Source organism: Chelonia mydas, chromosome 7, assembly GCF_015237465.2.
Source record: "Chelonia mydas isolate rCheMyd1 chromosome 7, rCheMyd1.pri.v2, whole genome shotgun sequence".
Classification (NCBI taxonomy): domain Eukaryota; kingdom Metazoa; phylum Chordata; order Testudines; family Cheloniidae; genus Chelonia; species Chelonia mydas.
The window spans coordinates 103,928,874-103,992,063 of record NC_057853.1 but is presented as its reverse complement, the minus strand read 5'-3'; the positions used below and the strand labels follow the sequence as shown (position 1 = coordinate 103,992,063).

At 41.5% G+C, this 63,190-nt stretch overlaps 2 protein-coding genes across 3 annotated transcripts; both read left to right on the top strand.

Moving 5' to 3' along the window:
- Positions 1–4,434: 4,434 nt before the first annotated feature.
- On the top strand, positions 4,435–7,232 carry HMX2 (H6 family homeobox 2). The gene is made up of 2 exons (XM_007053061.3): positions 4,435–4,731; positions 5,714–7,232. Exons 1-2 carry the CDS (start codon positions 4,452–4,454, stop codon positions 6,259–6,261), a joined length of 828 nt encoding a protein of 275 aa, XP_007053123.1. The 5' UTR covers positions 4,435–4,451; the 3' UTR covers positions 6,262–7,232.
- A 3,002-nt stretch (positions 7,233–10,234) lies between these two features.
- Positions 10,235–31,186, top strand: BUB3 (BUB3 mitotic checkpoint protein). Of its 2 annotated transcripts, XM_037904688.2 has the most exons (8): positions 10,235–10,388; positions 13,944–14,138; positions 18,635–18,704; positions 20,448–20,599; positions 24,488–24,646; positions 27,243–27,420; positions 27,792–28,008; positions 30,834–31,186. In XM_037904688.2, the coding sequence occupies exons 2-8, from the start codon at positions 13,944–13,946 to the stop codon at positions 30,841–30,843; spliced, it is 981 nt and encodes a 326-aa protein (XP_037760616.1). In that variant the 5' UTR covers positions 10,235–10,388; the 3' UTR covers positions 30,844–31,186. The 2 variants fall into 2 exon arrangements, with proteins under 2 accessions (XP_037760616.1, XP_037760617.1); XM_037904689.2 differs by lacking the exon at positions 30,834–31,186 and having other exon boundaries at positions 10,256–10,388; positions 27,792–28,012.
- The last annotated feature ends 32,004 nt before the right edge of the window (positions 31,187–63,190 follow it).

Genomic DNA, 63,190 nt, shown 5'->3' with positions numbered 1-63,190 from the left:
TCACAGAGGACTCTGCCCTATGTGAGCATATGCCTCGCTTTAACTCGGGGTGGGGGTGTGTGTGTGAAATGACAGCGGCGTGTGCTTCACTCCCCAGAAGCCGGTAAGGCGGTGGAACAATAGGATCTGCTATGATGCCCTTCATTATCCTCTCAGTCTGAAAAGTCCCTTGATTTTCAAATGATCCAAGTATTATTTTCTACCCGCTCCCCTCCGTTTTGCACACTTTCGTAGTGCGTTTGATTTGGGGGCAATAATCCTTCTACTGTATCTGTTTCTCAAAAATCAGGGAGAACACGTAGGGACAGTCCCTCGCAAACAGCGGGAGCAAACTGCAGGGTTAACAGATTTGGAATTAAAAAGGAGCATTTAAAAAGAAAAGGCCCAGCGGTCCTTTTTTGTAACAGCATAGTAGAGAGTGTATTGGTTAACTCTCGGTCCTGTATGAGGCATAGAGCCTTCCCAAAATCACAGCCAGTTGGCTCTGAAAATCACGGAGGCAGCAGAACTGGTCCGATCTTTCTGCCACTTGGTGCAACGAACTTCCTTGCTTTGCAGTCTCGTAAAGATGTCTGGCTGGTCGCAATAGGGGAAGTAGCAGGTCCCTCCTTGGCCCAGTAGACCCAGGCAATGGCTTATTGCAGGTGCTACCAAGGGAGACTCGAGCGTCCCCAGGCTTTGACTGGTGTTAACAGAGCAGAGATCCTTGGGAGGCCCTTTTTACTCTCCTTCTCATCCCCACCAACTTTTCCAGGCCGTCCTGAGTCAAGATTAGGGCTTGATCCTGCCCCTGTTTAAGTCAGTAAGCCAAACTCTGGCTGATCTCAATGAGAGAGGGATCAGACCGATAGACTTCATGGAGTTTTCCTCGCCTTTCGGTGCTGGGCTGCACAGATTCATTGTGTTCCCCTTCCCCAGCCCACCGTTTGCTTTCATCCCTGTCTGCTCCGGCCCTCCGCTACTTTCTCTGCTAGAGTAGGAAAAAAGGAAACCGTTTGAACACGATTTATGCACCGATTCCTTCTCGCAACACGCTGCACTTGAGATTTCAGAAGTAAAAATTCTCTCTGTGCCGACGCGCGTTCTTCCCCTTTCTGTCCGACACCCTGGTTCTAGAACCGAGTGGCTTGGGGATTTGGGATTTTGGCAAGCGGGGCTAATCCACAACCAACAGCCAATTCGCCCACCTTTGTAGGAGGACAGGCTGGCGAGCGTGTTCGGTAACTTCAGGGAAAGTTGTTATTTCTCTCTGGGTAGAGTTTGGCCGGGCTGTGGTGGTACCTAGGATGCAGAGCTGAATGAAGGACGATTTCTTAAATTGTATTTCAGTGAGGGGTCTTTCCGGGTTAATGAGCTGACATCATGATTAAAGCTGACCATTTGTAATGTGTCTCGACCCCGTTGAAAAGCACGGAAAAGGTTAATGTGGTAAAGCAGGACAGCACCTGCCCCTCGCAGGGAGAGGAGTTGGAACACTTTTCCTAATCAATTAGTCCATTAATGAGTCTATCAAGTAGTTAAGTAGTTAAAGATTATGCAGCTGGTCTGGGTAACAGTCGTCATCTCGCTATACCTAATTATATTATAAGTACCTTATTCAATATACCAGACATAATACGGTGACTTGGAGTTAATGAAAATGTCATTTTAAAACGTCTTGACATTTGTCTATATTGATTTGTATATTTCCATCTCATTCACTCTCTCCCACCCCGCGCCCGGATTTGGTTTTTTATTTTTGGGGTGGGGGGGGGGAGGGTGAACAAACATGTTATTAAAAGAATCAACAGATTGAAGCAGGGGGTCCCCAGTATATGTGACCAGAGGAAAGAGAAACCCTTTTCCTCCTCTCACCTCAGCCCTTTTTGGTGGGATCCATTTTGCTTGAAGGCAGAAGGCATGGATCTCGTTCCCCTGTGTAACCTGATTAGGGACAGTGTAAGATTGGGTTGAAAAAATGTTTTGAGCCCATCCACAAGCCAATAAGGATATCGGAAAATGTATGTAATCTAACACACGGGGACTTCTAGTTGGAGAATAGTTATCCGCGCATTTCTCTTAGCGGAATAGCTTCCCCGTTGTACGCGGACTCCTCAGTGTGGTTTTCCCAGACCTGTTTATGAACCTTGTACTTCCGTGTCCGATGCAGTTCTGTAGCTAAACAAGATTTCGAGATTCTCCTGATCATATTGCTTTCAAATGTTTCATATGCCAACGGTGACATGGTGCTATCCAAATCAGGTGAGAATATGATCTTTGGATAATATATTGCAGCATGTAACATGTTCACTGTGTGATCGCACGGTTACAAATAGGAAGTTCGGGGGGAAACAGGCATTGACTGGCCGTCCAATTAATGCAGAGGTTCTCATGCTAGAAGGCCCGGGCCACAACATTTAGCTTTGAACTTTAGGAAAACCGCCAGCTCCCTTTGAAATGTCTGTAGAAGGTAAAGGAAAAGAAGTTATAGTTTGCAGACTTCCCTGCTGTGATAAGGCAGATTTTGACCAGGTGTCGTACTGTACCTATGCTGTGCATTTGTGTAAATCCTGAAGTAGTGGCTTGAATTAAACCAACACTGAACTGAGCTTTCCAATCGCTGCCGATTTGCCCCTCGTACAGATTACATCCTTCTTCATTTCTGCCAACTAGAATGCACCTTACGTGCTATTGTAAAATAAGTAACCTCCTATCCTAATGTAATTGTAACGGGATTAAGGAGCGGGATGGTTGCAACCCTTAATGATCGTGTTATCATTGTACTCCTCTAGAGGAAGTGGTTTTAAGGCTTTGAAAGAGAGAGTTTTCCCTTCCAATTTCATGTCTTGGATGAAGGATGTACAACCCCAGAGGAAGTGAAGCGAGTGCCAGTGTAGTTACAAAGATCGCAATTAATTTTGTAAATCCCAATAGAAATGCCATCTGAACAGGATTTAAATATAGATATAGGTATCTGGCTGCACCACAAAGACTTATTACATCCCCCGGGGGAGGTTAGGGATGTACCTGCATCGTTTTGGGATAGGAAATGCGTTTCCTAGGTTGGATTGCATCCTACCATTGATACCTTTACTAAATGTCCCTTGCCTAGGCTTCTTGGCGCCAGGCAACTCAAATCCACTTAGTCTTTTCATCTCTCCCGCAATCTCCCAGCCGTGTACAAGCGGCAAATCTGGCTCACCCGGAAAGGAGTCAGATCTTTGTGAGCCTGATATAACTCGTGAGCCGTTTGGCTGGCTCAATGTCTGAAAGACAAGCAGTTAAACTTGGGATGGAGATTCATTCAGTCCTGCACGGGGGCCATTTCGATCTTTCGGTGGATGTTCTTAGATAATGTTCAGGGGCCCACTGAAAACAGCCAATAATTAATTAGGACGTTGTTGGGGAGTTACTCAGCAGACGCTTCTTGTTTAAATTACCCCTTCTTTAGGTCGGAGAGAGGATATTAGTTACAAAATGGAAGCCGGTGCCTTACTCAAACCAAATTCTCCTCTAGCACCTGGAATTTTCTAAATCTAATTTGCTTGCGTTTTTATTTTAAATAATGGTAATAAATTCGAGGCTTTTTTTCTGCTCCCAGATTTGCCTGTTTTTGCTGGGGCTGTGTTCTCTCTGGTGTAGGAATGCTCCCCGGCTCCTGAAAAGTTCATTTGGAAATATACAAAAGCATTTCCCCTTATACTGGGAAGAACAAAATGAAAAGGGAGTCATTTACTCGACGTCCTATATCATTTTATGCGCAGCATCGAAACTCCTGTCTTTAAATCTGTATGCTCAAATGTTGCTTGTTAGGCAGCAGACTAGCAAATCAATTTCACGAGCAAAAGGGTAAAAACCCACGGACATGCACAGTGTGTTTATTTAAACAACAACCCACTGTTTTAAATAAGCGATTCAGACCACATCAGTTCACCCCCAGTTTCCACCCAAAACGTTACAAACGAGGTGATGGAGAAGGAGCAGACACGTAGACAGATGCTTGTTTGCCATCTATTTTCTCCCTATTAGCGGCCGGCTTTAAACTGAGCCCTTCACTTGTAAGCTTAATGAGCGGCTGCGATCCAGTTCTGCTGACTTCAGCCAGCAGCCCCCCGAAAACCAGCGGGCTTGCGGGGGGCTAGAATTTTGAAACTTTCCGGGGCTGCCAGCAGTCTGTGATTGGCCCTGGCAGATGTAACCTCCATGCAAATGAAGCCACGCCACCCCGCCGCCTGGAGATCAGTAGAGATCTGAGAGAGAAAGGAGCATGCATTCCGGCTGGGCAAGCTCAGGGAAAACCTGCAAAGACACGCCAAAAACACACCCCAAAACACAACCAAAACAAGCCCAGACAAGAAACCCAAGCCCCCCCCAGCCGCCCCAGACCCTCAGGCACACGCACTCACACACACCTTCCCCGAGAGTGGCTCTAAAGGGAGAGCTTTCTTCCTCTTATTTCTTATGAACCCAGGATGAGCAACAAAGAAGACCCGAGCAAGTGTTGCCCCGCAGCCGCTCCGATCTCCAGTTTTACCATCCAGTCCATCCTGGGCAGCGGTACCTCGGAAGGGGGCAGGGAGCCCAGTTCCAAGGCAGCGGGCGCCTGGCCGGGCAGGAAGCTAAGTCTGTCCGTGTCCTCAGAGGAAGAGGAGCCGGAGGAGAGCTGGAAACATCACGGCTGCTTCTGTCCTGAGACGCAGGGCCCCAAAGAAACTTGCCACAAACACCAGCCCATCAGTTTCACGTGTCTCAGTAAGTACTGGACAAATTTGCCTCCTTAGGAAGTATGTAGATCTCCACCTCGCTAGATGTTAATATCTAGAATGACAGCTCTCCACCGTGCATTCGCTCTTCTCGCTCGGGTTTTTAGCTGGTGAAACCTTTTCATTTACATCTTAGCGTGGAATATACAGTATGTTGTGACCAGTTTATAGGGGTCTGTCTAAACGCAGGGGAAATCAGTGTCTCGGGCGTTTGGGTGTACAAGCCCTTTGAAAACATCTATTGTCAAACGGTAACATGTACATACCGTGTCCTTTTATTTCGTGTTTGTTGGTGGTGGTGTTTCACGGAACATTTGGGCTGATTTCTGGCCAAACTGAGTTCGTGTCGGGTCCTTACCGGATTTGGTACAAAAGGTTTAGAGATACCTTAGATTTTAGTCCTTTCCCTGCATATTTTCCTCCTTCCCTTGTGAACGATTATCCATTTGACATGATTGATAACTGTGCTTTTCTTAGATTGTTCTTCTTTACAGCTCCCGCGTAAGGGGAAGAAAGCTGTTAGTTCTTAGCATTATTTGGGAATAAACGGGCTGTGAAATGTTATGCTATAAAGTAAGATCTACCATCTCTTCTGCTGTAGGAAAGAAACACCTTTAAAAAACAACCAACCAACCAACCATTCCCCCTCTCCCCCCCCAATTCCTGGTTATCCACGTATCTTCACTGAGGATAGAAGGGATGTATTTTAAAAGTAAAGAACCTCTTCATTCTGGAAGCTGACTTTCCTCAACACTTGAGCTTGGAATCAGAATGAACTGGAACTTTGGAGCTGCACATTGCGGCTGTGAAATTGACTTTCTTTAGCTAGTGTCTGTGCACTGGGGAGCTAGTAAAAATGAGCGTTTGCTATGTTTAGAGCTTTTTTTTTTTTTTTTTTTTTTTGGATACGCTGTAGAGTGTCTGATGCGGAATATCTCTGTTTGTTTGCTTGTTTGTTCGTTTTCTTCAAGGCAATCCAAAGGGGAATGGAGGAGCAATGACGGTAAATACAGACAGGACGCAATTCCTCTCCCAATCCCAACAGGACTTGAAGGAGGAAAAAGAGAAACACTTCCCTCCAAACTCCCCGTCTTCTGGGGAGAGACAAAGGGACGGAGGGGACAGGCAGGCTAATTCAGCCAAAAAGAAGACCCGCACTGTTTTCTCCCGGAGCCAAGTGTACCAGTTGGAATCTACCTTTGACATGAAGCGATACCTGAGCAGCTCGGAGAGGGCCTGCTTGGCCTCCAGTTTGCAGCTGACGGAGACCCAGGTGAAAACCTGGTTCCAGAACCGCAGGAACAAATGGAAAAGGCAACTCTCGGCAGAACTGGAGGCGGCCAATATGGCTCATGCCTCAGCTCAGACACTAGTGGGGATGCCCCTGGTTTTCAGAGACAATTCCCTTCTGAGAGTGCCAGTGCCCAGGTCGATCGCCTTCCCAGCCCCTTTATACTACCCAGGCAGCAACTTGTCAGCCTTACCTCTCTATAATCTTTACAACAAGATCGACTACTGACTCTGAAAGCCGATGGCACTGTCTCCTTCTCTGTATAGCTCTTCGATAGCCGCAATGACCTTCCATAGATTTCACCCGTCTGTATCCACTGGAAACCAAATGTGCTTCTTGCAATGTTAAGAAATACACCATGTGTATTCATTATTTTTATTTATCGGATCTTCTCGATTTGTTTGTTTATGTTCTAGGCTGGCATAGTGTTTTTATGTACGATCGCCATGCATTATCCCACCAGACATAGCTGACTTTCTGAGCTTCACGGGACTTTAAAAACAAATTGCAGTCGTCTCTCTATCTACATGTGCAGGTAGGAAAAGGCCCAGGGCACTTGGTTATTTGTCTCTGCAATTGTATAGGCCAATTTCAACACCCCCCCCCTTTTCCTGAATATTATTCTATCACTTGAAAATAAAATTTAAAAAAAACATATTTCAGATCTGTAAATATTTTTAAAGAAAATAAAACATTTTAAACATCGTTTGTAACTTTTGCCAAGTTGATTGCATATTTCAGTTCAAAACGCAAAGCGCACTCTGGTTGAACGGCATGTGTGGTGTTAGCCGTGAAGGAGGTTACAACTAGCAGGGAGAGGGACAGACGCCTCTTGAGTTGTGCCGCCTCTCAGTTCACGAGAAACTTTCAACGACTGAATTCAGGAAATGTTGTAATTCTTTCTTTTGAGTTACAAGAGCCCCTGACGTCCACCAGCGGGATTCCACCTACTTCTGGAGGCCCTTGCAGCAAAGTCAACCGAACATGAACTGTGCACTGATCAAAACAGGGCTGGAAATATTGAGTTACTCAAAGTGAAGTAAACTGGCAGCTGCGCTGCAGGAAGAGTAAAAAAAAAAAAAAAAAAGGCTAGTGGGAAAATAAAATCTTAGCTTAGGCAAGTCACTGTGAGACCTGCAATAACTGTAATAATATGTTAGCCTTTTCCATCCTATTTAGGCTCTGCCAAGCGAAATGCATCAGAAGTTACCAACACCAGTGACTTTTAGTTTGTGTAAAGACTAAAATATTGAAAATGCTGCAACTAATCATTCATTTTTAAATAGAACATCTAAATGTAGTTACACCCACCACTATGTACCCCCTAATCAGCATTGTCTATATAGGTGCACACTGTTGTCTGATATTTTTCTACTTTATATTTACACCCCTCTTCTCGCCAGAAAACCATACTGGGGCTATGCATGTGAAGAAGTATTTTTCTTCCTCACCTCCTCCATTATAAGCATCGTGAATGGGAAACGTAGACTACAGACTGTAGTCCCCAAACCTTGCAAATGTCAAATACGTTTGGATCACAGCAGCCCTGGTGTCTTTATCTGGAAATAAGATGAACCTTCTTTATTAAGTGATCAGAGCAGAGAAGTGTTTCCGGAAATGAGGGGTGTTTTTTTATAGTTTGCAGTGTATTCTGTTAAATGCCACGATCACATGTAAAGTGCTTGCCAGCTCCTTTTAATAGAAATGTGACATTCGGAGCCATGATTGATTTTAGCGCTCAGCCGCTTCTCGCAAGTGCTAAAAACACCTGCAGCCTCCTCTGTACAGAGGATGAAGTGAATCGTTTAAACAAAAAGTAAATACTTCATCAAGTGTTATTTAAATTGCAGGTACTGTTGCATTTTTATCAGAGCCACCTGTTCCTTGGTTAAGGTTTTGAATACAGGAAGATATTTTAAGAAGCAATAACTTTCAACGGACATTGCATTTACGATCAAAAAAATGTAGCCTGAGGATTATAACGGTATCATTCTGATAAATGTAATGAAATGAAAACTCTCTCCGTGTTTCTTTTCATGTAAAACCAAACATTTGAAAAAGACGTTTAAAGTATTTTGGAGTATCAAATTCAATAAACTATAGTGAAGGGCTTCGGGTGAATATTTTTCAGATGAAAATCAAACTCATGGTTTGCTATGATTCAGGATCATTTAACCACATTATCATCTTTAATTTTTGCCCAGGGTTGGCATTTAAACAAATTAGAATTCACTGAAACGTTTTGCATTTTCACTCTCGATTCTTCCATAATTAATATTATTAACAGCTAAATTATCAGCTCTTTCTAAAATACACCAGAAATAAGAGGCTGAGATTAATGTGAAGTTTCACTACACTGTTATTGCATTTCAAAAGCTTTTTATGATCACAATCATACCATGCTCTTCTCTGTACATACACACATACAAAAATAGTCTTATTTATTGCATTATATTAAGGAAAATAAAAAATAAATTCAAATATCTCACTGGAGGTTCATTGTTAATAAAAATATTTCAGATTCCTTTGTAGCCCCCTACATTTTAAAATAATCCTTTGACATACTCCTCCAAGCTAGAGAAATGAAAGGACGCCTTTTCTATTGTCCATTAGTAATTACCCTTGTTAGCTTGGTGAGAAGCAGACATCTTGAGTCATATATACAGCATGTTTGCAACAGCAAGACTATATGGGTGTGGAATTGGCTGCTTTCCACTCTCTTTACATTGGTAAACGCAGAAGCTTACTCCTAGGGATGATCCGGAAGGCAGCCAGTACTAATTCCAGATTGGACTGAAGGAACCTTTACAATCAGTCTCTCTCCCCCCACCCTGTCAATCGTGAAACTTTTTGATACTCTGTGGGTAGTATTAAGATACAATAAATCAGTGGGTAAGCTTCAGTTCATTCGCACTATTTTATATAACTGCCGATCTTACTTTTGGGAGCAGGCGTTTAGAATTAATTTCCAATTAAAACAAATTTCACTTTTCTTAGAGTCTAATTGTCCTTTGCATTTCTCATTAATAAAACCCAATGCGATATAAGATTATGCAAATAAATCAGGAAGAACTTTTGATGTCCAAGAATTAAAGAGAGTGGGCGAGAAACGAAATCGCTCAAAACTGCAAGGGGAATGCCGCAGCTACATCACAGAGGCATGAAGAGTACAAGTGGAATAAATACTATTCCCTTTAGAGGAGCGAATATCATACAAAGTGTGTCCCACAAAGCTTTAAAGAGTTGAATAATATCGATTTATAGAGTTAAGTAACAGTAGAGAGAGGATACATTTTCAGCTGAGGTACTTATTTAAAAAGAAAAGAGAAAAAGAGGAGGAAAAACAGAGAATCCTACAAGGCCAGTTCTAATGCAACTGGTTTTGCTAAGACTCCGAATTAAATATATATACATACAAGTAAATAGAAAAAGCAAATAGAATCGAAGCTGGAACACTAATAGCATGCCTCTCTATTTCTTATTGGACCCATAAAAGAAAGTGCGCTTTTGAACGGAGGGGGCCGTGGAGACAGCTAGTACATGCATAGAGTTAATACTAAGATGCATGCATGGACAAATGGTGCATGAGTGGACTTGGTTTATGGATAAATGATGCAAAGAAGGAGCGAGACCTGGTGTACGGACAGACTGAGTCTACCTACGCCCCTATATCTATGTCTTCCCCATGGGTGGATGGGTGCATGAATGAAACTGATTCTTTGATAACAATGGAGCATGGATGAAGCCGGTGCATGGAGAACACTCCTGAAGCCACACAGGAGAACACTCTGTAGGGCGAGGGGATCCCCCCCTCCCCCAGTGCAAGTGATCCCACTTTGGCTGCTTGTCCTTGACCTTTCACTACTGTTCACCAGCTCCCTTCTCCTCTCCCCCCAGAGGAGAGCAGCAGCCACTCCAGCCAGATCAGCACAACCCACCTTCCTTATGTCCCATAAAGCACCTAGGCAAAGAATCCCTTGGCCAAACGATAACTCCGCCTGCACCAGAAGGTGGCCGAGGCGCGTACACTGCAAGTCCCAGCATGCCAGATCCCAGCCAGAGACCGGCTCCTTTGGCGTACACTGGGTCCATGGCACACTGGGACATGTAGTCTTCGCCAAGAGAAGCCACGGGTACCGGTTAGCGCGTTGCATGCTGGGAGTTGTAGTTGCACATGTGCACGCGAGGTATGCTGGGACGTGTCGCCTCGTCATTCAAAACTGCCAATCGGCAGGACCCGCGCGATGGTGGGGGAGGGGTCGTGGGGCTGTGTTGGGGTAGGCGGCCGCGGCGCGCGCTGAGTAGTGGCGGTTGGTGGCAGGCCCAGAGGCGCTGTAAACGGGACAGCCAGCAAGGTAGGCCGGGCTCTCTGTGGGCCAGGCGGGAGGGACCGATGCGGAATGGAGAGCCCGGGGTGGGGAGTTGTTTCCCGCTTCTTTCGGGGCCAGCGGAAAAGGGGCTTAGGCCGGGCCGGGCTGGCTGCAGCGCCTCGCCCCGCGCCGGGAGGCTGCCTCAACCCTCCTACCGCCCCTGCAGGGGAACGATTCGCTCCGCCGAGCTGGGAGTGAATCCAAACCAGCCCCAGCGGCCCCCGAGCCCGCGGCTCCCTCAGCCTCTCCGCCCCTCGTGCTGCCCCGCTCCCGGAACCTCCCCGCCCGGTCCCGTCCCTGTTCCCGCTCCCCGTCACGCCCCAGCTCCTCTGCCCGCGGCTCCCCCCACGGCGCCTCCCCGCTCCCCTCGGATGCTCCCTACATTGGGGTCCGCCCCTTCAGACCCCCCGCGGCTCCCCACATGAGGGGGGCACCTCCCATGAGGCTCCCTCCACGAGGGCCCGGCTCTCCTCAGGTCCTGGCTCCCAACTTCCCCCGAGGTTCCCCCTGTGTCAAGCCTCCACGCAGGGACCCGTGTCTGTTGCTGGCCCTGCCTAACCTCTGCACATGCCCCCGCCTCCAAATCCTGTTGTGGGTACAAGCATGCTCCTCTCTCTGCAGCCTCTCCATACGAGTCCATCGTCCTGGGCATGGGTGCCCCCCTCCATCTCCATACACGGGTACCCTCCTAATCAAGTCCTGGGGGCCTCCAGAATCCTTGCTGCCGCACATGGCCCCCAGTGTCACTCTGGGTGCCATTCATCCTTAACCTCTACAGGTGGCCCCTCCAATCCAGTCCCTGGGATGGGTGGGGCTGCCCCTCAGTCTCCACACATGCTGCCCCCCAGTCTCCACACAGCCTGTCTTGTGCCCCTGTGCCATCCTCTGCAGATGATCCCTTAGTGCTGTCCCGGGTGCCTGGCCCCCCGATTCCTGTTCTGGGTGCAGGTCGTTCAAGCTTCTGCACACGGCCCCACATTCTTGTCTTGGGTTCACGCCTTTCTAGCATTTGCCTCCCCTCCCCACATCTTGTCCTGGCAGGGCCTCCACCCCATGGTCTCCAGCCTCTGCGACCACACCCTCAGTTATGGGTGGGCCTTCTGGTTCCCAGCTTCAGTCTCTGGAGATGGCCTCCCCACCCCAATTACATCCTGAGTGCTGGCATGCCTCCTGTCCCATTGTCTGGGCACCCTCCCCCCATCTCATCTTGGGTGGTTCCCCCGTCTAGCCTCAGCCTTCCTGGCAGCCTCCGCACACAGCCCTCAAATGCTATCCCAGGCCTGTGCCTGGGGTGCTTCCGCCAGCCTCCACTTACAGTCCCCGAATCCCATCCTGGGTGCCCCCAACCTTTGCACATGGTTCCTCTGATCCCATCCCTAGGTGCTCTCTTCCCCACCCAGTGTTTCACCCCCAAACAGCCTCAACACGCTTTCCCATCCCCAGGAATTTCTCCACTCCAAAACAGTCTCTAAGCACTCTCCCTGTCTCCTTCCCTTCTTCCCCCCAAATAACTCCCTGTCTTACCATTTCCTTCCCTCCAAGGAGTCTAAACACAAATCATTCCCTTCCTCTGGAAATATCTTTTGGTGTCCCCTCCCCTGGCAAAGGATATTTATTTAATAAATTATTAGAAAGCATAGTGTTCGCATACATACATGTGTGTTTATGTATTAAGTTATCTGAGGTATTAAAACTTCTTGCTGTTTCTTCATCTAAACTACAGCATTCACAAGATCCAATCGTTCCTCTGTTCCCCAACAGATAAAAGTATTGTCCACTCCCTCACCTTCTGGCTTGGTCATTGCAGCTACTTCTTCCTTGGGTTTCCTGATATCTACATAGCCCATATTCAGTTTACGCAAAATGTAGCTTCTAAAATTATCTTAATAACCCATTGATTGTACCTTAAATCTCTGACTCTTTCCACTGAATCAAATTTAGACTTTCTGACCTTCCCTTCGCTGCCTACCTACATAACTGCCTCTCTCTACTTATCTGACTGTCTATACTATGGAAATTACCAAAAAGTTAAAACAGTCTTAGAACTTATTGGAGCAGCAGTGTAGACAAGCTAGAATTGCTTTTATAAATAGTGTAACTAAACTTCCTTGAAGCTTATGGGAATGGTACCAGCTTTTGAAGCATTTTGTATACTGAAAAAAGAAAAGGAGTACTTGTGGCACCTTAGAGACTAACCAATTTATTTGAGCATGAACTTTCGTGAGCTACAGCTCACTTCGTCGGATTCATACTGTGGAAACTGCAGAAGACATTATATACACAGAGACCATGAAACAATACCTCCTCCCACCGCACTCTCCTGCTGGTATTGTTTGATGGTCTCTGTGTATATAATGTCTTCTGCAGTTTCCACAGTATGCATCCGATGAAGTGAGCTGTAGCACACGAAAGCTCATGCTCAAATAAATTGGTTAGTCTCTAAGGTGCCACAAGTACTCCTTTTCTTTTTGCGAATACAGACTAACATGGCTGTTACTCTGAAACCTTTGTATACTGAGACTCCAATCGGTAGCCCTTTTTTTAAAAATTTTTTTATTTTTTTTTTGGTTCGGCTTTTTTGGTAGTTTTCTTCCAATAGACAATATGGTATTGTATTGCCCTCCATTCTTCTTTTGCTTTTTTTATGCCACCTCCTGTGTATTTGTGGCATGCCCTTCCTCTGGTGTCCCCCAAGCTACTCTTACACCTTATTTAAATTCTGCAAAACTTGCCCCCTCTGGGGTGCCCACAGTAAGCGAGTCAAGGATATTTACTCTTATTTTTTTTATACTTATTGTGGTGGGGAGGGGAAGCTAAAAAAAACTTCACCAGCATCACCATAATGTGCAGGTGCTTAAATTGAGTTATGTTGCTGTAAACCTTGGGTTTTTTACCCTATTCAATCCCTATTGATAATCACTTCTGTAATATTTGATATTTAATCCCTGAATTTGAAAAGATTTCTATATGTCATAAGAACATAAGAAAGGTCATACTGGGTCAGGCCAACGGTCCATCTAGCCCAGTATCCAGTCGTCTTCCAGTGCCAGATGCTTCAGAGGGAATGAACAGAACCTGATAATTATTGAGTGATCCATCCCCTGTCGTCCAGTCCCAGCCTCTAGCAGCTGGAAGTTTAGGGGGACACAGAGCTGAAGCCCTGAAACCCTCCTCTCCGCTGGGCAGAAGCCACTACCCTCCTACCCCACTGCAAGGCAGTCCTGAGCTCCCCACCCCATATCTGGTAGGTGGAGAATGGGGTGGGGGCGTGAATGGCTCCATGAGCCGCACTTTAATGGTAAAAGAGCCGCATGTGGCTCGCAAACCACAGTTTGGCCATCCCTGGAGTATGCCTTTCTATGATTTCTGTGTAGTGCCTAGCACACATTTAGGTGCTATAAAATAATAAACAGAACTATTTTCTACAGTTCTCCTATAGTATGTTAGCTTTTAGATGTAGTGACTATTCCACAAACTTGCCACTTCTAACTCCTATTAATTATTGTAATGACAACTAACTTTTCTATAATCTTAATTCAGATGACTGGATCAAACGAATTTAAATTAAACCAACCGCCAGAAGATGGTATCTCGTCCGTAAAGTTTAGTCCTAATACATCTCAGTTTCTGCTTGTTTCATCTTGGGATACTTCTGTCCGTCTCTATGATGTGCCTGCCAACACCATGAGACTCAAGTATCAACATTCAGGAGCAGTGCTCGACTGTGCATTTTATGTAAGTATGTCATCTTGGTTATGTTGGATTCCAGTCATATACCAAAGCTACAAAGGGAGTACTTTAATCTCTTAAATTAAAGGGGACAGTGGCTTCTTGAAATGCAGTCCGCTTTTTAAAAGTGTGTATAAAAAAAAAAAAAAAAAAAAGCTACATTTGCCCCTACTATTTTTGCGGTTTTATGACTTTTTTTTAAATTTATTCTTTCTATTGCTGTGTCAAAGATCCATACAAACAGAGGTAATTGATTTTAGTGAAATGGGTTATACAGAAAGTGCAATCATATACAAAGCAAACAAACAGAAATATAGAGATTGTTGCTCTACTTTTTGTCTCCGTGATCCTGGGTGCTTCTTTTAAGGAACATTCAGACAGATGTGAATTTTTTTTTTTTTTTTTTAAATTCAGGGCAGATGGCCTTGGGCCTGCCAGAACCAACTGGAGGCAATGATCTTGCTGTAATATTGAGGGGATGCAACAATTCTGAAACTCATTATTCATATTCTAGAATTGTCTTTTAAACTATTAAAAATTGCTTTAAAAAGCAAATCAACTTTACCCATCTGTTATTTAATATTTAGCCTCCGAGCCTCAGATATACAAGAGCTGCTTCAGACCTCTCTGGTGTGCAAAGCTGACTTAAAGATGCCTTATCTACTGCTGCTGGTGGAGGTGGTTTTATTGTGTTGACCAGAGATCTATCTCCTGTCTGCTCATGTAGCTGTTCTATGCTATCTTACAGCAGATAGGTACATGGGTTTAGTCATGCAGAGTTCCTATGTCACCCTGTCTTTCTGCAGGGTATAGATGGGGGAGCTCCTGCACTCTGGTAATCCCTGACTGCCATAACAGCCCTTTGGGACCATCTACAGTTGATATAGGAATGTTCTGATTTACAATGAGAGACTGACCTGCTGCCTCTATGCATCTTCTCCTCTTTTATTTCCTCAACCTTGTGATGTGCTGTGTGCCCCTCCACCATAGCTGCAGACCAACTATTTAACAGTGCAGTTCCTCAGTTCATTGTCCAGTTCTGGAAAGTTAAGTATGAAGGTAGCTAGTATGGATATGTGAGAAGTTAGTGTATTATGAATAGTTATAGCTAGTACAAGTATCTTATGTTCAGAATATTTTTCCTTAAAGATCATTAATTTTTGACACAGGAGAAGGTTGAAATAATCACTTGCATCTGTCTAATCTTTAGGTCAGGAAGTTTCTTAATTAATCTTGTAGGGAAACAATAGGTGCATTCTAGACAATTTTTATGGTAATTCTACTATTGTGCAGACGTTGTGTATTTTTGGGGGGAACCCTCAACTAAACTTCAGAAGTTCTCTTTGAAATCAACTGATAAACTGTAATTCACTTAATATAGGAACTAATTAGAAGGTAGGTCAGGCATTTCTGTTTAACCTTTCTTATAGTACAACAACAAAGGGGTATTCAGTGAAATTGAAAGGCAGTAAATTTAAAACAAATAAAAAAACTTTTTAATACAACAATCCACTAGCATGAGGAACTCATCACCTTAAGATGTCAATATGGCTAAGATCTTAGAATTAAAAAAGGATCGGGCTTTTATATGGATAACTAACATTGAGTCAGAATGGTGTGGATGTGTTTTAAAAAAAATTTTTTTGGAAGGGATAGAAACCCTCAGGATAGAAGCCATTTCTAATTAATGGGGTTGGGGAAGAAACGTTCTATTGGGCAGGTTATTCCATATCTGCCTGTTGCGGGGTTTCTTTCCGCCTACGTCTGCTACTGGCCAGTATTGGAAACAGGATACTGCATTATATAGGCTACTGGTTTAATCTGGTATAACAATTTCTGTCTTGCTAATTGACCTGTGCTTTACTTCACTGAGAACATGCACAGGAATCAAAGCATCCTTTAAAATGTCTATCCAGTTGTCACTGCTATTTATAATACTCTTTAGGGGAAAGCTGTTAAATTTCTATTCTCTTTTTGGTGTTCTGGAATACATTAAAAGAGAGCAAACTATTTTAAATGTCCTGCCCCATACATAAACATTCTCTACTGCCATAATATTGATGCATTCTTGGAAGGACTTCCAGTTAGGACTAATTAAACTTACACCTAAGCCTTCTATAGTATATCCTTGGTTCTAGTCAAATTTAACACACAACCATTTCTGGGTCTAGTTTTCAGATTTACTTTAAAAGGGACTGTCACATGGCTTACCCTTTAGTGGGTGTCAGATGCACAGTGTACTTGTAACGGTACACTGAACGGCATGAGCCAACCCTAGTCTGCCAGGGGATAGTTAACTGCCTAAGGCTTTGTCTACACTACCGAGTTTTGTCGACACAAGTTATGCTGACATACAGCCATCGCTGTAATTAAACTGCTGTTGCATGCCGACACTATGCTCCTTGTGTCGGTGGAGCGCATCCGCAATAGCAGCTCTTGCATCGACACAAATAGCAGTGTACTGTGGGTAGCTATCCCACCGTTCAACAGCCACAGGGTGCTTTGGGAAGGGTTTGCAATGGCTCATGGGGGCAGGTACAACATCACAATATGAAGGTTTCTCAATTCCATCGTTCTATGGATATCCTAGATTGCCAGCCGTTTTTCAACTGCCTGGTAACCTGCAACCCAGCCATGATGGTCAGAAAGGATGGATCCTGCACTGCTGTTCAGTATTGTGCTTGCAAGGCTATAAGAGGAGCCCAGTGGGGTGCTATTTGGTTGGGGGATGCCTTGAAGGAGCATATTAACACTGAGATTCAGTAATGTGTGTTGCTATAGTGTTCTGAACCTAGCATTGTTTGTTTGAAATGTGCTGTGAACCTTGTAATAATTGCTGTGTGTGCTCAAAACTTAACACTTCTAAAATCACTTTTTAAAGTAGCACTTGGTAATATGACCAAACTGACACTGCTGAGCATTAACACAAGAAGCCCATGATGGGTGGGTGGGGGTGTGTGTGTGTGTGTGAGAGAGAGAGAGAATGTGAGTATGTGTGTCGGGGAAGAGTGAGTGTGTTGGCATGCTGTCTCTTTACGTTCAGACAGTAGCCAGAAGCAACCAATCCTGAGGCAGAAGCTGGTGCACAGAAAGCTGGTGACCCCCTATCCTCAGACTCCAGCTTAGCAGAGACTGGTATGCCGGTGGAGAGAGGGGGACACCCGGACATCAGCCCCTGCCTCCCTCCCCAGCTCTGCACAGCACAGCAGTCGCTCTCCTCTCTCCCCACCTCCCGCAGGAGCAGCCTGCCCTGTCTACCAACTGCTGCAGTCCTGTATGAGCTCTCCACACTGAGCAGTTTCAGAACTTCCTGGGGCTTTGAAAGGGGAGTGGCGCATTCCTGTGTAACTGGATGCAGGGCAGTAAGGGTGGGCATTGTGGGATACTTCCTAGAGGCCAGTTATGTTGATGTGCCGAATGCAGCGTCTATGCTGACACTTTGTCAATCTAACTTTTCTGCAAAAAGCTCCATGCCTCTTGTTGAGGTGGTTTATTTCTTTGGCAGGTGGAGCATTTTAGTGTGTACACCTCCACTGTTTTGTCGACAAAAGCTGCCTTTTGCTGACAAAACACACTGTGTGGCATAGACAAGGCTCAAGTAACTGGAAGGCAAGTAACTAGGGAGCATCTGGGCCTAACAAAAGGCTTTGGAGGACTCAGTTGGGAAGGTTTCTGAGAGGAAAGGAGGCTCTGTAGGAGCAGAGCTCACCGGGAGCCTGAACTAGGCAAAAGCTCTCCAGGTAGAGAGACCTTGAACAAGACTACAAAAGCTCTTGTAGCAGTGGAGAAGCCTGAGACTATACAGCAGAAGGAGCTGCTGCCAGAACCCACAGACTTTTGTTTTGGGACTTTGTTTATCTGGTCTCTGAAGCATTATACAAATGCTCTTTTATTGAAGGGCAAGGTACTGCTGTCAAGTAGACTTTGATTTCTCCTTTACTGGGCTGTTATAGTGATCTCATTGACAGGTGGAAACTGAAGCAGGCCACCTCAGCGCCACACTCAGCTACAAGAAGGTGCTTGGGAGGTCATGTGGTGCCCCTTGTACATGGACATACCAGAAGTTAATAGGACTATTAACCTGCATTGACAGTCATTTGAAGAATCTTCATGTGTCACTAATTCAGATAGAAAATGGAAAAAATAAAGTTTATTTGTACAATATATCAAATTGCAATTTCTAATAACAAATTTCTAATTATTTTCTTCTACTGAAATCAAAGCACTCCACCTAATATTGCAAAACCCTTTCATTCCAAAATATTCTCAACTCTTGATTTTAGAAGTTCTGAATGGGTGCATGATCTACCTGTGTTGATCTGATTGTAGGTTCAGGACCTTAACCTCCACCACCTCTACCTATGAATCTCCATCTATCTTAATTTCCAGCAAGAAAGGAGGTACTTTGGAGTGTGCCCCGGAGGTTAAGTGTGACACCTCGACACTTATTTAAGCCCAGAAAACTGAACATATACGATAAAGCAGAATTTCTTATTTCACAGGATCCTACACATGCCTGGAGTGGAGGATTAGATCAGCAGTTGAAAATGCATGATTTGAACACGGACCAAGGTAAGCTGGCTGAATACTGTAATAGATGATTTTTAAGTGAACAAATAACCAGTGGAATTTGTTTTAATTTTATAACTATAAATTAATTGAAAATAAAGTAGTATATGGCTGTGGTTTTTTAGATGGTTGATACTGGCTTAAAGAATAAAAGCTGTTTGATTCATGAACCCTCTTTGTACTTAAGTGTAGTGTTTTAGAAATCAGTCACAGGTATAATGGGAGAAGCTTCATTTATTTTCATACATTATTATATACTTGTATTGGCTAATTAAAGATTTGATTTATCTATGGACAACTCTAAGCAGAATCAAAAGGAGTACTTGTGGCACCTTAGACTAACAAATTTATTTGAACGTAAGCTTTTGTGAGCTACAGCTCACTTCATCGGATGCATCACGGATGTAGCTCACGAAAGCTTATGCTCAAATTTGTTAGTCTCTAAGGTGTCACAAGTCCTCCTTTTCTTTTTGCGAAAAAACCCTACGTAATTAAGGTTGCAAAGTCAAGCACACAAAAATTAGGAAATGCCAAAATTCAGGTTACTTGTGGTACCAGCTTTGCCTACAATAACCATAATCTTTTCTTTTGTCTTATGTTTACATTTTCAACTCTAAAATAACATTCAGTTTTATACATTTAATGAGTATATGCATGCATACCACCTGTGTAACTGGTGATAAATGCAATTTTATCATCTCCCCCCTCCCCCCCCCCTTTGCCCTCCCTCCTCCCCTTTTATGGCCTCACATGCATTCTGCTTGCTAATCAGTTTCTATGAGGGAACATTCAAACTTCTGAGCACAGTCAAACAGCTTGCTGTTTTCTTTTAAAAAGAAACCTGCCAGAAAAATGTTTTCCCCCTTTGTTTTCCAAGCTACTCTAGCTGGAGTTGCAGGAAGATGGGCAATATTGAGTCTTGCTCCAGGAATGTGATTAAGATTTGACTTCTCATGACATAGTGAGGCCAAAATGGGTGCAATGTGACATTGGGAAGGAATGGTTCTCAGCTTTCCAGCAGGACACATGGAAGGTTTTTCAGTATGGGACCTTATGTCTCAGAAGGCTATTTAAGGGAACTCTAGAAGTTTCTATAATCTTACTAGTTACAATTTTCCTTTCTGTTCAAAGATGTTTGAATTAGGGTGACAAAAGGAGCCAGGTTTTATAGAGAGAGTACCAATACAACTTTAAAAACCTCATACTGTTTTTCTGTTTGTATTATGTGGTAGGTAGGTGTGAAATGAATAATGGTGTGCTATGACTGTTTCATTGTTGCCTTTTGTTAGGAGTGCCTAATTACTCTCAAGTGGCAAAGCCATGAATTAATATGGCTCTCCCACACTTAACACTGATTAAACTTTTGTAATACACAGTCAATGTCTGAGATTTTCAAAAGAGCCTAAGATTTAGGTGCTCAACTCCCACTGAGAGTCAATCACAGTTGGGCACCTAACTCCCCTTTGTGCCTCTGAAAATCTCCACATGGCTGTCTAATGCCCTTAAGCTCCCTTGAAAATCTCAGACGGTATCTAGACAGTCTACATTTAACACTTTTAAAAGGGTATTGATTGCAAAGATCAGAAGACCAAGCATTCTTTAAAAGATGTCTCAGCATGCCAACACATTAGTGAATGGCAGATTATAGTTTTACTTCTATATTAATATTGTTCTGCACTTTTCATTCAAGAAATTGTGGATTTTAATGGAACCAGTAAAGTTACATATAAATCTATTCTCTTGTAGAAAATCTAGTTGGCACTCATGATGCTCCTATCAGGTGTGTTGAATATTGTCCAGAGGTAAATGTAATGGTGACTGGAAGTTGGGATCAGACAGTCAAATTGTGGGATCCCAGAACTCCTTGCAATGCAGGAACTTTCTCTCAACCTGAAAAGGTTTGTATTTAAACAATAACTATTATATACATTAATACTAAGTGTATACTATCATCTGTTAAACTATATATAATGCATGCAGTGACTGGTTAAGAATGAATGTCCTCCAAGCAAGGCATTTCCTTTTAGTTCGTCTACTGGGTGAGAGGATGTCTTGTGGCACTGTCAAGGGCCCCTAGGAAATGTCCTACCTTGACACTATGGCTATTATAAGATCTTGAAACTTCTATGTTAGCTGACATAGAATCATAGAATATCAGGGTTGGAAGGGACCTCAGGAGGTCATCTAGTCCAACCCCCTGCTCAAAGCAGGACCAATCCCCAATTTTTGCCCCAGATCCCTAAGTGGCCCCCTCAAGGATTGAACTCACAACCCTGGGTTTAGCAGCAGGCCAATGCTCAAACCACTGAGCTATCCCTCCCCCCAAATATGAGACATATGAGAAATAATCTCCAAGGGCATGCCTAGACTACAAATTTACAGCAGCTGCACTGTTGTAGTGCTTCTGGTGAAGATGCTTTAAACTGATGGGAAAGAGCTCTCCCATCGTCTTAATAATTCCACCTCCATGAGAGGTGGTAGCTTTGTTGGTGGGAGAAGCTCTGCCGCCGACATAGTGCTGTCTACGGTGAATTATTCACCCCCTGTGTAACGTAGTTATACTGAAATAATTTTGTAGTGTAGATCAGGGCTAAGTGGAAACATATGCTTTGGTGTATAGTATTCTGTATATAGTCTAAGTCTTTAGCTAGTCTGTGAAGATTAGTACAGTAATCCTTAGTTTAAGGATTCCAGCTTTCATTAGGAAAGTAGGACTTTATTCTCAACACTTCTTTGTAGTCTTTGGTAAACAAATCAAATTCTTGTACATAGAGACAAATTTGAAGAAAATGTAGAGCTCATGAAAGTAGGACTAATTTCACTGGCTTTAGTGAGATGTATTGAAGGATGTGGTGTGTAAACTTCCCCAAACAATTCTACCACTGTGCCTCAATAGTGATCTGCACCTCTGCTGTTCATATTCTGGGATTTTACAGACCAAAGCCACCAGTAGTTGTGAATTCTGTTGTGGTCTTATGATGTGCAGTATATTGAATGGTGGGAGAAATTAGAATATGAAAGAAAAATGTACTTTGTGTCAACTAAATCATTTAATCATTTTTGTGATAAGTTGAATTTTAGTCAGCATTAGCAGAGAAGATGTGCTGCCATTTCTTCGCTGTTATTAATGTGCATTTCTGCTGCTGACAAGTGTAGAAGGAAAAGAGTAAAATATGACATTGTAAGCTTTAGTCACATAGAATGCTAACTTTTTCATTGTAGGCAACAGTCTCACTGGACATACATGAAGATTATATATTGTATCACTATATCGTCATAACCAGATGCTAGCTACTTTTAAGGAACACTTTACAGTTCTGCATTACTATTGATTTCATCCATTTCTTTAGACTATACATGTGGTCCAGTTGTAGTTAGAGCTATCAATATGTTCCATGTTGCATCTAAATAGCTATTATTTTTGCCCACAACGTAGCTGAATCTATTTCTGGTAAGAACTTGATTCTGAATCAAATAATTGCATTAGTTCTAGTTTTTTATTTATAGTTGTATGTAGCATGTAAAGAACTATGATAAATTGCTGACAGAATATCGTTTTATGGACAGCCACACTGAATCAAGCTGCTTATTGGTTCAGCAAGGTTCATTATGTCACTTTTTTAATATTGTCTTTGATAAATGTGTACATCTAGTCAGCTACGTGGTAGTGGTTTCATTTGATTTATGATTGCAAGGTGTAGAAACAATGCTTATTATACAGGTGTGACAACAGTTTGTAAAGAAGATTTAGGATGTTTAACATTCTTAATGTGGTTGTTCCTATGTATGTGAAAATTTATATTGTTTGTTTGTGTGAATGTCTGTTTACACCTGCATCAAATTTTATGTAATAGTCAAAATGATCATTATTTAAAATGTATAACTCCTTGTGATTGTCAATATAAATGTAGACTATTAAATTCTTTTCATTATATAATCTGAAGTAGAATAGTTTTTTGACAGTCCTATAAAACTGTTGGGAAGTATTTAATTTATGTTTAAAACTGAATCTTATTCAAATGCTTGTCCTGGTTTTGTGCTCCTATTTTTCTTGCCCTTTTCATAAAAGGAAGGCAAGTGGGATTGGGCCATTAGATTTCTTTAGAAATTTCTGATAAGTCATAGACTGAACATTAGAGAGCCAACCCATTAAAAAGCGAGAACAAATTTCAAATATTCAAGCATGTTTTTAGAAACAAAGTTAATTAGCAAGACAGCGTGCCTGAATGTAGGTAGGATAATACATGGAAAGACCATATCAAGTAGTTTAGGACCAAAGGTGGTTTTGTAAAATCCACTTTTAAAAACCCTGAGATACATGGAACTGTGTTAAATAAAACCAATTTTTCATTTAATTTAATGAAGCATTTCCTTACAGTGTTAGCAAAACTCAGCAGCATCATGGGTAGTACATGAAACCAGAAAATGAAGTTAACTTTTCTAGTTTCGCTGTACAAATAGATGTCAAAATTAAACAGCATAAGTGGTGAACAATATATTTAACTTTTTTTAGTTCTAATGAGATGCTGACAACATAAGTAGAATGTTATATATTTAGCCATGTTAACTTGCTTTAGCATAAGCTTTGTTTTTACTACTTGCCACTCTTACTAACATTCCGGTGGCAGCAGCACAGCTGAGTGTTAGCTGGATTTTTTCTGGCTATGTGTCATCAGAATGCTTAATTGAATTCTGATTGCAGAATCTTTACTGATGATGGGATACAAAAACAACCCAACCTTGATTTTATTTTTTCTTTCAGATTCCAGGTTGAGTGTACGCATCTAGTAGTTAGAAACCCAATCTCTTGCAAACTTCAAAGATTCTGTGAAAGTTATTGAGGAAACAATAAACATGAACCCTTATGATGTCATTTATCAGAGTAGCATTGCACTTTATGAGCTCTGATTTTTTTTTTTTTTTTTTTTCCAGATGTGCCAAGTATCTCTGCTCTGATTGACTTAATTTAGAATTGTGGTTGCTCAACATCTTTGAAAACAGGTTTTAATATTTCTTTTTTTAGCAGCATACACCTTAATGATACTCCCTTTTGATTAATAAAGCTCATGTCTGAGAGGATTTTTTTTAAAGAAAAAGGATTATAAGGGGGAAGAAAACAAAAGGAAAATATTTGGTAGAGTACTGTGTGATTGGTCTACAGGGTTAATATGATAGTGGCTGCAGGTTCGTGCACATTATGAATAAAGACGAGTTCCAATTTGAATAACCTTTTCTCTCTTTCAGTTACTTATAATTTTTGCAAATTACTTTTTTTGGTCTGAAATTTTCCATTTATGTATGTAAAAACATTCCCTTTTTACTCAGAAACTGCACATGGGTAACACAGTAACTGAAGGCAGAAATATCAAACTTGGCTTGTTGTGTGGATCTTACCGAGATAAGGAATAAGATAATTTTGAATAAAATTGACCGAGTGATTAAAGTCTGAAATGTCATATGTACATATTAGCTAAAATACAGCACAAAGTTCAATTCTACATATACAATGCTACAATATTAAGGCATGCACCAAGGCTCAGAGTTAAGGCAGAATTTGCATCTTCATGTCGTGTACTGCCAGACCGGCTAGGCTCCTACAGACTGTGGCAACTCATCCAGCACTTAAATTACAGGCTGAAAAAATAAAAAAAATCTATAGCTATACTTAATTGCAGAGGTCATCTGTTCTTTACTTGCATGTTCCAGTTAATTCATCACTTGATGATAAAAGATGGATATTCAGGTGAAACAAACTAGTAATATTTTTGTAAACTTCTTTTGAAAAGGTGTACACTCTCTCTGTGTCTGGAGATAGACTTATTGTGGGGACTGCAGGTCGGAGAGTTTTGGTGTGGGATTTGCGGAACATGGGTTATGTCCAGCAAAGAAGAGAGTCAAGTCTGAAGTATCAGACCCGTTGCATCAGAGCATTCCCAAACAAACAGGTATGTATATTGTGCAGTAAGTCTATCCCTGGTTCAAAAAACTTAATCTTCTGTAGCAAAAATGGATTTGTGTTGATTTCTTACTCAGCTCAGTACATTTTTTACTCATTTAAAAAGTTATTTAACTTGAATTCATAGTTTAATTTTAACAGATTAATGACAGCTATTGAGCTACTTGTTCCCATGTTCTTTTGTAAACACTGTGTAGTTTTAAAATGTTCACTTAAAGCCTCAACCCTTTTTTTCTTTGCTATCCTCGCTCTTCTTCTTTTAACCTTCCCCTCTTTAGCACTTTTAAAAAAGGATGATTGTTAGTGTTCTGATGCATTGACAATTAAGCCTTTCCAAAATAGCAAAAGAGGCAGAGGAGGAGAGAGAAGAGAAGATTACTGTTACTGTGTGACTTTTAGGCATATATGCCATCAGTTCCTCAAGAGGTGCTCAATTCTGCAACAATAGTGTGGCCTGGGCTATAGATAAGTGTAGTAGTATGCAGCATATTTAACTAAAAATTGGTAAGCTTATTTACTACTTGCTCCCTTACTGTTTTGACTCCTTGCTCTACTGGGTTCCCTCTAGAGTCTTTGATGGCCATGCCTTGTTAGCCAGAGGGAATTGCATAAGAATAAGTAAGGTCATCTTTCCTTCCATCATTCCCTTTCCAAGGGTTTAATGGGGTGCCTCTGCTGTGCTCCTGGGGTGGAAAGCAAGGAACAATTTGGAACAAACTTTTCAGGTGCAAGTAGTGACAACTGGATAATACATGCAGTGGGAGGCCTAGTTATTCATTCTAGAGCTAGTGTGAGTAGAAATACACCAGGCGCACCAGGTGTGGGGCAGGTAGGCTCAACCAGGCAGGATCCAAGTGTGGAGGGGCTCAATGTGTGGTGAAAGGATTCTGTGTAGGTCAACCTGGGTGCAGACAGCTCAGTGGGGGGGTCTAGGTGTGGGGGGATCTGGATGCCCAGAGGTTCATTGGGGGGAGAGGGGGTTTCCAGGTGAAGGGCAATGAGACTCTGCAGGGACTTCCAGGTAAAAGTGGTTGAGGCTCAGCGGAGGGGTTTGGGTGTGGTGGTCTCAGCAGAGGGTCTGGGTGCTGGGGGAGTGGGGATTGGGGGGGGTGTCTGGGTGCAGCTAATTGGGGGTCTGATGTGGGGGGCTCAGGGTGGTGCAGGAGGGTGGGGGTTTCAGTGCAGGGAGCTCAGTGAGGGGGTGGTCTGGGTGCACGGGTGGGGGTCCAGAGGCAAGGGGTCAGAGTTATGGGGGGCTCCAGATGCAGGGGTTGAGGTTCAGTGGGGTGGGGTTTGGGTATGGAGGGCTAGGGAGATTCTGGGTGAACGGGGTGAGGCTTGGCAGAGGTGTTTGGGAATGGGAGGTCCAGATGCATGGGGATTGGGCAGATGGGGGAGCAGCTCCCCATACAGTGACCCCTCCCCCACAGTTGAGGAGTGATGGGGGCAGGAAGCAGGGGAGGATGCTGAGCTTCCTGCGGCTGGGGGAGGTTTCTGGAGGTGGGTCTGACACAGCCCCAGCCACTCCTTGCAGGGAAGAGGAAGTCCCATCCTCTCCTGCCTCCAACCCCGCCGAGACTAGCAGCTTCTTGGCTCAGGGTAGGAGCCACTGGCTGGGGTGTCTCCAGCCCTGTGGTGGTTTACCTCTCTGCCGGTTGCTCCAGGTGCCTGAAATAATGTACCTGTGCAACTAGGGCATGGTGCACCACTGCTCTTGCAGCTTCCCTTTGCTTCCCTGTCAGAGAGTCATTTTTTCTGCAGGGAAGCAAAGAAATCTGGGGGGGACATAAATACTGTGCATGCGCAGTGGTGCAGAATTCCCCCAGGAGTTTAGAAAGCTATATCTTTCCATCTCTGATACTTGTGGTGGTGGTGGTCCAGTTACAACTTGACACTTCAGACTGTACTTTAGTCTGAGATTTGAATAATCTTGCTTCAGGTAAGCCTCATTATTTTCCTATTTCTGAGAAACTTTTATACTAAAGCCATGGCAAAGTTACAGTAAAAAGAGCTCTTTAAATTTGCTATGTGCCAGTACTATAGTTAGGTAGAGAGGCAGATGCTTTTTTGGAGTGCAAGTGGTGTGCTCTGAAATTACTATTCTGATTTATTTTGTGCATTTAGTTGAATGCATTTGTGAATTTAGTTGCTAACCTGAACTAGTTTTAATGAAATAATATACTGGAAATATGACCTGTCACCCTCTGAGCTTCTGTGAATGTTGTGATCAGTAGGGTGCGTGGGGCAGGTGGCCATATATGGAGTGTTCAACTCTGTAACTTGCTGACCACTATGTGTGTGAAATCAGAGGTGTGATTAGGGCCTGTGGGTAACAGTTCTAGACTCACTAAGCTCTTATTTGAGGTGCAGTTGCAAGGAAACTTTTTCTTGTGACTTTTTAATTATTAAATTGTGTGGATGGGCCATGAGTTGTATACCTGGGAACCATAAATATGAAAGAAAATATTCATAAATTTTTGTGAAAATTGTTTCTTGTCTGGTTCTAGAAATGTATAAGATTAATCGTAGTTAACAAAACTTTTGCATACAAATCTGATGACAGGTGTATTTTTTTTTTTTGGCAGGGTTATGTTTTAAGCTCTATTGAAGGCCGTGTTGCAGTAGAATATTTGGATCCAAGTCCTGAAATACAGAAGAAGAAGTATGCATTCAAATGTCACAGATTAAAGGAGAATAATATTGAGCAGATTTATCCAGTTAATGCCATTTCTTTCCATAACATCCACAACACATTTGCTACAGGTACAGTAGATACTTATCAGGTTGTATAACATTATTGGTACTAAAGATGTTTAAGTACATCTAGTTCTTGTTAGGCTTCAATTAAGAAGTTTCAGCTGTTACTGGAACACTTGATACACTATACTTAATGCTTTTAACAAGATGTTGTAATTTTTCTTTTGATGCAGTGGGACCTAAACTTAACAGGTTTATTTCTTTAACACATTAATTGTGGACTTTTCTGTGTTACAAAACTGCTTCATAGTGTCCTTGAACAGACAAAATAATTCATTATAATGTTTGTCACTGTCTGGTTGCATTAAATGCTATAACAGTTTGGTTTTCTTCCAGTTACACTATCTTAACTCTTTTTTTCCATAATCCATTTGTAGGTGGCTCTGATGGATTTGTAAACATTTGGGATCCATTTAATAAGAAGCGACTGTGCCAGTTCCACCGGTATCCCACCAGCATAGCATCACTTGCCTTCAGTAATGATGGAACCACCCTTGCAATAGCAGCATCATATATGTATGAAATGGATGACATTGAACATCCTGAAGATGGTATCTTCATTCGCCAAGTGACAGATGCAGAAACAAAACCCAAGTGAGTCTGCTTCACCTGTATTTGAACCTTTTTGAGCATTCATCCCAGGATTTATTAATTTTCCTGAAGTCATGAATAGCATTATTGATGCCTAGTAGATAGTGCAGCTTGACAGTAGGGTTGGAGTTGATTTTATCTTGTTCTCCCAAGCTTTCAATATCCGTAGGTTGATAGATGTCTGATGGCTAAAATTGTGTCTAGTTGTTTTGTAACAGGAGAATGTCAAACTCCCATTCTTTCTTTTTGAATAAGCACTTTTATTTGAAGCTAAGGAGTTATTGCTGACTCACTTCTTCAAAATTAAGTTGAAGATTTCAAGAATAATTCATTTTGAGCAAATTTTGCTGTATTGGATCTTTAAGACTTTGAACTATTAATCTTTTCTTTACACACTGATAATACATCTAACCTTTCCCCTTCAAAGCAAATGCATTGAACTGGTTCTACAGAATGCATAAAATCAAGTAAAGGGGTTCCCATCCTATCTTGGAGAACAGTCTCTTTATATTTTGAGTATTTAACCCTTTAACAGACTCTATGCCACCATTTCTGGCAAAGGGAAAACCAATGATGTTTTTGGTGCCAGGCAGAATAGGCTTCTGTTAATGCTCACTTGAAAGAAAGCTAAATGGAAAAACTGACATCACAATACAGAATTGTACACTGGAATAACCTCTATAGTTTGTGATCTGGCACTAGGTTAAATACGCAGGTTTAACAGCCTGGTTATTATAAAGGTTTGTTACTGCTCACTAGTTTTTTGCTTTTCTAAATCTCAAACTGCTTTATTTTTATGTTTTAACTATTTTGTTCTGGGAGTTACTATTCTACCTATTTGGTATAGCCAGTCTCCAGAGTTTTGGATCCTTTGAGCCTCAAGATTGTGACTTATTAAAATCAATCAATATTGAATCTCACTTTGGAACAGATACTCTGACATTGTTCTTTTTCTCTTTTAATGCACTGCTCCACAGGCTATCATGCAGTGACACTTGTTTTAAAACATCACAATTTTATGGTTATTTTAATAACAGTGATGGTAGAACACTAGAATAACTGTCAAAGTGTCTGGGGTTTGTCCCCTGCTTCTTACAGTCTGCCCTGAGGTTAGCACCCACATTTGTGAGCCACTCCAAACAGGTTATGTGTTCTATACTTAGATTTCAACAACCAAGTATCAATTGTGAACTCCTCAAGTACTATACCAGCCATAACATGGAGTGTCAGACAGGCCCCTGGAGCACTCCAGACTCTATCTTGCCACGCAGGCAAGCCAGCCTGTGTGACAGACGGTCCTTTATACCAAAAATCTCAACAATATTCAGGTTACTCTCAGTCCCAACGAACCAGTCACTTACCCTGTTCAATTGTACCTTAGATCTCTTACCAAAGACAGTGCTTGTAGCCAATCCTATGATAAACTATCTAAGGATTTATTAACTAAGAAAAAAAAATTAGTAATTTACAAGGTTAAAGCAGGTAAACAGACACGCGAGTTAGTCTTCGGTTCCAAAAAGTAATGGAAGCTGCTCTAATATGCAAGCTCTGTGCCTCCTTGAGGGCTAACCCAAGCTAAGCAGCTTGGGGATCCCTTCCTTATGCCTTCTCCAAATTCCAAGCAGCATAGTGTTACAGGTCCTTCTAGTCAGGGATGTTTATTCCCTTCCCCCAAAGTTCAAACTGTGGTGGGACGAAGGTTTGTACATATTCCCTCTTCATGGTTGTGGCAGGAGCAATCAACAGTATTTTGTCCATTGATGTTCCACAGTGGTTTCTCTGGTCTTTTGTTGGTTGGAAGATGACACCTCTTGGTAAACTTGGGATTTTTAAAAATCAGTAACTGTAAGGTAAAACAAATACTTACCGTTACGGGGCTTACAGTGGTAAGAGCTGTTTTCAACTATTTTTATCTATTGTTGGTTGTGCTTGCTAATTCTGTAGATGCTTCATTCTGCCTTATGAGGAGGTTAATCTACAATTAAACAATATTTCCTCTTGGCCCTCCATTATTTTCTGAAACAGATGGTTCATCGTTTCCTGGGCTGTTAAACACAGTGAGGTTAAGGTTAGACTCTTGGGAATCAGCTAGTTTTGAATCTTATTAGGCTGTAGAAGGAAAACTAATCAGAATACTCCTTAATATCATTTTGTGACTGTAAACAATTATTTATTAGCAAACAATTGATCCCAGAAGGGCAAATTGTTTGAGTCAGTAATGAGCTGAGAAAAGACAGAGCATATCTGTGTATTTGGAAAATAATTGTAACGTAATTGCAATGCATTTAGACAGGCATCTATTTGGACCTGTTTCTATCTTTAAATGAATTTCTGAAAACATTAACAAGGTTTATATGCTTTTCTGGCATTTATAAGTTGCTTGTGCCAACCTTAGGACACCAGCTTTCTGGTGACTAAGAATGATTTTTAGTACCGAATATTATAGTGTGAATGCATCATATCAATGTTTGCTCCTAAAATGGAGCACTTTTCCATAGCTCTCTGCATAATAGCTTCAGTTAGTAGTGCTTTTTAGTGACTTTTTCTACTTTTTCAGGTTAATGTGAACCATCTTACATTTGCAGATATTTCATTTTACAGATATTTCATTTTAAGCACATGGAAAAATAATGCCTTTTAAATAAAGGATATTTGGGAGGCTTATGACTTGCTGACAAACTACTACATATTTTTGGTACAGTAAAATAGTTGTCCTTTCTGTGCTGTTTTGGATTAATAACATCTTTATTTTGTATAGAAATTTTGAAGATATGAATGTTCTAAAAAGTCTAACAGTCACTTGTTGAAACATACTTTCTTTATTTCAGATCTACTTAAAGTTCCTGCAAAAAGCTTCCTCTCCTTTCTCTACGAAAGATTTATTTACCTGCTCCTAACCTGAAATGGTGATTAAAGGATAATTTTGGGAAGAACAACTTTTTGTAGTGCTTTTACTTCTTACCGAAAAAACGTGTGTATTTATGTACCTCAGTATGCTGTACTCTACTGTCATATCTTTTCTATTTAGAACGTCAGAGAATCAATGTTTTCTTTAACCACAGTCTGAATTGTAAATTAGTTCTTTCCTGTAAGCAAACTTACTGCATTTTGTAATTTTTTTAACTCTGGGAACTTCCAGTGATCTCTGAACTGCTCAATAAATCTCTTTCAAAAAACCTTATCTGTAAATGCATTGGGTAGTGTAATTTTAATGTTCTGTGAAAATCTTTGAAGCAGTGTGGCCTCCAGGATGGATAATTGGACATGAGTTCTGAGGACGTGGGCTATGGAAAATTACGTAACCTTTTTCTTTTTTCCCCATCAAATAAAATGGGGCTACATACCTCACGGGGATGTTGATTATTCAATCACTGTTCTTGCAATGCTTGCAAAGTTATAAAGTATAAGTAAGGCTAGTCTGTAGTGACAACTTTATTGCTAGTGCAGAAAAGTTTCCCATTTGAAGGAAAAAAGCAAAGTGTGAAGTGCATGAAATTCAGACTGTCAGTGCTTCAGTTACTGCATGTTCAGAGAAAAGCCTGAAATCAGTTATGCTTTGGAACAATTGAGAGTGGAGAAAGGGAAGTTGACTGGGACTGGGGCTTTTGCCGCAGCAAAGTGGCCTACCCTTGGTTGCAGGCTCAGCCTGAGACCCCAGAGGACACAGAACAGCACAAGAAGTGCAGAGAAAAGAAATTTATAAGAATGGGAACCCAGTTCTTCCAAAGAGACCCCCATTCTGCTCAGGAAAGGGCAATGTCCCTTTTCTCCTGATTTCATGCTTATTTTGCTGCTACCTCTTGCTGTTCAGTGGTTTAGGCTGCAGGCAGACTTCTTGATTCAGCGGCTCAGGGGCAGGAGGAGGAATAAACCAAAAAGCAAGAGTTCCCGTATGGAAACAGTACTACTAAAATATAATTCCAGTTTACAAGTGACTTTGTAAAATTAGCAAACTGTTTGCATATTTATCTTCCTGATCATATCTTGACTTAGAGAAATATATCTTTTTCCAGCTTTTGCATACTCAGCCTGGTGTCAAGTAATTTAGCTAGCCTCTTTCAGTCTCTCATTGCTGACAGGATTCTTCAGTCTATATAGTTACAGAACAATTGCCATATTGGATCAGACCCAGACCAGCATTCTGTCTCTAACAATGGCTAATTACCAGATGCTTTATAGGAAGGTGCAAGAGACCTGCCGTGCACATAGAATAATTCTGCTGATCACGTCCAAGCTAGAATAGAATCCAGCCCACTTTCATGTAGCTTATCTGGCTGTGCAGTACTAATAATACTAATAAAATGTGGTTTAAAAACTCAGTTTAGTCAGTGAAGCAAACAGATGTGGTGCACACAGGAAAATTAAAGTACCATTTTTACAGTCATTCAGATTATTTTTTCATTAAAAGCAGCCCTCTTTTTTTAGCTTGGTGGCATTTACATTGGGTAATCTGCCATTCAGTGCTTTGGGTAACTCCAAATCCTGTGTTCCTACCTGCATGCCATCCTTAAAGTCGTCTTACCTATAGTAGAGGTTCAGATGCAGACTCTACTGAAATATGTCCAAACAATTTCTATGTAAGTTTTGCTTTTGATTCTTGTAACTTTTCAAAGGAAACTTCTAGAAAGCTAACGAGTGGAAATTCTTTCTGCATGGTGAAGATGAAACACTATCCTTTTTTTAAACCTTATAGAAAGCAATGATTTCTGCTACTGGCTATTTAAATAGTGTTTGAAACTTTGTGCTGTGAAATTTCCTATTTTGCTTATTGAAAAATAGCTAAAAATATAACAATTATAAGTGCTAGTGCAGTTTAGTGTCATGGGTCTGCTATAATGTTCAAACCTATTACAGGTAAGTCCTCAAAAATTCACGTCAGACACACATGGTTTCTATATCTGAATCATCAGTGTTCCAGAAGGGGATGTAGGGTAATATTTTGACAAAGCATTTTTACATACTAATACCAGAAAAACCTTTTGTGTGAGGCTATCCAAGCGTCAACTTACGGAATCCTCTTGTGAACAAATGCTTCTAGCCCAGAGGTAGAATTGTTACTACTCTGCGATAAGAAAAGCTCTCATCCAATGCTTTGGAAGCCCTTTAAAATCATTCAAAAAACCACAAAACACTAACAGACCAATCAAAAGATGGGATAGTGGGCTACTCAGTTCACCTGAAAGCTAACAAGCTTGGGCTGTTATTGAGTGGGAGAGGCAAATGAGTTCTAGAGGAGTTTGCAAGGTTCTGTGTACTCTGATCTGAACTGGATCTGGATGGTCAGTATTCTGCCACTTGTCTTACTCCTGCGGGAATTCTGCATCACGGGGAGGGAACAGAATTCACAGGATTTCTTTGCTTCCCCGCAGAAAATAAGCAGGAAGCAAAGGGAAGCCATGCTGGGGTGGGGGTACCCATGGGCATGTCCCCCCAGAGGTAAGACAATGGGGGCATGTGGGGTTACATACCACTGCCCCCTTTTCTGCAAGTGCAGAGCTACCCCTCTAAAAGAGGGTGCTGCTCTGTTCTGCTGACTCTGCAGCTGGATCCTGGGTCCTAGTGCCAGTTGGTTCTGTGCTGGGAGCCATCCTGTTTCTGTACAACAGTGAGCGTCCGCAGTAGGACAGGGTAAGGGGGGTGGGGTGGTGGGAAGAGGCAGCAGGGAGGGAAAAGGGTGGGATGGAGGGAGAGGAGGGAAGGGAGAGGGGAGAAAACGAGAGGAACTCAAATTGACGGATAATTTATACCCTGGGAAAATCCAAGGTGCAATGATGCGAAGTTCTTACCATTTATAAATACAAAGGTACCTTCCATGCTTGTACCTTATGTATTAATGAATCATCATATTTTAACATGCATAACCCATCCCAGTTACCAAAGCAAATATGTGGGATAACAGTTGATAGGATTTCCCACTGACACTATGAAAGGATACGTTTTCTTGTTTTATATAGTTGCTTGAAAACGGCTGGTGTGAAGGAAAAACAGTTAGACAACCTGACATAACAGTGGTAGAAAGAAACATTAGTTGGTCCAGGGCAACAGCTGTGTTAGTATCTGAGGCAGGAATATATGTAGTTAGAATACAGACATTTCTTTTATAAGGAGATTAATCTGCCTTTTATTAGCTTTCTTCTAGAAATATAGATAAAGAGAAAGATTTGGAAGCCGAAAAAATTATGAGAAGCCTTTTCTGAGCTATATGAGAAACAGCTGAACAAAGAAGATATACTGACTCCTGATCAGAAGAATTGAGATCTTAAAAAAGGTCTTAAGTCATTACCTCTTGCTGCATGTTGAGGGCCTTACAGAAAACATAGAGTCATTGCCATCATTCTAATAGAATCATCCATCATCATTGACAGCTTGCAGGAAAATATATCACAAGTTGTCTCTCACAAGAGCCTTGTAACGCCATGGTATTAGAAGCCAAGTGGCATCTGTGCCCTGAATGTTACAATAGCACACAATTAAGTGTACCTTTTCTCCTGGTCAGTGCTTGAGGATAATCACTGTATGGCTACTGGGTGCAGACCTGTAGTCCTGCCATTTTTCAGATATGCAATGTTCTGTTTTGCTGCTGTTGCAATTACAAAATGCACCTGTACAAAAATGGTTATGTTTCATATGGACATTCTCCTCCTCTTGCGCTTCTTCCCACCCCTCCAGGTAAATTCAATCTCTGCTATAAACTAAAATATGAAAAATTTTCACCCCGCATGCTTAAGTTCATTTAATACCATTGATAGTGCCTTGATATTAATATTGTGCAAAGTATATATAGTTATTCCTATTGGACTGAAATTCACCACTCAGCAGATGGGTCTAACAAATCTTTAAGGCAAAACGCTAGTAAATAAAGATCAGCTACTCACAAATGGGAAACTCGTCAGGAGAACGCGTCACGGTCACCTTCAGCACCAGGTGTTTCTTTTAGCTTTGTGGCTATTTTCTTTTTTTTTCCTCACAAACATGACTACTCTGCAATTTCTTACACATGTGCAGTTCTGCTTAAGTTTAAACTGTTAAACATTATCAGAATAAAGAAAAGGAGTGCTTGTGGTACCTTAGAGACTAACAAATTTATTTGAGCATAAGCTTTTGTGAGCTACAGCTCACTTCATTGGATGCATTCAGTGGAGTGAGCTGTAGCTAACGAAAGCTTATGCTCAAATAAATTTGTTAGTCTCTAAGGTGCCACAAGTACTCCTTTTCTTTTTGCAAATACAAACTAACACGGCTGCTACTCTGAAAATGATCAGAATAGACTCCTAAAAATCACAGCAAGCTCCCATCAGGCCTACAATATGCTTTTGTTCCCAACAGTTCTCATTTTACTTTACTGAGGCACAGGAAAGTCAAGGATACATTTTCAAGTTCTCAGTAATGTTGAGTACCTCAGTTTTTGAGTGTGCAACCTGACACAAGGATTGAGGAGTTGTTTGCTCAGCAGATATGAAATTCAATCTCCAAGTGCCTTAAGGTAGGCATCCAAAATCCAAGGCACCACTAATTAGGCCAAAATTTTCAAAAGTGTCTTGCCCAACATCACACAGTGAGTCAGTAGTAGAGGGCTGGAGTAGAACCCATTTCCCCTGTGTACCAGTCATCTGTTCTTATGATTAGACTATAAGCAGCTGTTATATGGCTTGGTATATTGTAATCATAACCACGGCACTAGTAATTATTCTGTCAATAAGCAACTGACAAAAAATTTCTAGTCCCCATGCCAGGCGACAATTGCTATAAAACATGATCGGCTTTATGGGGACAAAATAAATTGACAGATTTAAATTATACTTTAATGTTATGATAATATATAACTAAATGCTTTCCAACAAAGTAACATACATATATATATATATATATATATATGTCTGAAGAACTCAATCAGCCCAGTTGCTCTTAGGATTAGTATGTGCAGATGGCTGGTGTGGAATGTGTAATTGGTATTTCATGAGACTATAGATGCACTGAAATTTTTCTTTTTGACTACATTAGGTGTGACTTTCTCCCCCACCTATAGGAATGAAAGATGTGAGGGTGCATAGCATAGGAGAGCAACACTAAGAGTGTAATAGGTCTAAAGAGTCTCTTGTGGTTTTGAAGAAATATTCTCAACCCACTTGTCCTAGCAGTGAAACACTTATATGTTTTATCTTTTTCTTCTCATCCAAAAGCATCTTTACGGACATTGCCACTCACTCCTGTCCATGGCTTAGTTCCTCCATTACGCCCAGCCTCTTCACTGCCCTCTGTACAATCACGTCCCACCATCAGATTGGTGGGCAGCCTCTTGGTCTGATTAAGCTTGGTTGTTTACACGTTATTTTTTCTGGCACCCTATCATCTTTGTCTTTTACAGTGTTCCTACCATCGTAAACTTTACTATTGCAGCCAATCCAGTACTCTGATTTCACAGCCTACTCTCCTTCTAGCTTCTTTTGTTTTAAAATCATTCCACTTTATGCCAGCCAATTTCTGACAAACTCTCATCTCTGCTGTGTCCAGCCTTCTGATGTCTCTTTCATTATTCTGATAGTCTATGATTCTATGATTTAATGCAGCTGCTGTCAGTCCATAGGTAAGACTGTTAGTACTGTTGATAAATTTTCACTTTGGTACCAAACATAATGTTTTCATCAGTCCATAATTTCATCAACTTCTGTTCAGCACTTGTAGCTAAAGCACATCTCTTTTTAACGTCGCTCTTGATGGACCTATTGGCACTGATAAAATTTCTTAGGTACACATCAGATTTTACTTGTTCTATGTCTTCACTGTTGCTGCATTTCAACTTTATCTATTGTCCCTTTTCCAAGATACAACTACTTCCTCTTCTTGGTATTTATTGTAAGTCCAAGTTCACTATATCAATTTTCCAAGGTAGTGGAGAGTATAATAATTAATGGAAACATGCCTGCCAGTTGTACAATGTCATCTGCACAAGCTAATTTTCCAGATACAGACTGGAGGACAAGTGCTACTAATAATGGTAGGGCTCAGAGATTCCTGGATGTCATAACTGACAGATTTCTTCAACAAATAGTCATTGAATCAACAAGAGGTGATGCCATTTTAGGTTTAGTACTGGTAAGTAGCCAGGACCTCATAGAAGAACAGGTTGTAGAGGACAGCCTTGGTTTGAGTGATTATGAGCTAATTCAGTTGAAACTAAATGGAAGGATAAAGAAAAATAGGTCACCAACGAGGGTCCCTGATTTCAAAAGGGCAAACTTCTAAAAGCTCAAGGGAATTAGTTAGAGAAGTGGACTGGACTGAAGAACTCAAGGATCTTAAGGTGGAGGAGACTTGGAATTACTTTAAGTCAAAGTTGCAGAAGCTATCTGAAGCCTGTATCCCATGCAAGGTGAAAAAATTAATAGGGAAGGATTGCAGACCAAGCTGGATGAAAAAGCATCTATAAAGAGAAAGTAGAAAGCCTACCAGGAATGGAAGATGGGCTGGATCAGCAAGAAGATATACCTCTTGGAAGTCAGAAAATGTAGGAAAAAAAAGTAAGAACTGCCAAAAGCCAAGCAGAATTGGATCTTGCAAAGGAAATTAAAACTATAGTAGAAGATTCTTTATCCGTATGAATGTAAAAAGAGAAGAAAGAAAGAAAAACCAAGGCATGAAGAGGTGGGACCACTGAGCACTGAGGATGGGGTAGAGATTTAAGATAATCTAGGCATAGCCCAGCACCTAAATGAATACTTTGCCTCTGTTTTTAGTAAGAGTAATAAGGAATTTAGGGACAGTGGCAGTATGGCTAATGGGAATGAGTATATGGAAGTAGAAATTACCACATCTGAAGTGGAAGGTCAAACAGCTTGATGGGACCAAATCAGGGGCCCAGGATAATCTCCAGCCAAGAATATTAAAGTAACTGGCACATGAAATTGCAAGGATTTTAATAGCAAGGATTTTAATTGAACCTGTACATTCAAGGGTAATACCCTATGGCTGGAGAATTGCAAATATAGTACTATCTTTAAGAAAGGGGAAAAAAAGTGATCCAGGAAACTACAGGTCGGTAGTAGTTTGACCTCAATTGTATGCAAGGTCTTAGAACAAATTTTGAGAGAGAAAGCAATTAAGGGCACAAAGGTTAATGGTACCTGGGATAAAATACAACATGGTTTTACAAAAGGTAGATTGTGCCAGACCAACCTGATCTCTTTCTTTCAGAAGATAACTGATTTCACAGACAGAGGAAATGCAGTAGATCTAGTGGATTTCAGTAAAGCATATGATACAATTTCACATGGGAAATTATTAGTTAAATTGGAGAAGATGGGGATTAAGATGAGACCTAAAAGGTGGTTAAGGAACTGATTAAAGGCAGGTCATACTGAAAGGTGAGCTGTCAAGCTGGAGGGAGGTTACTAGTGGAGTTCCTCTAAAGTGGGACTGTGTGCATAAAATTTGCAGATGACACAAAGTTAGGAGGTATTGCTAATACAGAGGAGGACTAGAATATCATACAAGAAGATTCGGATGACTTTGAAAATTGGATTCACAAAAATGGAATGAAATTTAATAGTGCAAATGGCAAGATCATGAACTTAGGGACTGAGAGCAAGAAGTTTTGCTATAAACTGAGGACATATCAGCTGGAGGAGATGGAGGAGGAGAGAGACCTGTGTGAGTCATCAATGGGATATGGCTGTGAAAAAGGCTAAGGTAACCCTAAGATGAATCGGGCGAGGAATTTCCAGTAGAGACAGAGAAATATTATCATTATACAAGACACTGGTGAGACCTCATCTGGTATGCTGTGTGCAATTTTGTTTCTCTTGTTTAAGAAAGATGAATTCAAATTGGAACAGGTGCAGAGAAGGGCTACTAGGCTGATTAGAGCAATAGAGAGCCTACTTTAAAAGAAGAGACTTAAGGAGTTTGGCTTGTTTAGCCTGTCCAAACAAAGGTTGAGGGAAAATATGATTGCTCTCTATAAATTCACTAGAGGGACAAATAGCAGGGAAGAAAAAGAGTTATTTAAGACAAGGGCCAATATTGGTGCAAGAACAAATGGCTATAAACTGGCCACCAACAAGATTCGGCTTGAAATTAGACAAAGGTTTCTAACATCAGAGGAGTGAAGTTCTGAAACAGCCTTCCAAGAGGAGTAGTGGGGGAAAAAACTCCAACTTATTTCAAGACTGAGCTTGATAAGTTTATGGAGGGGATGGTATGATGTGGTTGCCTACAATGGCCTGTCCTCAACTGCAAGTAGTAACTATCTCCAATGCCCAATATGGGACACTAGATGTGGAGGACTCCAGGTTACTACAGAGAATTCATTCCCAGGTGTTTGGCTGATGGGTCTTGCCCCCATATTCATGGTCTAACTGGCTGCCATATTTGAGATAGGGAGGGAATTTTCCCCAAGGTCAGACTGGCAGAGACTCTGAGGTTTTTTTCGCCTTCCTCTACAGCATGAAGCACGGGTCACTTGCTGGTTTGAACTGGGCGTAAATGGTGGATTCTCTGTTACTTGAAGTCTTTAAATCAAAATTTGAGGTTTTCAGTAACTCACCCAGAGGTTATGAGTCAATTACAGGACTGGGTGGGTGGGTGAGTGAGGTTTTGTGGCCTGTGATGTTTAGGAGGTCAGAGTAGATGATCATGATGGTTCCTTCTGGCCTTAAAGTCTATGAGTCTATGAGACTCTACCCAGTGTTGCACCTTCTGACTTGCCTACCATTCTTAATATCCAGTTTAAGAACATGATGAAAAGTGATCCACGTGATTTCATACTTTCTGCAATGCGTCCCTACAAACCAAATCAAGTGCCTTCATGAAGTCTATGAAAACAGAAAAGATCTTTAATCCTCATTCTCACTTTTTTTCCATCAGCTGTTGGAACATGACTATCTGATTAATGGAACTTCAGCCTGGTTTAAAGCTCCACTGTTCCTTGCCCACTACTTCTCTAAAACTGTCCATAATCCACTGACAATTACTTTCATCATGATTTTTCCCAGTACTGCTAATAAGTTTATACCACTATAATTATTTGGATTGACACAATCTCCTTTCTCCAGGATTGGTGCAATTGTTGCCTTTAGCCAGTCGTCTTGTATGTCCTCTTGCTCTCATACCTTTCCTATATATTTTTCCTTATGCTTTGATAGCACATGTATTATGGTGGAATTTAATACACACTTTGACATATTCTCGCAACTTGTTTTCTCACACTTCCTTTAAAAGCACACCAAAATCCCTTGGAATCTGAAGGTATATAAAAATGAACCAAAAACCTCCAAACAAAAGCTAGATAAAATTGGGCATGTCAGTTCTTTTAATATTTTTAATATATGTGTCTTCTTTCCATAGCTATTTTATGACATGTCCAAATCAAATAAGATGATAAACTAAGCAGCCATGAGGAGGAAGAATGGGAAAGCAGAGGACTGTCTAGTTACTTATTTAATCTTTGTATTCCAGGAGTACCTACAGTTCACAACCAGGATTGGGGTCCTGGATTGCTAGGCACTGTTACAGACACATTGTGAGACAGTCCTTACTCGGAAGAATCTACCGTCTAGATAAACAAAACAGACCAAGGTCGAGAGGGGAGAAATATTATTGTCCTCATTTTACAGGTGGTGAACTGAGGCACAGAGAAAGGAAGTGACTTGGATAAGGTCACACAGGAAGTCCATGGCAAAGCCAGGCATTGAACCCATCTCTCTCATGTCTCAATTCGCAGAATGGGTTTCATTCTTGACTCTGTCACATACTTAGTGTATAACTTTGTGTTACTTAATCTCGCTCTGTGCCTCAGTTGCTCTTAGCTGTAAAATGGGGATAATACCTCACAGGATTGATTGTGAGTCTGAAATATTAGTGTTAGTTATGTACTTTGAGATCCTTGGGTGGAAGATGCTGTATTAAGTGCAAATTATTATCATACAATGAAACTATTTTGGGATATATAAAAAAAGACACATTTGAGCATGAAGAAATTAAGATTTACCTTTCTTATTTGCTGTAGGAAATAGTAGAGGATGGTTGGGGGAGGGAGGAAGGAGAAGCTGAAGTGTAACATCATTAAGAGTCTGTATCTTTTTAAAATGAAAGATGTTGTTCTCTCTCTTCTAATTCTGTGGAATTATATTCAGCACCATGTAGGAGGAAAAAGTTATAATTCTGGCTCTGCAAACCAAGGGCCATCAAGAAAAACACTATTAAGAAGAAAACCTTAACTGCTGCATTTTGGCCTAAATGGCCATGCGGCACATTCCACTTTGTAAAGCTTAAGAAAATTACACAGCTATAACCTGAACAGCAGACAAAAGAAAGAAGCAGAAAGATGGGGAATATTTAGAAGTTTCTTATCACGTTATTTGTTCTCATTTTCTGGAGTCTCTTACTAGCAATTCAAAGTCTTTAGTCCAATATGAATGTTTTATTTGCTGCCTATAGAGCTGCCAGTTGCTGTCACTGGAGGCACCTTCCTTTTTTAGCTTTACATCCACATGTGCAGCTGCTGCTTGTTCCGTGAGATGCTTATCTGTGACTGCGAAGTTGCTGAAAAGATGTAGGAGTATTTCCCTTAGAGATGTGCAGCTCTGGCAGGTATGAGACGGAGAGGCCTCTACTCTCAGAGCTTTGAGGGGACACAGATTATTTCCTCTCGTTTGGATAAGGGAAAAAATCCTCTTATCTTTAGATAAGTGGTTTGCTTTGCTTGCTTCCAGAGTTATCCCATCCTATCCTCATCCTCTGTATCAGCCAGGGATGTCAGACAAATAAAATAAAATAAAATCCCAAATAGCCTCAATATTGCTCCTGTTTGTAAGATGAGGGTTATTAAATAGCAGTTGGAAAATGTTTGGCTACTCAAGGTTGGCAGAATCTCCTCCAGGTTCGTTCTCCTAGTGTGGGTAAGAGCCACTTGCTATTGACACTGAAACTCCAGCGTACGTTGGTGAAAGGATCGTTTCCCTTTCCCTAAGTATCTCGAGAGCTTTATGTGTGAGAGTATTTTGACCGTTGGTTGAATCCCAACATCACCAACTGCTTTTGAGGAGAAAAGCAGGAAATAGTTTCCCTCTTTTTATTTTTCTGGCTGTAATGTTGTAATCAGTGGAATCCTTGTAGGAGAATCCTGCTGAAGGAGAAATACCAGGAATCACATCCTAAGTTAGGGGAAAATAATATTCCACTTACGTTATTTGTTCTTTGAATGACAATACTCCCTTTCCTAGTGCAAGTATCAGCAGGAATCCCAAAAGAAAGCAGGGTTCCATAACAGAAGACACTGTGTATGGAAAGAGGGCTGGTAGGGTTCGCTGGTTAGGGGAGTGTTTGGTTTCATTTGTAGCTTTCACTTAGTAACCCCTAAGCATAGGATCACTGGAAAGAGAGTGCTGCCTCGGTAGTACAATGAGGAATGTGCTTTATTTCTGTGTGACAACATTAGTATCTGCGAGGGAGAATTTGGAGGAAACAGTTATGGGAAGTATTATAGATAAACTTTTGAAATCAGACTTCAGAGAAATGGTCTGTTATGCAAAAACTCATGTCCTATTCCACTAATTAAATGATGGGGATTTACCTGGGGAAATTCCTTGTTCCATTCAGATTTAAAATCCTCGTTTTTAAAATCACAGTACTTGGTTTAAATTTTTTAAAAAAATGATCTTTGAAGTCCTTGAATTTATCCCTGGGCCACAATTAAATCCTTCCCCCGCTAGTTCCCAAGTGCCCTTAATCAAATCCTCAATAGTTTAAATTATTAAACAACTTTTTAGGATTACATTTTTTATTCCTAATTATATACAAAAGATACATATCATGAAATATTCAGCACATAATTGTGATTGAAATGTGCAGTCTCCCAAAAGATGTGACTAAATTTTAAACACCCAAAATCTAATTATGCTGATCAGGGGGTTAGACGTGAGATTTAAAGGGTGGCAAATTTACACTTTTTAAAAGCTTTTATGGTGGGGGCCAGGAGATCAAGGGATTAGAAAGGAGGCAGTAAGATACAAATCGATGCCAGCAGCAAATTCCTTCTATAGCCCCACAGGCTCCACTCCACTTTTTCTTTTTCCTTCTCTCCTTGCATTAGTCCCAGGGTGTCTACATACAAGTTGGATTTAACCAAATAGTGAGATAACTGATTAAAGTCAAGGCCCTCTGAACTCTCCTTCACTTACCTTTGGAAGACTGCCTCTCTGTGTAGAATTCTTTCTTGCATCAAATGTCTTGATCAATCCTCATGCTCAGTATAAAGTTTAACATATTTATGGCAGTTGGATGTAAATGTAGAGAGTCAGAGTGAAATCCTGGCCTTACTGAAGCCAATGGCTGAGGTCCCATGGACTCCAGTGAGGCCAGGATTTCACCCACAGTCTTTCTGGAAATTCCCCCGTGTCATTGCGAAGCAGACTTATCAGCCTTCTTCTTACAAGCAGGCAGGCATTGGGATGGCAGGGATTGCAGATGTTTTGAACGTCCATAATGTCTTTTAGCAATGCACTGTGTTAGCCATTGCTTTTTTTCTTTCCAGTGAGGTTTAAATGCCAGAAGTTTAGGACGGTTGCACCTGAGAAGTGTACTTGTCTTTGTCATTTTCTCAGGTAATAAAAACAAAATGACTAAGACCTTCTGTTTTATCTTTTTCTCTGCATTCTTGTATGGTGTCTTCAACAACATGGGCATTATATTCTGGGGCATGCTTTTCAGATGTGGAATCGGTAGCAATGATAGGAACATATGTTTTCCTATATGAATGCTTGTAGCCATTATCAGGTCTTTTTTAGTGTTACCTAACAATCTTTTGTTGTTGTCAATGTTGATTTAATTGGTTCTTCCTTCAATTCTCCTGTCTCCAGCCATACCTGTGTTTCTTTACCATGAGCAGCCAGGAGTAGTTTATATCTATTTGGAGGAGTATATTAAGACAGTTGCACCATTTTTTTATTGCTTATTTTCTGTTACAGTGAAAGCAGTACTGTACAAATAAAGTTTTAACATTCTTATCAAATTCAAGGCTTTGCCTTTCAGTTATTCTCAGAACATAAATCACTGATTCATCTATGCTATTGTTTGGAAGTTGAAGGTGAACAAAGACTGTTTCTAAACGAAGGTGATGCTGAAGTTTCATTCAGTGGCACATTTAATCTTGAAGAAACTAAGGAAAACCATTTTCTGCATTTTTTTAGATGAACACAACAGTTTCCACCTTGCAACTTAACAACTCTTGCCAAAGTCTATATTTTACTTTACAAATGTTTGTTCAGTCTATTTAATCCCTTCTTGTAGCACGTCCTTCAACTTTAGTCATGTTGAATAAGAAAAAATTGATACAATGATCTGTAATCACTAAACACCAATCACATATTTACAGTATTGATCAGCAGCTTTTATATGTAGTACAATTAGAATTGAGAAACAACTATCTAACGATTTCAACACTAAAACAGAGGACTGAAAAATAAGATGAGCTAGTCAGTATTATATACATTCAAATTACAAGACGCCATTCTCTTTTTTCCAGACATTTCTAGATTCTGGCAAACCATGTTTCCTTAATGATTCATAACTCCACCCACGCTCTCCCTTATAACATTAAATGACATCAGATTCCACTCACTATCCAAGTCCCTCTCTCCAGTGACATGAATCAGCTAGAATGGATTGCTGTATCAGTAAAATGAAAGCTTTGCTCCCTTTAGTAGACTTTGTTGTAGTGTCATACCATTCCCCTCACGCACATACGCACACACATGACATAGGCCTAAGATTGAGGACCTGACCCAAAGCCCATTGAATTTAGTGTGAATCTTTCTATTTGGCTTTCAATGGCCTTTTGATCAGACCTTTCAACCACTCCTACAGCCAGGTTCCATATATGGTAAGGAGAACCCTTGTTCTTATGGCACCAGATCAATCCACTTATTGGTGTTGCCAAAAATAGTGGTTTTTTCCAGATGTTTTTTCTTAATATGTTTCACGGCATCATCGTGCCATCATGGCATCACCCCAATCAATTTAGCAGATGCATGATAGACTGAAGACCATAGTTCTAAAAAAGGTGGACACTTAATACATTACCTTAAACCATGGCCAGTGTTGAAATCCCCTGGTAAGTCCCATATGGTTGGAAAATGATTGCATTATAGGGGCAGTAAACATAAATCTGGCAGGTATGCAACAATTTGTTTTGTTTTTAGGCTAACTTCTAATGCCACAACCTTTATATCCCAGTCTATAAGAATTACCTTTAACCTAGAATCTTTCATTTGTTATATGTAATATATAATTATATATACGTAGCAGTCCCATGTAAGTACAATTAAAGAAGTATAATTCATTCCCCATCCCCACCTTGTGCCACCCCCAAATCCTCAGGTTTAATTTTCATGATTATGTTAGATTATGAGTCATTTTAAATCAGGGTCTCCAGGAGAGACTACTCTGCAGCTCTTTTCAACAGTTGTTTATGGTAGTTTCAGCCTCTTTCTGCCTCTCTGAGGCTCTTTATTTTTAAAGCAAGGCAGACAAGGCCTAAAATTATTCCATTAAAGAGGTGCAATTTTTGTAATGGGACTTAGAGTGCTCTGCAGAAGTGCAGGCAAGTTTCTTCAATATCCTGAGCATTATTCGCTCATTTAGTTAAATGATGTTTCTAATTCCCTGGTAATTACATGTAATGAGGCACTCTTTCTCTTCTTGATGAGACTTTAGCTTAATATGAGATGTCGTATTTTTTTCTTCTTCTTCTCCTTTTTTTTTTCTTTAGGGATAATTACCCTTCCCAGGAAAAGCGGGGGCGGAGGGGAGGGGGAGAGGGTTGTTGTGCAGAATACAGCAAATTATTTTATTTCCTGCCATCTTGACTGCCAGTAAATTATAAAATTAAGTTTCAGTGGAGCATTAGCACCATTTTGGCAAAGGTTTTTTTTTTTTCCCTCCTTACTCATGTACTGATGTCCTTCGGGGGACTGCTGGGCTATTATTCATAGAATAGATGTTTTTCTGACAATTCTCGGTGTTCGGTGATATCGAAGCAGCAACATAGGTGTTGTTTTTCTGAATAATGCTCAGTGTAGAATGTTCTTGTTAGCTGCTTTTTATATCTGGTAATTAGATTTCCCCCCTCATCATAGGTGCTAATTTTTTATTTTTGTGCGTGTGTGTTGCAAGACAATTATTATTTTTTTTAAGCCCTTACATTTGAATAAGGTGGTGGAATGAACTAATAAAAACCAGGAAATTCAAAGTTAATATTGGCACTATATTTAACGTTTTTCTGCAGTCAAATAAAATAAAGTAAAAAAAAGCCACACAGCAGCATAGAAGAGAATGTCAGCTTTAACTTTGCTTTTCCTGTCTTTTGTCTGTGTCCCTCTTTTAATATTGGGCAGACAAGATTTTTTTGATTCATTGCCTTGTTCTTTTTAAATAGAAATGTTGAGCAAAATTATGAAGGGATTATTGTTGACGATAAAGAGTACGGGCGGGTAAAATTTTCAAAAGCATCCAAGTGATTTAGGAGCCTAATCCCATTTTCAAAAGTATCTCAGACACTTAGGAGCCTAAGTGTTATTACAAGTCACTTAAGGGCTTTACCCTGTACCAGTGGTTTTTGACCTTTTTTCATTTGAGGACCCCCTAAAAAATTTCAAATGGAGGCACGGATCCCTTTGGAAATCTTAGACATAGTCTTCAAATCCCCAGGGGTCTGCAGACTGCAGGTTGAAAATCATTGCCCTACCCCAGCCATTCTGGGCATTTTAGCAAAACACATTAAGATTTGTTTTTAATCTGTTCAGTGCCCAGAAAAACAGATGGTAACTTTAAATCCAAATAAAGAGTAAATATATCCATATATGTTTGATCACTGTTAGTGGCTTGAACAGCTACTCCTCTTAACATATTTTGTTGACATACACATATAATATGGGGGTGTGTGTATGAGCAGCTTTTGCATATTATACATGTCTTAATTATTATTATTTATTAATTTAGGAGTTTTATTTGTTTTTTGCATTATGGCCCCCTGTACAGAAGAAAATATCCATGGTGCTCCTCTCGGCTGTGAAGAGAGAACAAGTCCTTTGGATGTGGTAAAAGGGGGACTGATTGTAGAAGACAGCTCATAAAAATCATGAGCTCTATGACTGACAACAGTTCAGTAGATCCATTGTTTGGAATGAGCTCCAGCCTTGTTGTGGTTTGCAGCTCGTCCATTTGAGTGTGGTCTGGTGAATAGAGCACTGGACTGGAATTCAGAACAGCTGGATTCTGTTCCTGGCTCTGCCACTGGCCTACTGGATGACCTTGAGTAAGTCTCTTCACCTCTGTACTGTTTACAGAGGAAGAATGGTACAGATATCCTTTGTAAAGTGCTTTAAGATCTACTGATGAGAAGCACTGTATAAGAGCTAGATATATTATTTTTTATGTTATTACTGTTATTGGAAAAGCCTTACCCATACCTTGGACACCTTGACACCTTACCCAAGGTACGGGTAAGGCTTTTCATACCTTGATCGATTGGTCCTTCAGCCCTCATATAGACTGCGCTGATCACAATACGTCTTCCATTCTTCTTGTATCCTGGCCTTCCTTCTCCGTGTGCGGTCATGTCTTTTCACGATAAAATCTTCCCATCTCTTTGGAGGTCGGCTGAGTGTTCTTTTCAGTTCCTGTGGGTTCCACTCAGGACAGCTGCAGTCCATTGATTGTCAGTGAGCCTCGCTGTATGCCCAGCCCATCGCATTTTACTATGCCTGCTCTCAACAGTGATGTCCTGCACTCCACTTTGCTGTCTGATCACTTCATTGGGGACTCGGTCACGGATTGAAATTCCCAGAATTCTTCTTTCCGTCGCCCTCTTCATGACAGACAGTTGCTGCTCCTCTGTCTTTGTCAGCGCCATACTACAAAGAGAAATAACTGTGGCTCCCAGATGGAAAGCAACTCTGTGTGTCTACACAGGTGATAGTGGGCAGACAAACTTGGCTTAAAATCTGACTCACAGTGTTGGAGGAGGTCCTTATCTTGCTGTAGGGTAGCTGGGGTTTTTTTCAGGGAGGAGGGGAGGAGAAGGGAAAGGGAGAACGGGAGGAGAAAGGAAAGGGAGTTCTGGTGCTGTAATGTTTCATACTTGTATGTTCCCTTTCTTGCTTTCCCCCCTACTGATGGGACATTTTCTAAGGTCAGTCAGGGAGAGGTGTTTATAAGGACCTCCCCATCAGTGCCAGGAGGATGAGATATTGAGGGTTGTAATAAATGGATTTTCATGGCTAACCATAGGAGTGGACTTGTCATTAAGGAAAGACTCTACCATTTTGGGGCTGTGAGCTTAGCTGCTGTTTTGGCAGCCGTGGAAGAACACCCCCGCATCTGAGGATGTAAATATCCAAATTGATAAATGTACTTGATACACATTAAAGGCAACAGGATTACTTGTGTGCTTGAAAGTTATATAATTATTTAGGGCTTTGCTGGATCAGGGCCAGGATATTCAGTGCCTTATAGGATTATGGCCCAGAAGTAATAGAACACTATATTAAAGACTGCATATCAGAGAACTACAAGATGCAACAAAGATCTGGATCCAAAGGCACATCTACATGATAAGCTTCTCTAAACTCTTGGTTTTAAGTGCTATCAGCAGTGGAGAATAAACTTCATAAGTAACTTTTTGATCCCAAATACTGTGACCCCAATTCTATAGTATAGAGCTGGAAAAATATGACTGCATCTCAATCTTTATTTCATCTAAGCAATTTGACACCAATCATATAACCTAGAAGGCAAAAGTATAGAAGTTTATTTCCCAGCCCATCAGATTGCTGTCAAATTGCAATTTCCAAAATTGAGAGAGCAGTTAAACTAGATTTTCTCCAATTTCTTTCCAGCTCTTTCCTCCAAACTTTCAAAAATCTGTGTCTTATATATATATTTTTTTTCGGTGTGCTATACTGCAAAGTGCAGCGAAATAAAAGAACCCCCTGCAAAGTCTTTAAAAACCTCTTTTCTTTACAGCTGCCATTCAGTATATAATTCTAAAGAAACCAGATCAAATCCACTAATAAAAATGAGTGAAAGGAGGAGTTGGATAAGTGCTTAGATACAACAGTGATGTGTGTATGTGTGGAAATATAAGATTCAAGAATGGCAGATCCATATTGTTTGATTTAAAACATCTGTGTGACATTATCAATGTGCAGAAATCCGAAACCTAATCATGAAATGTCCAGAAATGAGAACAAGCCACATAATTAAATCTTAGGTGTGACTCAAGTTTAAAAACTTTTCACAAGCTTTAATATTACGCCAGAGAATGCAATAATGAACTGTTCATTATGTTAAGTTGAATGACAGGCAACAAAATCTTTTATGGTGGAATACCACGCAGAAATTCAAAAAGAAACATTACATCATTTCAAATTCCCAAATTAGGTGTGATAGTGAAACTCCAGCCATCGACCATTACTTATATTACTATAGTGCTTAGAAACCACAACTGAGATCTGGGCTCCATTATGCTTAGCTCTGTACAAATACATGGAGCAGTGCTGCCCTGAAGTTTGAATAGACAAGACAGACAAACGATAGGAGAAGAGAAATATTATTCCCATTTTACAGATGGGGACTGGTGGCACAGAGAAATGAATTGACTTTTCCCAGGTCACACAGTCTGTGGCAGAATCAAGAACTGAACCTAGATCTCCTGAGTCCCAGACTTAACCACAAGCCTACCCTTCCCCCTCTGTCTATATAATCTACCTATTGTATCTATTGGTTTTCTAAAGCACCCATCACATTGTTTCCCAGGTAAATTAAATCTACAAGATAAAGTGGGCTTAATGGTGACTTCTGCCCTTTACTCCTTCATTTCAGGTAATTGCTCTTCGAAACCATAGTGGGAAGAGCCAAGTTTATTTAAAGTTCTTAAGATGCTAGCTATGTGCCCATTAACAGTGGTATTACTATTGTTAGCCATCTACAGACACCATCAAAGGGAAGCAATGTATAGCACAGAGGAAGCATTCAGCTAAACTTTAGAGTCCTCTGCAGCTAGTGAAGGGTCATTCCCTATGGTCAGGGGCCCTTGTATTCTGTAACAAGCTGGACCAAGGTTCTCTGGCAGTTTAACATGGAATTCTGGGGTGAGTTGCAATTTCTTCTTCAGATGGAAAAAAGTGAAATTCTCTTTTGAGAACAGAGGGATCCATTGTACCTTTACTAATTTTGATTTAAATAACAATAAAAGACGCCTAAACAAAGCTTAAGACACCTGAACACACAGTAACACCCCAAACAAAAGGCATAATGGCATTAAAATACTAATAATACAGGCAAGATCTCTGCTAGCCTGCCAACCACCTACACCAACCTCCTCCCACCCTTTCATCATTACAGGAAACATAGAAATGTAGAGGTGGAAGGGACCCCAAGAGGTACCCTCAGCCCTCTCCAAAGCCCCTGTCAAATTGAAGGCTTTAGCCTGTCCAGAAGGCCACCAAAGTGGGTTATTTCAAACCAAGTGGGGGAGCAAGTTCCAGAACCCTCATAAGGAATGCCCTGTCACTGCCCCCCATCTTTTATAACGCTGGGATCCTCTGCTGACTGCAGCTGTGGCAGTATGTTACAGCCCTGCATCGGGGGACGCACAGACACAGTGGCCTCTGGAACTCCAAGAGATGTAGCTACTGCATAGCTCTTTTCAAAGATGCAGCATCTCTTCCCTGGCATGACTTGCCCCCTTGGAAAGGCTGCTGTACTTTCAAGGGGGCTAGTTTTGGCAGCACTGAATGCAAGGACTGCAGCTGTTCCCAGCTCCCACACAGGGAGGCAAAGGAGCACCCTTTGTGCATCTGTGTGGGGCCCGGCACAGATAAATAGAAATCAGTACAGTATATTATTTGTTTTAATGTTTAATTCAATAAAAACATATTCATTACTTTGCTCATCTGTTCCACGTGACTCCAAATCTTCATGCTCCTCCTGCTCGGCCTGAAGATGTGTTATCAAGCTGCCAGGCAACTCAAGAGCAGGAGTAACTGTCTGCATGCAAATAGACTCTTCAGTATATATACAGAAATAGTGAGAGGATTCCAAAAAGGGGTCGCATTTCAGGGGAAGATCACCAGAGCCCACCACTGGCTCGTTCCAGTCGGAAGCCAGCTCAGATTATCATAGACAGCTTGGGAACTCATAAACCATCTCCCGTGGGCAGTGGAGCTGCTGCAGAAACTGGACCAAGCTGTGCTCATCCCTCTGAAATATGTTAATGCTCAAGTTGAGTCTAGCATCATGCAGGCATTTGGATACATAAATCACTTGTCAGAAACAGAGGACAAGTGCATAATTACATTACCTAGCCAATGACTGCAGGCAGCTGACAAGATAGTATAATACCCACTGGCAAGACGTGGCCTGGGCACAAAGGGAGAAGTCCCCCCACCCTCCCAGAGCAGAACAAGAGCCTGCAGTGTCGCTCACAGACGGCTGCATGACAGCCCAGCAGCGTGTCAATCCACGGACACATTCTGTCCATAAAACTCCAGCATTGCATGGTGTGCATGGTGAAATCAAAGCATGCAAGAGCCCAAGCCACACTTGGTTTGGGGACCTGGCAGAGAAGAGTGGAGGGAAGGACTATGCCAAGGCTAAAAGCTGTTCCTTTTAGAGCTGCAATTGTCCCCTACTCTTCTGAAGTATTGAGCGCAAGGGGATTCTTATAAGTTTGACAAAAACCTGTATAAACCATGAAGAGCTTGAGGGCAGCATAAAGCCAGAAGACTTGGACTCTTACAAGCCATGCGGATTACAGGGATGAGGCTAAACTTGCCCTGAGCACTCTGTCACTGAATATATATCTGATGGAGCTTATAAACTCCGGGAGCCACATGTAGCTCGTCCAAAGACTCTAGAAGTTTGACAGATGTCGCCAGTGGAGTTTTCAAGTTCTGTAAGCCTAACATTCCGCCATTCAGCTAATGGAGGTGTGAGGGTATAATAAGCATTGCAGCAACTTCAGCATATCTGACTGCACATGAAAATCTAAATTCACCTCATGCCTGGGTTCCTGGCTGTCCTCCATGGAGTAGTAGTGGGGTTTCAGTCTGTCTTACTGAATCCTCAGCCCAGTGGTCAGCCAAAGCCGCCACAGTGGGTATTTGGCAGATGTGTGGATGGGAGCAAATGCTTTCAGTAGCTGAAATAGGCTCCATGCCACAATGCAGAGTGGAGAAGGGGAGGAACTGCTCAGTGGTGGATTTCCTAGCATGGCCTCAGTCCTGTCTCTCATTGGAGAACTTTGTCCGGAAAGGGGCTCATGAAGAGCTCAGCCCCACGCACAAAAGGTGTGTACACCTCCTGCATGTCTCCTCACAAGCCCCCTATTGCACAGCAAAACCACAACCATTCTGTGTCTGAAGAACCTCCACATCCATGAGGGAGCAGCTAGAGTTTAGCCAGCATGCCACTAAATAATAATAATAGCTCTAGCTCTTAGCACGTTTAATCAATAGATCCCAAAATGCGTTACACAGAAGGTCAGTATCATTATCCTCATTTTACAGATGGTGAAACCAAGGCACAGGAAGGGGAAATTACTTGATCAAGATCTTCCAACATATCAGTGGCAGAGCCAAGAATTCAACCCAGGTCTTCTGAGTCCCAGTCCAGTGCCTTATCCACGAGACAACACTGCTTCTCAGCATGGTAAGTCATATATAATCATCGTAAAGGAGTGTGTGCTCTCCAAACGGGCTTGCTGACAATCCTTTGTTTGTGTTTAAAATCAATAAGATTTAAATGTGAATTTAGTGCTTGTATTCGTTCTATTACCATGCTGCCCAAAGTCCACAGGACAGGTGCAAGATGGGCAGTGCTAATGCTAGCTTTTCCACAATGCCTGGCCAATATGCTTGTGTCTTGCGCTGTACAGACCACCTGTATGCAGGAGAGTGTAGAACAGTCTCCATGTCCATTGGTCTCTCTGAGGAGATGGCCAGTGAAGACGTCATACAATGACAGGATGATAAGTTTTTATGCTGCAGAGACCTGTCTCTATGAATTGGTCTGAGACCACCACTCATTTCACATGGGCCAATTAGCAGCCCTCATACTGTGATCACTGTTAGTTATTAACTTGGGCCAGTGACCTGCAAATGAAAGTCTGTTACCATGCCATCAAGGTAACCACTTGCTGATATTTCTGTTTTCCTGAAGAACGTCAATCATTATCCTGATGTTAACATTCCATCTTTGTCATCTGCACTTACACTGCTGCAGATTAGAATATTCAGTTCGGATAGTTATAAATGCCTTTATCCATTCCCATTGACATTTTAAACAAACGGTGATGCATTTAGTACAATAATTACAGTTATTTGATTACCTTTCTTTTAGCCTGAAGTAGAAGGCAACTGACAGATGTGAATACCTCTGAGACTAGTACTTTGTAATAAACTAACATTATTTATTACAAGATGAATTTTATTAATAGGAATTGGCAGTAATTAATTCACTAAAGTTGATGTTACTAATAATTATGTGCAATTCATGAAATATTTATTAAAGAAAACTGTGTATAAAAATGATGCGGTCATTTAGTTAATTAATTAATAAATATCTCCAGCATTTCTAGTGAGTCTCTTTAATTCTGAATATTTTTCAAATTTCCATTGGTAAAATGTATTTTTGAAATGTTATTTTTTGCTTGCTACATAATATAGCAACATAATAGTTAAAATTTCTGGTTATTGTTTTGAATGAACATATGGACTGTTTCCTTTCCTAATTCACTTTGTCCACCATCCTTGTTCATAGCGAAAGATCTTAATTACAGATAGTACTAGCTCAATCTAATTTAGGTTATCAGTGAGTTGTGATGTCTCCCGGTTTAAGGAGATGTGAATATATCTTTGTCTATTTAACTTGATTCTGCTGGCTTTCTTTTGAATCAAATAACCACCATCCAAATTAATAGCTGGCATCTCAACCGGAAAGATCTCAGGACCAATCCTGCTCTCATTGAATTCAGTCGATGCAGGATCAGACCCTATGACTATTTCACTTTCATCACTTCTCTCAATAATATTGCATCTCTTTTTGGTAGCCTTTGTCATAATTCATAGATTATAAAGCCAGAAGGCACCATTCGATCATCTTTTCTGATGGCCTATATATCACACGCCATAGAATTTCACTCAGATACTCCCACATTGAGACCAATAATTTGTGTTTGACAAAAGCATACCTTCCTGAAATGCATCCAGTCATCAAGAGCTGGAGAATCCTCCACTTCCCTTCGGAGTTTGTTCCAATGGTTAGTCATCCTCACACTGTTACAAAATGTGTAACTTATTTCTAATTGGAATTTGTCTCACTTCAGCTTCTAGTTACTGGTTCTTGTTATGCCTTTCTCTGATAGATTAAAGAGCCTTTCATTACCTGATATTTTCTGCCTGTGAAAGTACTTATATAGCATAATCATCAAGTCACCTCTTGATATTCTTTTCTATAAGCTAACTAGATACAGCTTCTTAAATCTCTCACGATAAGGCATCTTCCCCCAGCCTGTAAATCTTTTTTGTGATGAAACAGGAAACAATCCCATCAAAGAGAAAACAGAACAGGAGTTGTAATAAAGGTGACATATATCTAAAAAATTATGTGCCGATTCAAAAATCAGATACTCCTCCACATTGCATTTATTTCAAATAACCAGCAACAACATTTTAAATGTACTATCCAGTTACCACATAAGAGCAACTTAAAATAAAGTGGCTCCCACCAAATGACAGAAAAATATAAGCAAAGGAAGGGCCCAAGGTTTAATTTTAACCAGCTGTTGCGACAAGGGTCTCAAAGGCCTATTCTGGGAGCTGGGGATTGCTGGGGCATATTAGATGACTCGTCCATGCCCCATTTTCCCTTGGGGACTGAGACCTGAGTATTCCCACAAGGAGAATCTACCAAATTTAAGGCTGCTTTGCACTGCTGGAGCCTTTGCAGGGCCTGGGATCTAACCCCTAGCTCTATTCTATTCGAAATCTGGAATTTTTGCAATGTCACACAGAACAAACTGCTTATGTGGCTTTTTCACCTAGAATTTGGGTATTTACTTTCATCTAATTAAGGAAGGGGATAAAGGGAGGGCACAGACTGAACCTGTATTTGGACCGGTCAGCCCCAGGGATTCGGACTCAGTGCAAGAAAAAACAGGCACCATTCCCTCCCTTGCCTTCTTCCCTGTTAGGATCAAGTCTTCAGTTTAAAATATAGAAGCTCCAGGGAGAACTTACTTCTTGCAGATAGAAGACAAGCAGTGTGCGTGGATCCCACTCCCAGGGCTCACTTGTCTTCAGTGACAGTCTGGGTCAGGAGAAACCAAAAGGTCTGCACTTGGGGTGGTGTTGGGGTGCAGAAGACCTAACATGGGCCAAATGTTATACCTATGTCAAGTTTCCCATTTGAGATCAGTTTAGGCATGTGGCCCAGAGGCCACACAGCTAATGAACTGAATCACTGAAAAAAAGAGGCCTGTGTTAGTTCAGATCTGTGTGAAATAGAAACCAATCTCATTGGTAGTTATTCTACCAGTGCGTACTTGGTGGATAATAGTCCCTAAAAATACAGGACCAGATGCTCAGCTGGGCCCAAAAGCCTCAGGGCAGCTGGAGAGCAGGGGAGTGCAAAGGTGCTTTCAAGTATTTTTAAAAAGACATTGAAATTGGAGAGGGTGCAGAAAAGAGTCACAAACATGATTCGAGGGCTGGGAAAAATGCCTTTCAGTGAGAGACTTAAAGAGCTCTATCTGTTTAGCTTATCAAAAAGAAGGAAGAGAGGTGATGTGATTATTGTGGATAAATTCTTTCATGGGGAGAAAATGCACATGTTCACATGGATACCCCAGCCATTCCTCCTTTCTCCCAGCCATGCCCCCTCGCTGATTTCAGGTATGGGTAGGTGGGGTGGTGGTGGCATAGAAGCTGCTATAGCAGTTCTACACTACTTGAGAATTTCCCTATGCGGGGCAGATCCTTCTGTGGCTGGGTAACATGGCTCCAGGGCACTTTGTGCAGGTGGACCAATGCAAAGCTTCCCAAACTCAGGATTGCATCCGGACCATATTGTGGTTTTGTTTAGCGCTGTGGTAATATAAAAGAGGAATGGACTTAGCCTTGCTGTTCAAAAACAGATTGCAAAGAGTTAATTGCTACTGTGGTAAGGTTTAATGTCTTAATAAAGTACCGAAGTGTTGCAGATGGTTTGGCTCGACAATAAGCTGTTACGTGACAATTATAATGATGGGAAATGGGCTCCAAGAGACTGACATGCACTTTTACCAAAAAACACAATTGTTTCAGGGTTTGCAGCAAATGTGCAAATGACCTTCAAATCAATCAATGTTTTAAAACATGGTTTAGCAACTTTCCCTGACAGAAAACTTATGTGCTTCTGAGGGGAACCAGAATTCACAACCACTTCACAAGTGCTAGCATGTTGGTGGATAAAAAAATGGCCTTTCATTCCTAGATTATACCTCAAACTTATGTCACTTGCCAAATTGAAATGTTCTTTGGGGTGCATCTGCTCTTTATTAAGACTCAATCTATGTGGGACAAGTCCTGTGACTGAACTGGAAATAAGATTCATACATTCCTAATTATCTCTAAAACGGGTGATATCTCCAAATCTTTGTGGTGTTGACAGCTTGTGCAACATTTCTTAACTATCCTAACCACTGCTATCCCAATTATTCAAGGACCAAATTCATAATTGATATCCTTAGGATCTACTAATAAACCAGGTTCTGAGTCTCTAACTGGTCTGAATCTGTATTGTCCAGCTAACATTCCATGCTTATTCTATGTCTCGGTTTTCTGTGGAATGATATTTTCAAAGCTATTTTATTGTAAACATAAGTGAGCACTTAAAGTAAGACCCAATATATAGAGTTTTATCATACTGGTCCAATTACCACACAGAACATATACTCTTGCATGACTGACTCGCAGCAATAACCATGAGTCTTACTGATGTGTTTTTTTCTTCTTTCCTGTTATTCTTAAGGACCAATCCTGCTACACTGAAATCAGTGGATATTTCACAATTGACTTCAAGGGGACGAACAGTGGTTTTTAAAATTGCATCTTCTGCCCATGTGGTTAGCTAGGCATTAGCCTAATGTGTGGTCTGCAGAAATCTTTCCTTTCTGTACAAATATATTTTATAGTTTTTTCCATCTGGCTGGGGTGTGGGTATCCGAACAACCTAACACAACTAAAGGACTGTGTTCATGGTGATGAGAGTGATTTGCAATATCCTTCCACTGTATCAATTGCCTTTAAACAGGAAGATTTTTCCAGAGGAATGGCTGACATCTCTGTATCTCTCTCTGAGTTTTTTACAAGGCTTGACCCTACCCTCACTGATGTGAGTGAGAAAACTCCCATAGACAGCAGTCGTGCAGGACTGTGCTCAGAGGGTCAAACTATCTGTCCAGCAGCACTCTGCTTGAGAAGCAGAGGAGGGGGCTGGATAAGTGCTCATGACGAAGGGGTCCCTGCTGACAGTTCTGGAGGCTGACATTCTTTCTGTCAGGAACATTGTGCTGTGTGTATCCAGACAGTGAGGTTGCTTTCACAGGCAAATGGACCAATCTGGGCAAATGTTATTCTGCTGCTTTGTCAATGCACCTCTTTGGCCCTGATACAAGAAGGCAAGAGGATATCCTAGGGGTAGGCCAATTGTTCTTCCTCCATTCAGTCTTTGCCTCTCGAGTGAGACTGGTGGTAGTGATTTTTCTGACATCAATGCTTGTCTACTAGAAACCTGACAGAAACCACATGCATGTTTCCTGGAGGCCGCCAAAAGGGCTGTAGATGGGAGTAATGTTCAGCCAATACTAGGACTAACTGAATTTGTGTTGCCTCTGTCTGATCCTACTTAAACACGATGGGTTGGAAAGGGTTTTTCTGCAAACAGAAAATAGTACCAGGTTAATGTTCCTCATAGGAGAAGACTAACGAAGGAGCAGAGATGGAGTAGAAAGAAAAAAAATAGGATGAAAAAGAAAATGGGGGGTGGGGGGAAGGACACTACGAAAAATAAACAGACTGGGAGAAAACCCCTATGGATAGGGGAGGGAAGAAACTCAAGGGGAAAATGTTAAACCCAGTAGGCCAGTTTCCGGTCCACAGCTCCATCCCCTTTGCTCTGCTCTGGCGATCCTCAGCGGGCAGGGGCTTCCTCAGGTGCTGTGCTAGCTGGTGTCATTTAGAGCTGTCCTTAGGCTGATCCGAGATATGCAGGGGACTTAGAGACACCTTTATGCCTCTCCCCAGGTCCTGTGTCTGACTGCAGCTCAGCCAGACCCAGGATTTAGCCCAGGACATACATACCTTATAGAGACAACCCCAAGGTGCCAGTGTCGGTCTAGCTTTTGGGGAGGTTGTTTGTCTGCTATTGACTAGAAAACCTTCAATTACAGGAAAAAAGGGTTTACAGGCTTGAACTGCTGTCATTTTGTGAACCCAAAATTCAAACGGTTGAATGTCCCCTGGGTAGCAGCTCCCTGGTCACTGCCTCCTGGGACCACATTTGAACCGGTGACGTAGAGCTAAAGCCCTTTGTCAATCCTCTGAGGCAGCGATTCTCAAACTTTAGTAACCTGAGGACCTGCATTTCAATTTAAAATTTTGCCACAGACCCCCAAACCCTCTGCTCAGCCCCAGGCCCCGCTCCCACTCCACCCCTTCCCCCAAGGCCCCACCCCCGCCCCACCTCTTCCCACCTCTGCTCTACCCTTCCCCCGCCTCTTTCCGCCCCCTGTCCCAAGTGCCCCATCCCCCCATCTCCCCTCCCTTCCAGCACCTCCTGCACAAGCACGCTGGGGAACAGCTGTTCCCCAAAGTGCAGGAGGCTCTGGGAGGGAGGGGGAGGAGTTGAAGGAGGGAGGGGCAGGAGCTGATCAGCGAGGCCAGCAGTCCTGGACATGATTCCGCTCCCTCCCCCGAGCACACCCCATCCCTGCTCCTACCCCTCTCTCCCAGAGCCTCCTTCACCTTGGGGAAAGCTGTTCCACGGCGTGCAGGAGGCACTGGGAGGGAGGGGGAGGAGTTAAGGGATACGCCCCCTGGAGTACCTCCATGGACCCCAGTTTGAGAAATGCTGCTCTGAGTCATACAATCTCCAGAACAAGTTGGATTGGATTGGTCAGTCTCCAGTTTTATGCTAGTGTAATTCTATTTGTTTCAGTGTATTTACACCAGAGTAACACTGGAATAATATACTGGAAAATCCGCCCCATATGTACAGATATCTCTAAAATAAATGCAACCACCCTTTACCCATAAAGCAGGTTAAACAGGATAGAACAGTACACTGAAATTTAGAAATGAAGAGGAGGTGCCCAAAGCAACACTCCCAACTCAGACAAAACTCACTGACATCAGTGGGACATTTACCTCATTAATGCTCTGGCAGGATTAGACCCTGCATTATCACACAGCCTAAGTGAATAGGCAAGGACCTTTCTAGAGTTATTTGTATGAGCTGTCCTTGAAAATAATATTAATACAAAAATCTTTTTTTTAGTGCTAAACTATTTCCCAGATGGACAAAAAGTTCAACAGCAAACTAAAAAGGAGTCAAAATAGGAGGAATATGCACATACAATCTAGTTGCACAGAATATATACAATTCCCCAGTAGCTGCTTGTGCTGTATAAACCATTTTAGCCTGTACTTTAGTTACAAACAGTCTTCATGATGGACAATTGCCTTATAAAAAGTGAACAGTTTTGAATTGCCTTGAAAAAGCTTCGTAACAGGCAACTGGTTCTGATAGAACAATTTTAAACTGCCTGTCTCCTTATCTTCTGTCGACATCATTTTTCAGAGAGGGCAACGAGCTCAAATTAAATAGTTTTACTGCAGACAGTCTGTCTGTCTTATTGCATTGCCAGTGTTGCCCATTTTGAAGATTTTCCCCAGCAGTTCTAAACTGAGATAATATGGAAGTGCAACATGCACACACCAAAAAAAAAAAAAAAAAAAAGAGAGATGTATTTAAAAATAAATAAACACAGAGTTCAATGTTTATGTAATGCATACACTTCCAGAGTAGCTGGTTGCTTAGCATGCTCTGGATAAATTCTATGCCTTATTTACAAATGATCTTGAAGCCAGACTAAAAGTTCAACAGGAAAAAATAATGAGCAGAAATCTATGAGTTAGCTTAAACCAAATAGCTCTCAATAGCACCTGTGAAAAGAGGTAAGAGCGAGCATCAAAGATAACATCCAATTGCTATGTTAAAGGTAGGGTGGAATTGTAGAGGACTTGTCTTTAATGTTCCATAGGCCTTCACCTTTCTGTAGCTTAGTGTTACTGCAGAAAGTTTAATTTTGGCTGGGATGCAGCTATAAGGATTGGAGGGGACCTGTAAGCTCCTCAGGAGCGAAAGAACAGGAAAATGAGATGCACGGAATTCAGCAAATGGATTTGGAGAACCTGATTGCTGAAGAACAAAAGAAGCCTCTGGGATATATTTTACTTATTGGCAGACAGGAGAGAGCTGTGATCTTGGGACATGTTTCTAAAGCCTGTCAGTGCACAATCATCAGTTCTGGATTGTTTCCAAGATCTGCTCAGCATCCTGATGGCTCATGAGCAGCTTTAAATCAAGATGGATGTCACTTTACATCTCATTGCGAATGCACTACTACCTGAAGAATGAGTTGCACATGACATTGCTTTCAAGGCAGTGGCTTCCTGCCTCTAGGGTGATTTGATCTAGCTGGGAGGGGGGGAAAAAGAGAAAATGCACTCCCTGTGCTTGTTTCTTTTAGCTTTTCATTGTGCAGCCAACTTGTCTTCACCAAAAAGCCCTCTATATCCTTCCCCAAGAACTCAATATTATGGTTAGGGGAAACCAGATGTAGTCAAGTTTCAGAGTAGCAGCCGTGTTAGTCTGTATCCACAAAAAGAACAGGAGCACTTGTGGCACCTTAGAGACTAACAAATTTATTTGAGCATAAGCTTTCGTGGGCATGCATCCGACGAAGTGGGCTGTAGCTCACGAAAGCTTATGCTCAAATAAATTTGTTAGTCTCTAAGGTGCCACAAGTCCTCTTGTTCTTTTTGCAGATGTAGTCAGTCTGGGACAGCCCTCGCAAGCATATGTTTGTATCAGAGAAGAAGAAGGAGAAGAAGCAGCTAGTAGATGTGCTGTGTCATTTTGTCTGAAGACTGGAGTGACTCCCCAAAAATAGCATGAACTCAGAGAACCTTGTGACATGTAGGTTCAAATTCAGGAGACAGATCATCAGCTGGTGTCAGTGGTCATAGTTCCTTTGACTTCACTGGAACTATGAGAGTTTACATCATCACCATCTGGAAGTTTGCCCTCTGATTTCTTTTAGGTCATTAATCACCAAGTGAAGTCAATAGGGGTTTTCCCATTACTTCAATGGGACTAAGATTTCATCCCTGGCAAGCACGGTTGATAACTTCTGCCCTTGTGATTTAACTTTCCTTTTGCAAAATGTTGGATACAATTTTTGTATGCAACACATGAACCATCAGTGAAGAAGGAAACATCAAAGTTTGGGGCGGCTAAATACTAATAAAAAAATTGTTTATTTTTTAAACTGAATTAAGGGTTTGCAAAAGGGGGAAAGGGTCTGATCAGAAGGCAAGGGCCCCATCTCACATGAGTATTCATTCCCTTCTGAAGGGAAAATCCGCCTCTTTCCACTTAAATCAGCATTGCATCACAGGAATGGCATGAAGCAGCTTTAATATGGCCAGCGATCTGGCCCTCTATAACTATCGACGGAATATCGGCAAGTTACATTCCATCGTCTGGTGTCTGGGGATTTAGAAAAACATATTGGTGGTGTTTATAACCTTGGAACCAAATTCTGGCTAGCTTATCTACTTGTGCAAAACCAGAGGAAGAGGTGGCCAGGAGGGGAACCATGACAGGGTTCACTTGTTGCAATCTGATCCTGACTCCCCCCAAAACTCATGGAGTTTGAGAGCAGTATTCGGGGACATTAGCTGATGATTAATAAGAACAATTACTTTCATACGACTAGGCCTATGATTTTGAGCCTAACAGATTTACAAATATTAGTCACAGGCCAGATTCTCAAAATGGAACTAACTGGTATGATAATATGCTGCTCACCCTGTGTTAACGTGTGCTAACTAGTTGGCTGGGACCTTGCAAAGACCCTTCTCATTCTTTTACCTTTCTGCTGATAGCATGAATAATTGGAGAGTGGAAGAAGAGGGCTGTGCATAGGCATCATTCCCTGGTCAGAGTGGCCACATATACATCTACCCATGAACATTCCTCCTGAATCTAATGCCATGCCTTGCAATACCCTGCACCTGAGAGAACCTGCAGTCTTTGGGATAGGAAGCAGAATATGGGCATCCTATTTCTGCTCTGTGCTTTTACTACAGTTTCTCCAGCACATATGTCTGCAGCAACTCAGCCAGAAATGGGCCATGTATACTTATCTGGTCTCCTATTTCTGTTTGATCAGGCTTATGGAAAATTTTTGATCATTCTTGTAGCTTCTCACTACTCCTAAATGATGCTGAGTATTCAAAAGATCAGCTATAACATTGTGAAATAGGACCTGAAAGGAATAAGCAGTGAAAGCAAAAGGAAAAACCAAACTGATCCCATCTCTAGGAATTGTTATCATAAAACCAACTGTGTGTTAAATTGACTTCGTTAGTGTTTACATTTTCTTCCCTTCATCTGTATTGGCCATCGCTTACAAAATGTTGCTGTAAATTTTGGCATAGAAAATAAATCCCTATCAGCTTCACCACCATTTCTAAATAAAGCAACATTTAACCCCCAAATCTTTAGAGCTGTTTAAAAAAATCCTGTCTTGCATATACAGCAGAATATTCTAAAGCCTTTCCCCCCACCCCCCGCTTGAAAACACATTTGTAACCATTAGTTTGGTGTCATGTTTTGTGATGAAGGGTATTTTCACCCTTTGCCTCAGACATAGTATAGTCATGGCTCGGGGAGGCTTGGCTAGGGAATTTTCAGCCCCACTGACCCTGAGTCATGTCAGGTTGGACAGTAACCTGAGCTTGTCCCAGTACCTCAGCACAGACTTCAGTGACACCCTTTGCAACTTAATTTCGGCCTAAGGGAT

Bases quoted from the DNA above. Each gene is read 5' to 3' on its own strand.
- HMX2 (XM_007053061.3), top strand. From the start codon at position 4,452: ATGAGCAACAAAGAAGACCCGAGCAAGTGTTGCCCCGCAGCCGCTCCG. The intron at 4,732-5,713 runs GTAAGTACTGGA...GTTTTCTTCAAG, and splicing joins CATCAGTTTCACGTGTCTCA to GCAATCCAAAGGGGAATGGA.
- BUB3 (XM_037904688.2), top strand. From the start codon at position 13,944: ATGACTGGATCAAACGAATTTAAATTAAACCAACCGCCAGAAGATGGT. The intron at 14,139-18,634 runs GTAAGTATGTCA...CTTATTTCACAG, and splicing joins TGCTCGACTGTGCATTTTAT to GATCCTACACATGCCTGGAG. The intron at 18,705-20,447 runs GTAAGCTGGCTG...ATTCTCTTGTAG, and splicing joins TGATTTGAACACGGACCAAG to AAAATCTAGTTGGCACTCAT.